General features: G+C 45.3%; 1 protein-coding gene and 1 pseudogene across 3 annotated transcripts; one reads left to right on the top strand and one right to left on the bottom strand.

The window, feature by feature from the left end:
- Positions 1–18643: 18643 nt before the first annotated feature.
- LOC135268143 (nuclear pore membrane glycoprotein 210-like) lies at positions 18644–21711 on the bottom strand. 3 transcript variants are annotated; one of them, XM_064384135.1, is made up of 4 exons: positions 21482–21711; positions 21310–21361; positions 19236–19353; positions 18644–18715 (listed from the first exon to the last, which is right to left on the bottom strand). In XM_064384135.1, the coding sequence occupies exons 1-3, from the start codon at positions 21676–21678 to the stop codon at positions 19339–19341; spliced, it is 264 nt and encodes an 87-aa protein (XP_064240205.1). In that variant the 5' UTR covers positions 21679–21711; the 3' UTR covers positions 18644–18715; positions 19236–19338. The 3 variants fall into 3 exon arrangements, 2 of the variants coding, with proteins under 2 accessions (XP_064240205.1, XP_064240206.1); XM_064384136.1 differs by having other exon boundaries at positions 21310–21411; positions 21556–21711; XR_010345510.1 differs by lacking the exons at positions 18644–18715; positions 19236–19353 and adding an exon at positions 20991–21113 and having other exon boundaries at positions 21310–21711.
- Positions 21712–33770: 12059 nt separating this feature from the next.
- Positions 33771–39895, top strand: LOC105710778 (mitochondrial mRNA pseudouridine synthase RPUSD3-like; annotated as a pseudogene).
- The last annotated feature ends 31678 nt before the right edge of the window (positions 39896–71573 follow it).

The raw sequence follows: 71573 nt of genomic DNA, 5'->3' as shown, positions 1-71573 counted from the left end.
TCAACACATGATGTCAGCAGGTCAGAGAATGTCAACATTTGCTGAAACTCTCAGGAAAAAGGAGTTAATGTTCTGTGTGATTGTGATCTCTATCTGTGAGAGTGAGGTAAGCCTGGAAATTCTGGTGATATGTTAACCATCAATTAGAAGTGGCTTCCTGAGAGTAAATCCAAAACTGAGGAAGATAGAGCTGAGAAAGAGATAAAACTAGGCAATTTCCTGATGGCATTATTTGCATGACTGGAGCTAGCCCTCCTCAAGCTAGAAACACTTTTAAAGTGCTAAGGGTTTTTTTGTTTTGAAGGGTCCAGGCTTTACACAGTGGTCTCAGCTACAATCTTTTGTCTCATGTGAGCCATTTTCTTCTGAGCCAGTGTTTGTGGCTAGCACCCAAGGTTATTAAGGCAAGAAGCCACCCGCTACATCTTCCACAGTTCAGTGATATTGATATTGATATTGTGTCAATGATATTGACACACTCTTTTATAGCTCTCTGGGCACCCAGTGTCTTCCCTTGCTTATTGATAATCTAAGTTATGCTTTCAAAAGATATAACTAGCACTACAAGGTGTTTTTGCTAGGAGAGGTTCAGGTTGTCTATTCTATGATGTTCCCAGATATAAAAGTGTAACTATTATTTTTAAAAGTATGTTTTTCATGGTAAAGTATAGGTTATCTTCTTTCTGACACATAGAGCCATTTAAAAGCTGTATTGCAACTGGATGACAACTGGCAAAGGCGAAATATAATTTTCCTATTGATCCTTTTTTGTTTCCCAATGTACTTCTGTTAAGTTAGAGGTCTAAGAGCAGAGAACATATTTTTATTTGAGCATTCTGAGTCATATTAATTAGTCCATGTTTTCAAAGTGCTTTTTGAGATCTTTATTCATCAGAAAACCCGGGAATTTTTTTTTGTTATCATAGTGATAGCTCCTTTTAAAGATGCTAATTGGCCCACCTGCCATGAAAGAACAACTTTGCCTTTGCATTTATGACTAGAAACAACATACCTAGGTATCCTATTTATTAATTCACAAGTTAAAACTTCACAGGGAAGAAATATACACTTTTACTGTTAAAATAGCAATGAAAATTCACTGCAATGAAGGAGAGCATTTTGGCAATGCTGTGTACCTCCTGAAAATAGAATGTTGCTTATGTGGGTGCTACAGAGGAAAATCCATTATTCTCATTGTTTCCATATCATTGTTTCTAAATATATGAGAAATATTTCCATATTTCTCAGCAGAGTAGACCTTATTGAAGTAGTCCATTCTCAACACCTGACCTATGAATATTGCTTTATGCCATTTCTATTCTATTTATATAGATGGGAAAGAGTTGTTGGTGTTTTTCACATTTAAATAAAACCTGGCTCGTATTAGGTTGGTGCAAAAGTAATTGTGGTCATTGCCATTAAAAGGAATGGTCAAAAGTGCAATAACTTTGCACCAATCTAATAAAAGCAATTATTGCACTAAAACAATATCAGAAGCAGACTTAATGAACATAAGCATTTAGCAATCTGAATTGTAATGAAAAGAAGATTTCTCTCAGGATCTTTTCTATAATACGCAAAGAGAAAATATTATGTTCTCTGTAATGTTATCCAAATATTCTTCGGCATTTTTCCTAAATTATATTTTACCCATGCTGTGTTTTCTGGATATCAGATGTTTGATAGGGCATTTGAAATGACTTCGATTTTTTTCCCAGGGAATAAAATTATTTTTTATAAATTTTTCTTACAGAGCAAAACTATTTAGAAATCAACCTTAATAGCCCTGTCAACTAAGAAAACAGAGAGATCTGTGAAAATCTATGAAAATAGAGCACCAAGTATACTACAGCTCTTATAAGTCTTAAATCTAAAAATAAAATGTTCATGGCGCTTGTTTGAAAAGTGAGTTATTCTAAAACAATATTATAGAAATTGATTTCATTCAAAATGCCTCTTGAAAAAAAAATTAGTCTTGAAGCCTTTGTTCTGTAAAAGATGGCCTGATATCTGAACAATTCACTAGTTGGAAATATTTGGTGATTCTGGGTTACTTCTTTTGAGGGCAAGGTACCCTTGAGTAAACTGAAATACTCATTCAGTAAAATGGCACCCCAGAGTCAGAAGAGCTAAGGGAGCACTGAAAAGCACCTAAATGATTATTCTCAACAGATTCTATCCCAGGCTACTTTATCTGGTTCATACATAGAATGAATCTAACTGAAATTTTTGAAAGTCTGATGATATACAATGTTGAGAATCTGGCTTCTAAAGCAGTCTTATTTTTTAATTTTGAAAATAAAACAGGTTGGTTTACGCATTTTTATATGCTCCTATTATCCATAATTTAGCCATTATGTCTAAATAAGGAATTTATAATAGCTGGACAAAGAAACTCTCTTCCATCAAGGAAGGTAGTTAGAAGTATTTTAGGGGGCTTCAGGTATGTCTACAATTTAAGACTTAGATGTTCATTACCCTTACAAATTGTATTCATGTTGAGTAAAGAAGAGGTGAATGTGACATGGCCTCTGCTTTCAATAGTCCCAGGTCTGAAGAAAGGCAGATGTGAATCTGCAGCTATAAAGCAGTGTAACAGGTGCAATGACAGAACACTCTTTCAACTGCCTTGATGGCAGAAAGAAAGGAGTCATCAGCTCCACTTGGGAAGCTCTGAGAAGACTTCCAGAAAAGATGTTTGCGCCAAGATTGAAACATGAGTAGTTCTCACCACAAGAAGAACGACAAGGGGAGTCCCAGCAGAGGCATGAAATATAATGGCAGTTTGAGGGAACTGTGTACCTTCAACAGGATTGGAGTGATAAGTGTACTGAGGGAGGTGGTGGGAATTAAGGTTCCAAAGACACATGTACATATTTACACTTTAGTATTTCGGTCATGTCAAAAAATGTACAAATAAAAATAATGCTTTTGATACATTGAGTTACATCATAAATATACAAATAAAAATATATTATTATGATTAATCTCACCTGTTTCATGTGACTCCCACTTGGGAGTTGCACTATATATTTGTATATTTTTGTTGAGCGGCACTCTAGACTATGGACTTCTCACTTCTCTACCTTCTGTGCCTAATATGGTTCTTGTCAAATAGCTTAATACCACACCCATCAAGAAACAACGGAATGAAGCAAAAGAGCCATGGAGGATTCTGTAGTACAGTGAAGGACAGTTGCTTTCAAATGATTTCTCTTTCAATGGTGGTGTTCTTGGACTGAGATGGTGTAATCTGCTACTGAAAGATAATAATAATTATCTTTTCTCAGTTTTGGTGCAGTGAGGGGCATCAAATAAAACGATTTTCTTTAACTCATATTTTTTGCTCTTGAATTTTTATTAAACCTTTTTAAATAAAGTAAATAAGAAGTGTAGTCAACAAGAAAAATGGAAAATAGACCCCTCTATCAAACACTGGGAGCTTCTTTAGAAGCAGTCCTTCTATTTCTAAACTTCTTCCATTTCAGTCTGGTTGGCTCTTGGCCTCTGACCTTTGATTTCTTGCCTTGTTTGGATCTTCTGCCCTTTGGACAGAAGTCAAATGCAGCTTTGCTAGCCTTGATGTTTGATGCTACTCTAGATCTTGATTTCTTCCCCTTCTGGCCTTGGGAGAATCATACTCCAATTTTGGCCTCTTGGCCTTCTTAGCCAATTTTAAATTGTACCCACAGAAACATAAGGTGTTAGGCCCAGAAAACTGTATTGCTTTGAGCCCTCGGCCTTTGAGAAGTGTGAATCCTTCGGAATGAAATGAGCATAGGTTCCCATAGTTCTGGGGATGCCACAACTAAAGCTGTCATATTCCCTAAAGAAGAGGGAAATTCATGGTGGTTAGGAGCTTTGGAGAGTTATTGAGACTCTAAAGAGTAACCTGATATCTGGTCAGAAGAGCGCGATGCTGAGAAAGAAGAGTCACATCATGTGGAATGCATAAACTAAAAACTGTAAGAAATATCACTTCCCTTTCTTTTTATTCAATTTAACTCTGATTTTCTACCCCATCCTACCAGGCTGGCAGAATATTCAATCTCAGGCATTATATGGGTCTCCTGTCTCCCAGGTTTGCACCAACATATAAAATATGTAAGTAATATCTTTAAAAATACACACACACACACACACATATATACACACATTTATATATGACCTTCTAATCGTTAATGTATGTGATGACCACTGATATCTCAGAATCCAAGCCACAGTAGTCCTCCAGCCTCTCATGGTTGTTAACTCTTGTGCCACTCAAGTGTCAGGAAACTCTTTTTTTTTTTTTTGAGATGGAGTCTCACTCTGCTCCCTGGCACAATCTCAGCTCACTGCAACTTCTGCCTTCCAGGTGCAAGGGATTACAGGCACCTGCCACTAGGCCCAGCTAATTTTTTTGGTATTTTTTTTAGTAAAGATGGGGTTTTACCATGATGGCCAGGCTGGGCTCGAACTCCTGACCTTGTGATTTGCCCGTCTCGGCCTCCCAAAGTGCTGGGATTACAGGCGTGAGCCACTACACCCAGCCAGGAAACACTTTCTAAGGCAGGGTACATTCTTGATACAGGACCCACCTCCCTAGGCACTCATCATAGACTTAACTTCCGAGTTCTGTATCCTCTTCAGGGGTACCACATAGAAGTATATAGTATGCATATCTATACTAGTCTGGGAACACATAAATCTTTCTCCTCTTTTCCTTCCAGAGGAATTTCCTTCAATTTCTTTGCCCTCAAAGACTTGACTCTTTCATCTGTCCCTCTGGGACATAATCTTTTTTAAATACTCATAGGATTTCACAAAAGGCAAAAAGAGTTATTGACTTGAGGTTGCTTTTTCTAAGCCTCTGGCTTCTACCAGATACAGGAAGCAAGATATGGTACAAGAGGTAAGAATAGAAAATACAAGGAGAAAAAGTATAAATGGGTATTTTAACAAATTAAGCTTAAAGAAGAACTATAAGAAACCACAGATTTACACAATGGCTTCTTCGTTTTTTACTCTATCTCCAATAGCTAATGTAATATTTGGTTCAACGAATACAGGTTGTATAAATGAATAAATGAATGAGCGAATGAATATTCAACAAGAATTATATTGACCCACCTTTCCTAAGGTACACCGAATTTAAGCTAGCTCCATTGTTTTCTCAGGATGCCCACCTAATTTGGTCTATCGATGTGGCAGCCCATGGGAGGCCAGTGACATTGGAGGATCTGCGCCCCAGGGGCACACCTCTGGGCTCTGGCTTGGCCCCACCCCGGAAAAACATTCACAGCCCCTCCGGAGGAGAGTCCTGCTGCAGGAAGATTCTAGGGCAGGGCCCAGCTGCAGAGTGACAGTACCCCAGGCCCAAAACTCTCCCTTCCCTGGTTACAACAGATTGCCACCCCACCCTGCCCTACTGCCCGCCCCGCGGGGAAGTGGTCCAGGAGTGGAGGCGTGGACAGGCATCCCGGTGTCTGGAGTCGGGGCCAGCCTGGACAGCACGGCCCGCGTGGGGCAGACAGGGCGCACGGGGCAGGCCCCAGGCTTCAGAGCAGCCATTGACGTGGTCCAGCGGCGTCGGGTCTCCAAGGAGATGGGGGCGGGGCCAGGAGACGGTGAACGGCAGGGAGCGGGGCTTCCAACTGCCAAACGGTCCGAGCACGGACCCCCGGGCAGAGCCTGATTTCTGCGGGGGGCCGAGGCCACCTCCTTCCAGGAGCTGCTGACCCCACAGACGCCAGCGCCCTCTGCCCGCGGTCCCGCGGCTCCCGGCCCCGCTCGGCGCCTCCAGATACCGCACCCGAGCCCTCTCCGCTGGGTCCCTAGGGGCATCAAAGCGCTGGCCCAGCCGCAGGGTCACTCCCGTGAGTCACTCGACCTTCCCATGGGTTCTTTGGACCCCGTGGGTTTTAGAGTTTTTCTTTCCTAAGTGCTGCCCACCCGGACGCCGCTGCCCCAGAATCGTAGCTCACCCAATGCGGCCACGTCCCCTGTGGGCCAGCCATCAAGGGCACAGGCTACAGGAGCCCCAAGGCGCAGTGGCCCGCCCTGCCCGGGGCTGACCCTCGGAGTGGGGAGAGGCCACTAACTCGGGTTCTCTCCCCTTCCTCAAGGCTCCTTCCTCACCTGGGGTGAAGGGCTCCCAATCCCAGTACCTCAGAGACCTTCCTGTTTCATTGATGCCAGCAAGTGAACATTGACTATCTCCCGTGTGCAGGGACAGAGAAGACAGACACGCTGGCCTCTGATGGGCGAGGGAGACTAGCCTACCAGTGCAAAAAACTCCTCATAGAGATAGGGGCTAGGAAGGAAACACCAGGAAAAATGAGGGTGGAAGATGGGGGTGACCCTACTGCAGAATGGGGTGCTCAGAGAGTGCTTCTCTGAGGAGGTGACATTCACTAGATTGACAAAAGGGATGAGCAAGGTCTGTGAAAGTCTTCTAAGAGAGAGAACAGCAGTGCCCAGAGGGTTGTCCCAGGGATGGAAATAGGACAGTGGGTGGGGGTCGGGGGTGTGAGCCACGCAGGCAGAGCCCAGACATCGTGCAATGGGTGCAGGGGTGGAACCCACGGAGGCTCTGAGAAAGGCCTGGGCCTCAGAAGATGGGGAAACAGGAGGACCCACTCAGAGGCCTTCACAACCGTCTAGGGCACAGGCTAGGATGTGGCTTAGGTTCCAGAAGGATGCCTGGTCCTCATGCTCTTCTCCAGGTGAAAGGGTTCCAGCTCCTTGGGCCCTTTGCACACGGACATGGTTCTGGGGCCCCGGCTACATGGACACCCTTTTGATGGTTGTCGTCTGTAGCCAGGCAGGCGGGGCTGGGCCGACTTTGCTCTTCCTTTGCCAAGTGGACAGAAGAAGGCAGCCTCTGGGGGCAGAATTGCTGGACCGAGAATTAGACTTGGAGTGTAATCCAAACATCCCACGGGCCCTGCCTCTTCTCTGGAGCTTGGCTTCAGGAAAACTCGACAAGGGATGGCAAGACCAGCTCTCAGGACCCTTGCCACTCCACCCCATGATGCTTTTACGTGGTTCTCAGCGGCTACCTTTTACAGGAAGAATTCTTGGGTTATAGGAAAGTAAAGGGAGGAAATGTGTTTTGAGTGGCACTTTGATCAGGCTCTAGACTAGGTGTTGGTTTGGCGGGGTTTGCTTTTCCTCCTGCTTCATACAGGAGTCCTGGCTAGGGCTGGGAGTGATATTCCTGTTTGTAGATTTTTAATTCTATGTTGCACAGGAGGAGGTCTGGGGGAAAAGGGGACAGATACTAGCAAGTATATAAATGATATATATGCACCAGGCTCTGGAGCAGCTGCTGACATTTCCTCCAGCAGCCTTGGGTCTCCATGGAGATGAGGGCGGGGCCAGGTGGCAGTAACGCAGAGGGAGCCTGGCTCCCAACAGCCATCTGCCTATGGCCCTGCCCAGCCTGGGTAAAGAGACAGAGCCTGGACTGGGAAGCAGAGCCGGGACCGTTAGGCAGAGCCAAACCCCTGAGAGCTTGCCCAGTGGGGAGCTCAGGATCCCCAAGATTGGACAGGCAAATAAGCTTAGTGACAGTCCCATCAGCCTTCCTGAGAGTCACAGTAGGCACCCACTGCCTCTGCGTGTTCCCAGGCCTGCTCTATCAGGTGACCTTGGGGACAGACCCAGGGCTGCACTTCCAGTGCTCTGCAGACACACCTTGGGCTGGAATCCCAGGGTCTCACTCATTCCACAAATATTGATTGAGGGCCTACTGGATGCGACACCTGTGTGGCCGTCAGGGAGGCAAGGTCCCTGTTCCAGTGGGGGTGACAGGTGTAAAGCAGGATGACTTCAGAACCTGAGAACGGGGACAAAGCAGAGTACTGGGAAGTGGTTAGGTGGGAGTGGGGCAGCCTGGGACGGGGTAAACAGCAAATCTTTGCCATCCTTTTCTGGCCATATTATTGGGGATGTTACCTGATCCCTCTTCGGGATCGGTTCTGGCACCTAGACAGTGGAGCTGGACCCACCCCCCGCTACCTGACCCTGCTTGCCATCCATTTCTGGCCATATTATTGGGGATGCTACCTGATCCCTCTTCGGGGTCGGTTCTGGCACCTAGACAGTGGAGCTGGACCCACCCCCCACTACCTGACCCTGCTCTCTGGGCTGCCTTTAGGGAACCCACCCTGCTCAGGCCTGTTCCCCACCCTCCATGGCCGTCAGCCCCCCAGGAGAAGAGTCTGCTCTATGGAGGCTGCTGGCAGCCAAGGGAGATGAGCAAGTTAAGGTTGCCTGGTCTGCACGCTGGCCCAGGTGGACACTTGAAGGGTGTTCCTCTCTTTGTGGGTCTTTACTTTGGTTCCTGGAGCCCCTTCCCTATAGTTCCTTGACCCAGCCCAGCTCTACGTGCCTGAAGCCCTGGCTTCTGGAGAAGAGATGTCAAGCTGTACCACAGGGCACAGCCAGAAACAATTCTGGCCTTGTCCAATGACAATAAAAGCCAGGCCCGGGGAAGGCACCCTCTCACAGGACCAGCACTTCCAGAGGGGGCACAGAGGCAAAGTGGAGAGACACACTCTGAAAGGCCCATGGGGAGCTCAAGCAAAACCTACAGGGGCTCTCTTCCTGGGGTTGCAAACTGGCATTGGGTGGAGGGAGAGTCAGTATTCACACCTGAGGGAGTCTCACCCCCAAAGTGGATTTCAAGGACAGCAGCACACTGGGGAGACAAGGGCCCCACATCACTCCCACCCTCTCCCCAGCCCGCTTCTTGCTTCCTGGTCCTGCTCTTTATTGGGGAAGGAGGATCTTATCTGACTGGTGGAACTCCAGGACCATCCCTGGCCAGCATCAGTAGTGGGCAGGGTCCCCGCATGTTCAAGGCTGTGCACACCGGGCCCCGGCCATGCACCAGGGCGGGGCCTTCTGGACTTTCCTCAGGCTCCTTAGGAACCCATGAGGAAGCTCCCTGATGGGTGCTGATAGGTGTCTGTACCAACAGAGTCACCGCCTGGCATGGAGATACTGGGTTCCTGGGAGGGTAGAACCTGCCTTATGAAAGCCCCCATTCCCATCACCCCCTCCATCCCTCAGGGCTGCTGTTGTGTCTTGCCATCAACCCTCCCCAGCCTCCCAGGACGCCTGCCTCACCCAGAAGCACCCGTTCACCCTGGGCCTGGCTGAAGGCTCACTCCTCCGTCAGGCCTCTGAGGGGGACCGCTTCGTGCCGCTGTTATCAAAAGGGGGAACTATCGCAGCAGAAAATCCAATGCCACACCAGACAGCCAGGAACTCAGCAGCACAAGCGGCCCCCTCGGGTGCTTTGGGGACCACACTCCTGCCACTCTGACCCCAGGACAGTCTGGTTCCCGGGACTTCAGGATCCTCCTGGGAACCCCTCAGCATGATTAACACAGGCAGACGGGAACTGAATGGGCCATTGGTCCTTCCGAAAATGCTAACCAGGCAGTGTGAGTGTAGGGAGGCCATGCGCAATGTGTGGGATTCTGCCCTGCACCCGCTCAGAGCCTCAGCCCTTCAGAGACACTGGGAATGATTTGCTGCGAGTGGGGTCACCCTGATACTTCTCTGAGGTCTTTTCCTTTCAGTTTTTCTGAGTAACAGCGAGGTCCACGTGACTGCATGCCGAATAAACTAGGGTGTGCACAGACCCCGTCCTGTGCAGGGAGGGCACAAAGCAGCAGAGTGTCTATGACCTGCCACCTTTCCAATGCTACTGCAACATTTGTAAGAAACGGTCACGTATCAGGAAACATTTTTATTAAAAAGGATAAAATAGAGCAGGGCAGGGGAGATGTGCTGCAGGCTCCAACGTTGCTGGGCACACAGCAGTGTGGGCATCTCGCCCGGCTCCTGACATTTCGTCCAGCAGCCTTGGGTCTCCATGGAGATGGTGGCGGGGCCAGATGGCAGTAACGCATGTGGTGATTGCTGTCTACTGTCAGGTTGCAAAGTTCCTGGACCTCAGGGCCTTATTCCTCTCCAATCTAAATGCTGAGGCATTTGACATGGACTATCTCAGGTGTTTTGCAAAATGCAGTATGTTCTCATTGACTCTGGTCACCCTGCTGTGCACTAGAGTCAAAACCTCTTCCTCCTGTCTGGACGTTGGTCCTTTGACCGACACCCCCCATTCCCTTCCTCTGCCACTCTCCGGCCTGGGGTCACCATCCATCTACTGGCTACTTCAATGGGGTCAACTTGTTTAGAAAATGCAAGAATTGAGGCTTGACTGCCCCACCTACATGAATTTTCTCTTCAGCTGTGCAATTATGTTGGGGCGATCTTCTTCCTCCTTTGCTTTGGTTGACACATGGAAAAGTATTTTAGTAAGATGGAAAGGTTCTGGTGTCTCCTGGTGGGACCATAGTGGCCACCACGGCTGCAGGCACAGACAGGGCAGAGATGAGAGCAGGGCCAGGTGGTGGAGGTGGGTCTGAAACAGGACACCCAAGGACAAAGGCCCTGCTCAGCTTTAGCACCCAAGGCCTTCTGCTGTAAGCCCGCTTCAGTGCAAGAGGGAAGGTGGAAACTTCAATGGATAAAGAAGGACAGGTGGGAACCCCAGGAGGAAGGGACCGGGGTCTGATAGTGGATAGCTTCTTCTGTTTTGTTTGACCTAAAATTAGGTAAATGGCCATGGGATCTCTGAATAATTTCTCTTTGATTGCCATGGAGATGTTCTTAGCCTGGAATCTGATGGTCATCAAGAGCTGGGTTGTTTCAGGGTTTGGATGGTCCATAATTTCTTCTTTATACAATGTCAGAGGCAACTCCTGGCTACTGCTCACCCATGGGTCCCTCCTAGGTTCTTCTAGTGTGGGCCACTCCCTGGGGTCTAGTGTTAACAGTTTTTAAGGAGGCTTTTAAGACTTTGGGGAAAGTCAACTGGGGAAAAGTATCTGTGACTTATTAATTCCTTCAGGACTCTAATGCTGTGTGAGTGGAAGGGCAAAACCCGGCCACCATCCAGAAAAGCATTACTCGAGGACCCAAACATCTATGATGGGGGGCATTGGGATCCCTGGCCCAGGAGGAGTTCTGGGGCCATGTAGAGGTCTGTGCCACAAAGGGCTGTCAGCTGCTGCCCCTCATGGAATGTAGTAGCGAAGCCAAAGTCTGCAATTTTCACATTACCGTCCTAATCCATGATGGTGTTTTCTGGCCTCAGGCCTCTATGTGTGATTTGTGTCTGGGGCAGTACTGCATGGCCAGCAGCATTTGCCTGAACACGGTCCGGGCCTCCTCCTCATGAGGCCATGGTGGTGTATCAATTGAGTAGGTCTCCTCTTCCAGCATAATCCGTTACCAAATAACTGGTGTCAGGATTGTACACCTGGTACAATTGTATAATATAGGGGTGCCGGAGAGACTTTAAAATACTTCTCTTTCTCTGGAGAGTGACGCTGGGGAAGCCAGCCTTGTGGATGATTTTGATGGCCACGTGGGTCCCAGTCAGCACGTGCTGAGCCCACCTGACCTCACTGAACGTGCCATTGCCAATGAGATCCAACATTTCATAATACTGTGGTTCCTGGTATGGTGGCATGGAGACGGATCCCCGCTCCATGGTGCCACCTCGCTCCACTAACTACAAAACTCCTCTAACTCTACTGACTATGCTAACAATGCTAACCCTGCCTGCTTGATTTTTGTCTTCAGCCATGCAACCATGTTGGGGTGATCTTATCCCTCCTATGCTTCGGTGGATAGGCAAAAACATTTTAATAAGATGGAAAGGCATCTCCTGGCAACCCCGCGGCAGCCTCAGCTTCTTGTTGGCAAGGCTGACGTCAGAGCCTTGGACTACCAGCCTTGGAGGACGCTGGCTTTCTGGGCGGGTTTTTGGTGTGTTAGGGGTGTTTGCGGATTTCTGTGACTCCAACAATGCTGCTGGTGTTGGATGGAAGGGGAGACCACAGGCTCAAGGTGGGGGCTTCATTAAAACTTCTGGGATACACGGTGTGGCTTCCTCTGCAGGCTGGCAGGTGAACTGGCAGGAATGGTGGTCTTCTGCCCTGACTCCAGGCCCTCCTCGGGAGACTGAGTGTTCCCTGAGTAGAAGGGCACAGCCTTGGCCCTTCTATATACTGTAATCCTGGAATACAGCATGGCACTGAGGCTTCATATGTCCATGTGGGTCACCTACACACCTGGCCCAGGGAGCGTTCAGGGTCCACGTAGGGGTACACGCCACAAAGGCTGTCAGTGTCTGCCCTGTCTGAACGTTCGACTAAAGCAAAAGTCCACAATTTATAAGATGCCTTCTTCATTAAGTAGGAATTTTATGGCTTTAGGTCTGGATGTGTGATGGGCTTTGTGTGGCAGTACTGCAGGGCTGATAGAACCTGCCTGAACATGGTCTGGGTCTCTTCCTCCTCCTCCTCCTCCTCCTCCTCTTCCTGGATGTGGCTGTGGTGACTTATCTGGTGGTGCAGCTCTCCTCCTCTGGTTACTCCATTACCACATAAATAGTGTCAATAATTTGGTATAGCTTAATTATATTTGGGTGATGGAGAGTCATCATGATACTAATCTCTCTCTCTCTGGAATGCAAGGCCAGCCTTCTTAGAGATGATTTGGATGGCAACCTAGGTCCCAGTTAGCCTGTGCTGGGCCAGCTCCCTGGTGGACAGTGTCTATGATCTGATAGTTTTGTATCTCTTTGACAAGTGAGGTGGAGGCTGATCCCTGCTCCATGGTGCTTCCCACCTATGCTGACTGCAAATCCCACATCTGCAAACTATGCTGTGATGCACAACGCCATCCGCCCTAACTAGGCTGAGGCCACTGACTTGGTGACAATACCCCAGGCTCCAAACTCTCTGGGCCTGGGGGCCTTTTCCTCCCTTGGTTACATAGACTCCCACCACTCCCTGCCCACCTGCTCAGCCTGCGGGAAAGGGGCCCAGGAGTGGACATGTTGACAGGCATTCTGGTGTCTCCTGGTGGGGCCAGACTGGCCACTATGGCTGCAGGCACAGAGAGGGCAGAGACCAGGGCAGGGCCAGGTAATGGACGTGGATCTCAAACAGGACACCCATGGGCAAAGGACCCACCCATCCTCAGCACCCAAGGTCTTCTGCTGAATGCTGTAAGTCTGCTTCAGTGGAAGAGGGAAGGTGGAAACCTCAATGGATAGAGAAGGACAGGTGGGAACCCCAGGAGGAAGGGACTGGGGCCTGATAGTGGATTACTTCTTGCCTTTTGTTTGTGAAAAATTAGCTGAGTGGCCATGGGATCACTGGATACTTTTTCTTTCATTGCCATGGAGATATATTCTCAGACTTGAACCCCAAGGCCACCATGGGTTGTTTTGGGGTTCAGGTTCTCCAGGACTTGTTCTTTGTTCATCTCCAGATGCAGCTCCTGGCCGCTGTTCACCCACAGGCCCTTCATACCTTCTTCTAGTGTGCATCATTCCCTGGGTCTGGTGTTAACAGTCTTTCAATGAGGCTTTGAAGACCTTGTGAAAAGTATGCTGGGAAAATGTAAATTCCAGTTACAATGATTTGCTTCAGGACCCTAAAGCTGTGTGAGCAGAAGGGTGAAACCCGGCCACCATCCTGAAAAGTGTACCTCAAAGGACCCAAGCATTTATGGTGGGGCATTGGTAGCCCTGGCCCAGGAAGAGTTCCGGGTCCATGTAGGGGTCAGCGCCACAAAGGGCTGTCAGCTGCTGCCCCTCATGGAATGTGGTAGTGAAGCTGACGTCTGCGATCTTAACATTCCCGTCTTCATCCAGGATGGTGTTTTCTGGCCTCAGGTCTCTGTGTGCAATTTGTTTCTGTGGCAGTACTGCATGGCCGGCAGCATCTGCCTGAACACGGTCCAGGCGTCCTCCTCCTCATGGGGCCATGGCGGTGTATCCTGTCGTGCTGGTCTCCTCCTCCTGTGTATTCCATTATCAAGTAGCAGCCGTCAGGACAATGATCGTCCACCTGGTACAATTGTATAATACCAGGGTGCCAGAGAGACTGTAAAATACTTCTCTCTCTCTGGAGTGTGATGCCAGGGAGCCAGGCTTGGGGATGATTTTGAGGGCCACGTAGGTCCCAGTCAGCAGATGCTGGGTCAGTTTGACCTCAATGAACGTGCCATGGCCAATGGTGTCCAGGATTTTATTATTCTGGGATTCCTGGTCAGGTGTGGTGGAGACGGATCCCTGCCCCATGGTGTCACCTCACTCCACTAACTATAAAACTCCTCTAACTGTACTGCCTATGTTAACAGTACTTTCCCCACCAACTTGAGTTTTGTCCTCAGCTGTGCAACTGTGTTGGGGCAGTCTTATCCTTCCTTTTCTTTGCTGGACACATGCAAAAACATTTTAATAGAGTGGAAAGTCCTCCCCTGGCAGCCACGCAGCAGCCCCAGCTTCTTATCAGTGAGGCTGACGTCACAGCCTGAAGCTGCCTGGTTTGGATGATGCTGGCCCCCTGGGAGTTTTTGATGTGTCTGGGGCATTTCTGGATTTCTGCAACTTTAACAATGCTGCTGGTGTTGGGTGGAAGGGGAGACCACAGGGTCAAGTTGGGGGCTTCATTAAAACTTCCTGGCTTCCCGGTGTGGCTTCCTCTGCAGGCTGGCAGCTGAACTGGAAGCAATGGTGGTCTTCTGCCCTGACTCCTGGCCCTCCTCAGGCAGCTGAACATTAAAAGTCTGACAAGTCGTCTTCCTGTGAGCCCACTTCAGTGGGAGAGGGAAGATGGAAACGTCAGTGGATGGGAAAGGACAGGTGGGAACCCCAGGAGGAAGGGGTCCTCTGATGGTGGAGCACTTCCTCTCTTGTTGTTTTGTGTGCTCTACAATGAGGTAGGTGGCCATGGGATCATTGAATTTTCTTTCTGCAATTGCTGCAAAGATGTTCTTGGCCTGGAATCCCATGGGCATCATGATCTAGATTGTTCGGGTTTCAGATCGTTCAGGAGTGACTCTTTGTTATGGTATCAGTGGCATCTTCTGGCTACTTTTCACCCATGGATTTTTCATGAGTTAAAATGAAGGACGCTCCCTGGTGTTCAGCATTAGTAACTTTTGAATGAGTCAAGTTGAAGGGAAATAAGCATTTGGGCATGGTATCTTCCTGGGAGAAATTTTTCATGAAGTCTGGAGGGTTCCCTGAGTAGAAGGCCACAGCTCCATGCTTTCCTGGATTGCATCCTCACCCTGGGTCTTTGTATGTCCATGGCGGGTCACCCACATGTGTGGCCCAGGGAGGATTCTCGGGACATGTAAGGGTACACACCACACAAGGCTGTCAGGGTCTGCCCTTCTCTGAACATTGGACTACAGCTGAAGTCCACAGTGTATTGTTGCTGTCCTAGTTGGGTAGGATGTTTTATGGCTTTAGGTCCGGATGTGTGATGTTAAGTGGCAGTACTGTAGAGCTGATAGAAGCTACCTGAAATGGTCCAGACCTCCTCTTCTTCTCTTCCTCCTCCTGTATGTGGCAGTGGTGGCATATCTGTTGGTGGAGTTCTCCTCTGGTTACTCCATCACCACATAGATGGTATCAATCTCCTGATAGAGCTGAATGATATTTGGGCAATGGAGAGTCTTCATCGTACCCATCTCTCTCTGGAGAGGTAGACCAGCCTTCTTAGAGATGATGTGGACGGCAACTTAGGTCCCAGTTAGTCTGTGCTGGGCCAGTTCCCTGGTGGATGTTAATATCATTGGAAGACTTTTCCCAAAGTATTGCTTGGGTAAGCTTTCAGAGGAGGAAATCAGGGCACACAGCTATTTTGTACAGTACTAACAGCATGCAAGAAAGAATGGCTCCCCCATTCCTATCTTTTTTGTCTATTCTGTTTGGGGTAACTTTCCTCCTGCCTCTCCTACAGCCTTGTCTAATCTTGCTCTGTGTTAGTCACATGGCCACCAGCTTCACTGGCCCATTTGCTGATCATCTTATCTCTCTTTTATTTTTGTTTTGTTTTTTGCTGGAATCTTGCTCTGTCACCCAAACTGTAATGCAATGGTGTGACCTCAGCTCACTGCAGCCCTTACCTTGCAGGTTCAAGCAATTCTCATGCCTCAGCCTCCTGAGAAGCTGGGACTACAGGCATGCACCACGATGCCCAGCTAATTTATCTATTTTAGGTAGAGTCATGTTTTCTCATGTTGGCCAGGCTGGTCTCAAACTCCTGACCTCAGGTGATCCACCCACCTCAGCCTTCTAAAGTGTTGGGATTACAGGCATGAGCCACTGTACCTGGCCAATAAATTCTTTTTTTTCACAGTCTTTGTAATTTTTAGAGGAGTTTCAGGTTCATAGCAAAACTGAGTAGAAAGTACAGAGCTTTCTGCTCAGGGGTGGGGAGCATGAGGCTTCACTTCACAGATGAAGAAACTGAGTCTGAAAGAGGAGACATGGCTTGCCCAAGATCACATGGCAGTGAGTAGAGGGCAGGGACACACTGCCTGAACTGCCAATGACTGGGAGCCCCCCAACCCTGGAGAATAAGCCGGGCTGGCAAAATGACACCTGGCAGGCATAGGAACATTAATGCCATGAGATGGGAAACAGTGGACCTTGCCTAAACCTCAGCCCTTCTGCAGAGGGAGTGGGTCTATCCCTTCCTCAGCAAGGGGCCAAGGTCAGCTAAAAAGGAAATATCCACAAGCCACACCCACCTGAAGAAAAGTGTGGCACTGCCTAGTTGTGGGTTGAACTGTGGAAGTCTTTTCCTACATAACGGTGGCTCACGCCTGTTACCGCAGCACTTTGGGGGCCAAGGCAGGAGGATCACTTGAGCCCACAAGTTGGAGACCAGTCTGGGCAACATGGTCAAATTGTTCCTACAGAAAATTAGCCGGGCGTGGTGACATACACCTGTAATTCCAGCTACTTGGGAGGCTGAGGCAGAACTGCTAGAACCTGGTGGGGTGGAGGTTGCAGTGAGCTGAGATCTCACCACTTCACTCCAGCCTGAGTGACAGAGTGAGACTAAAAAAAAAAAAAAAAATAATTAGCTGGGTGTGGTGGCACGTGCCTGTAATCCTAGCAGGAGAACTGCTTGAACCCAGGAGGCAGAGGTTGCAGTGACTGGAGATCATATCACTGCACTCCAGCCTTGGTAACAGAGACAAGAGAGACTCTCTCTCTCTCTCACACACACACACACTCACACACACACAGACACACACACGGATAAGGAGGCTGAGGTGGGAGAGTTGCTTGAGGTCAGGAGTTGGAGACTAGTCTGCCTGGGTAACATACTGAGACCCTGCTTTAAAAAATAAAAGAGTAAGAAGGCTGGGCACAGTGGCTCATGCCTGTAATCCCAGCATGTTGGGGGAGAGGCTAGGAGTTCACGACCAGCCTAGGCAACATAGCAAGACCCCATCTCAATTTTTTTTTTTTTTTTTGAGACGGGGTGTCACTCTGTCACCCAGGCTGGAGTGCAGTGGCAAGATCTTGGTTCATTACAACATCTGCCTCCTGAGCTGATGATCCTCCCACCTCAGTCTCCCAAGTAGCTGGGACTACAGGTGCGTGCCACCACACATGGCTCTTTTTTTTTTTTTTTTTTTTTTTTGCATATTTTGTAGAGACAGAGTTTTGCCATTTTACCCAGGCTGGTCTTAAAATTCTGGGTTCATGTGACCCACCCACCTCAGCCTCCCAAAGTGCTGGGATTACAGGCATGACCCACTAAGCCTAGCCCCTATCTCTACCCTTTTTTTTTTTGAGACAGAGTTTCACTCTTGTTGCCCAGGCTGGAGTGCAATGGCACAATCTCAGCTCTCCACAAACTCCGCCTCCTGGGTTCAATCAATCCTCCTGTCTCAGCCTCCTGAGTAGCTGGGATTACAGGTGTGTGCCACCATGTGCAGCTAATTTTTGTATTTTCAGTAAAGACAGGTTTCTCCAGGTTGGTCAGGCTGTTCTCAAACTCCTGACCTCAGGTCCACCTCCCAGGTTCAAGCGATTCTCCTGCTTCAGTCTCCTAAGGAGCTGGGATTACAGGGGCCTACCACCATGCCCAGCTAGTTTTTGTAGCTTTTAGTAGAGATGGGGTTTCAACATCTTGGCCAGGTTAGTCTTGGACTCCTGACATTGTAATCCACCCACTTAGGCTGAGGTGACAGACCTACCTGTCAGCGGCTGCAGCTGGACCAGGGCACAGCCAGAGCCTGTGGCCAACACATGAAAGTGGCTGAGTCTTCTTGATGTCTTCCATGATGTCCTTTCAGGATGGGGCCCTCACCAGAACTGACTGTGGTGCCACCCAAGAGGGAACAAGCATTACAGAGGCCTGGCAGCTATACCCAGACCCTCCCTGCTCCCAACAGACTCTGGGCAGGGCCACAGTATAGGCAGTGGTCACTTGCCTGTTTTAGGGGACAGGAGAGCCAGCCATCCCAAATCCATACCCCTGACTCCTCTCCGTAGGAGTACTATATCTAGAAGCATCCCTCCTCTTCCCTGCCCAGACCCGGACTCACAAGATTGACCCCATCAATGTGTTCCAGTTTCAGGGCGGTCTGGATCTTGCCCTCAGAAGTAGCTGGGATCCCATTAGTGACAGCACTGAGAAAGGGGCAGGAGGAGATCACATCATGGCTTGCTGGGACCTCCCCACTGCCCTAGGAACCTCCCAGCACCTCTCACCAGTAGGTGGCTGTGGGCCTCTGGGCTCTCGATGCATGAATGAAGAACTTCTGGAGGCGACTAGTCATCTGGGGACAGCTGGAGAGGAGTACAAGCCCAGAGGTCTCCCTGGAGTAAGGAGACAAATCGCACAAGTTAAAGTCCCCGCTCTTAGGAAGCGACACTGACCTGCTTCAGGCCAAACACTAACACCAGGACAATCACCTAGACCACCTCCTGAGAAACAAGTAAGGTTTCCCTTGTTTGATATGATAACAAGACTATGTAGCTTAATGTGGTTCTCATTTTGGCCCAGGCCCCAGGGAGCTCAGAGCCAATATCATAACAATTGTCCACCATGTGCCAGAACTCTTCTAGAAATTCTGCATATATTAGCTGTATGGACCTCACCTAACAGTAGAGAAAAGCAAAATCCAAGACACAGCTTTTAGGAAGGTCTAGAAAGTGCCTGATCTGGCCAGGCACAGTAGTGGCTCAGCCCTGTAATCCCAGCACATTGGGAGGTCGAAGCTGGTGGATTGCTTGAGCTCAGGAGGTTGAGACTATCCTGGCAACATGGTAAAACCCTGTCATGTTGCCACCATAGCCAGGTAAAATATAGAAATTAGCTGGCTGTGGTGGCACCCACCTATAATCCCAGCTACTCAGGAGGCCGAGGTGGGAGGATGGCTTCAGCCTGGGAGGCAGAGGTTGCAGTGAGCTGAGATGGCAGCCCTGCACTCCAGCCTGGGTTACAGAGTGACACCCTGGAAAGAAAAGAAAAGAAAGAAAAGGGAAGGGAATGGAAAGGAGGGGAGGCAAGCGGATGGGGAGGATGTGTTTGGTGATTGTTCCCAACTCTGTGAATGTTCTAAAATTTACTAAAAAACCCCTGAACTGTATGCTTTAGATGTGTTAATTGCATGGTATGTGAATGACCTTGACACAGATGTGATTAAAAACAACAGAAATCAGCTAGAGGTGCATGGTGGCTGCCCTTAGACTCGGCCAGTGTGCTCATTTGCCACAGTCTCCACCTCCCCCTGTTACTCCCCAACACTGCACCTTGGGGCCAGGTCCATTTAGCACAGCATTTCCAGCTCTGTTCCTCACACCCTGCTGCTTCCCCTCACCAACTTTACACCTATCCTGCCCTAGAGGAAGTTAATTTAGTGACAGTCTATGTGAAGACAGTCAGTAGGTGCAAAAAGTCAAAGAAAGGCGCCCTGGTTGTGCTTCTGAAAGGAGACTCTGGGACACGGTCACTGCAAAGGTGAACTCCGACTTTGGCCTTTCCTGAAGCCAGGAAGTTGTTTCCTGCTGCTGCGAGCCTGCGAGGGCCACCTCCACGAACCAGGCAAAGGCAAGAGCAAACCCGAGTATCAGGATGGCAGGAGACCGATGGTCAGGGCACCTCTAGCCCACCCACAGCGCTGCACCATCTGAGTCCCCACCACACACCAAGCACCAAATCAACCCAGGCCTCACTGGGTCTGGGAAAAGTCTCTGAAGCTGGCCTGACTGCAACACTCCTCAATCATGTGGAACCACCCTTTTTAACAGAGGAAAGCAGGTCTTGGGCTCACAGCAGCTCAAAGGCTACAGCACAGCAGTGGTTTAATGACATGCTGGAGTGGGTGCCACTGCCATTGTTGTATCAAACCAATGAGCTTTGGGCTGCCTTGGGTTGATGACTTAGAGAGGGTTTATTACACTTTCAGTAGTAAGAGCTCCCTTCTAAAGTCAGTTCTGTATTTGTGATTGCATCATAACCCATCGTGCAGATATGCAGATGTGTCTGATAGTGTTTGTTTTTTATTCTTTTCATTCTATTCTTCCTTATATTTTTGAAAGAACAAAAACATATTGACCATCCAAACGCTCTGATTAGAAAAGAATGGCAAAAGCTCAAATGACAACATAAAAATAATCAGCCAGCCTCCCTATCAACATGGGGAAATAGAAAAAGTGAGAATAGAGTAAGATAGTGGAAAACAGAACACTAAATTCTTCCATGCCAAGAGCACAGATAAGTCAACACTTGCAAGAATAGGGAGAGGGTCAAGAAATCAACCAGGGGAAACAGAGAAAGGTGCAACCTCTTTAGAAGCAATTTTCTTTATTGTTGTTAGAGTGCTGCTTATGTAATAACATTTTAATTTTAATGAAAAGATTGACAGAAAGGAAACCATTAGGGAACAGTGTGGGGAGTTTGTGGACATGGAATGAAAATCATAAAGGTAGCCTGGGTGTGGAGGGTCACACTGGTAATGCCAGCACTTTGAGAGGCCAGGGCCAGTGGATCTCTTGAGCCCAGGAGTTCGAGACCAGCTGGGCAACATGGCAAGATCCCGTCTCTACAAAAAATACAAAAATTAGTTAAGTGTGGTGGTGTGCACAGCTGGGTGGTGGTAGTCACAGCTACTCCAGAGGCTGAGTTGGGAGGATCACTTAAGTCCAGGAGGTCAAGTCTGCAGTAAGCTAAGATCCTGCCACTGCACTCCAGCCCAGGCAACAGAGTGAGACCCTGTCTCAAAAATAAAAAAAATCACAAAGGTAGCATGAAAATGACTAAAGTTGCAGAATAAATCAGAGACTCTAACAGCTTTGCTAGTTAGAGCTGATGAGATTAAGTGACAGCTTTTAAAATACCAATCTATGAACATCACGATGGCCCAGATGAAGAATGAAAATCACCCTGGGGACCAATGACCCAAACTTACCATGGTGATGGCCCTGGTTTCCTGGTAGGCCATCTTGATGTCGTCCGCAGCACTGGTATTGAGGAAGAAGTCACCCGAGTCTTTCCTGAGGCGGAGCTCCACCTGCAGGAGGCAGATTCAGGGAGAGCTGGGCTGTGTGTTGGAGGGGGAGGGGGTCCCCCGGTGGTCTTACCCAGGCAGCCGGCAGGGCAAGGGCTGTATATGGAAGCCAAGATGGTTGTAGATGGTCACCTCTTCCAGGCTCACCCTCACGTCCTCTACCAGCACGAGCTCTGTGGCAGCCGATGAAGGCACTAGAGGGTCATGCTGAAGGGCAAGAACATCAGATGCGGGAGGCCATGGGACACCTGCGGGCCGATACCAGGTCATCCTGCAGGTCACCCTTCAAGAAGAGCAGGCCCAGAAGCCCCAGGGCCTGGCCTTGCTCCAAGCCACAAGCCCTGATAAGCCCCTGGTGCTCCTGAGTCCAGTGGGATGGCCAAGGCCTCTTTGAGGCCTCCCATCAGCCCCCCAAGGTGGAGTGAGTTGCCGGCTCCTCCACTCCAGACCCAGGAGTGGGTTGGCAGCAGTCCTGCTTAGATGCCTCCCCACCCTACCAGGCCCCAGTGGTGGGTGACTCACACACATCCTGCCCTTCAAGACCTCACAGCAAAGGGCCAGCTTCAGAGCATGTGGCAGACACGACTCTGGGCAGGGACAGGAAGGCCACTGTTGACCAGGCTAGGCAGTGGGGATGGGTCCCCTGGAAGAGTGGCCAAGCCTGGTTCACAAGAGAACAAGGACAGCCTTCATCCCCTAGGGCGGCACATGACCCACAGAGCTCTGCTTCCTGCCTCATGTCACACAAGGGAGCCACCCAGATCTGAGGCCCCCGGGGAGTCCCGTGTTTGAGCACCTCCTCGGGGCCATAGTTGTGCCAGGCACTCAGGGTGCAGCAGCTGCCCACAGGGAGAGGTGACTCCAATGCATGGATGGAAGAGCAGGAGCAGGCCAAGAGCGGTGGCTCCCACCTGGAATCCCAGCACTTTGGGAAGCCAAGGTGGGACGATCACTTGAGCCCAGGGGTTCAAGACCAGCCTGCCCAACATGGCAAAACCCCATCTCCACTAAAAATACAATAAATGAGCTGGGCGTGGTGGTGCACACCTGTAATTCCACATACTCAGGAAGCTGAGTCAGGAGAATCGCCTGAACCAAGGCAGTGGAGGTTGCAGTGAGCTGAGATCATGCCATTGTACTCCAGCCTGGGTGACAGAGTGAGACTCTGTCTCCAAAAAAGAAAAAAGGAGAAAAAAGTGTGTGTGAGGTGTGAGAATGTGCGTGCGTGTGTGTGTGTGTGTGTGTGTGTGTGTGGTAGAGGTTTCTGCACCATGGCAGAAGGAAAGCAGAAGCAGTCCTGAGATCCAGGGCAGAAGAAGCTTCTCTGTGTCCAGGGCTCAGGGACGCTCCCCAGAGTGCCAGATATCTCAGCTGGGACTGAAAGGACAGGAGGGCACCCAGTGCAGGACAGTAAGCAGGGGACTCCAGGCAGTGGGGACTGTGTGTAGGAAACATGATGGCCTGACCCACATGGGCACGGGCACACAGGGTGGTCTGTAAGGCAGGGCCGTGGGGAGAACAGGTTGCCCAGGCAAGCCCTGGTGGACAAGGAGGAGGGCTTCTCCTTGAAGGTCTCAGGGCCAGCCGGTGGGTGGTATAGGCCAGAGGTAGCTTTTCCTTGGATCCCTCTGGGAGCCTGAAAGGAGGGGTGTGGGTGGGGGAGGCTGGAGGCAGTGAGGCTGGCGAGGAGGCGAAGTTCAGTTGAGCCCACTCCCAGGTCAGGAGCAGAGTCAGGGTCTCAGGGCTGTGGCCCAGTGAGGGGCTCAGAACTATTCCACAGCCCCGGCCCTGGAATACAGGCTCAGCCTCTGTCCTGGGACTCGAGCACTCCCAACCTGGCCCCAGTCACTCATTCAGACTAGTGCATCCCTCCAGAGAGCCACCCTCAGTCATCCTGGGCCTTTGTAGAGGCTACCCTCCTGCCCTTGTCCCTACTCACTTAGGTGACCCCTCCTCACACCGCAGGGCTCAGCACACTGACCTCCAGAAAGCCCCGCTTCCTCCCTCACCAGTGCTGACCTGCGGCCCAGGCCACTATTCTCTGGCCCCTGCTTCACCTGGTGCTCCTCATGCAGAAGGAGCTTTATGGCTGGGGGCCTTCCTGATGAGGCTATGGGCTCGTGGAGGGTAGGGTATGTCTGTTTCCTCTGTGTCCATTACATAATGTCAACCACGTGAGGAAGGAAAAACCCTACAAGGAAAGGAAAATATTCTCTCCCTTCTCAATGGTTGAGACCAACTGTTCATAGATGAAAGAAAAGGAATTGAATATTTTGCATGTAGACATTAGGAGATCTTCAAAATCCAAAAGCTGTTTCAGATTTTGAAATTACAAATGACTGAAAACCACCATGGCACCTGTAAACCTATCTAACAAACCTGCACAATCTACACATGTACCCCAGAACTTAAGAGTATAATAAAAAAATTATAGAAAAAGAAACTACAAATGAAAGTGCTGTTGAAGTGTTGTACCAGTTTAAATAGCTAGGAAACTAAATATGAATCTCTATAACTCATCTAGACAAAAGCACTTTTCTTTTTAAAAGAGGAAGATGTTTTGGGGACCAAAAGTGAGAAAACCTCTGTGAATGATCCCCAGCCATGACTGGCTCATGCTCAGAACTCTGAGTGATCCCCAGCCGTGATTGGCCCCTGCTTTGCTCTGATGTCATGAAAAGCCTTTGTGACGGAACCACAGGGAGGGCCTATATAAGGCCCTGGCTGGGTCATGGTTTTTGGTCTAAGATATCCCTGGAAGCTTTTTTGGTGACCTGTGGATTCAGACCAGCGATTGTGATTTGCGAGTTGTGTGGTGTGTGTGTGCGTGTGTGTGCGTGTGTGTGTGTGTGTGTTGTATCTGTGTGTTTCTGTGTGTGGGGGGGTTGGGTGTGGGGGGTGTTTGGGGTGGGGGAGGGTTTCTGTGGGAGGGGGGTTGGTGTTTTTCTAGTTAGCATTGTTAGTGTAGTTAGTATAGTTAGTATCGTTGCTTAGTATTTTAGCGTACTTTGGTATAGTCAGTATTGTTGCTTAGTATTTAGTCGTGTAGTTAGTGTAGTAGTGTAGTTAGCGTAGTGTAGTTATCTGCCCCCATCAGGCACCATGGGGCAGATATTGGCCCACACCCGACCTGAGCAGGGGCTACGGTATTACAAAATACTACATCTTATTGGTAGTGGTGCCTTCGGCGAGGTGAAGCTGGCCCACCACTTGCTGACTGGCACCCAGGTGGCCGTGAAAACCACTCGCAAAACTGGCACCAGCGTCGCCAATAGCGAGACAGAGCTGACTATTTTAAAATCTATGCACCACACCAACATCATCGAACTATATCAAATAATTAACACCAGAGAGGTATGCCACTTAGTGATGGAATTCGCATCAGGAGGAGACCTGCACCAGTGGCTGTACAGCAACTACGTGACAGAGGAGGAGGCCCGGGTTATGTTCCAACAGATGCTGTCAGCAATGGAGTACTGCCATGCTCGGAGAATAGCCCACCGAGACCTGAAGCCGGAGAACATCCTGTTGGACGGTGAAGGAAAGATCAAGATCGCCGACTTTGGGTTAGCGACAACTTACGATGAGGGGCAGTGGCTGACAAGATGTTGTGGCACCCCCTTGTACATGGCCCCAGAAGTCATCCTGGACCAGGCATACCAATGCCCCGCCATGGATGTTTGGAGCCTAGGCGTCACTTTGTACGAGATGATGTCCAGGGATCTGCCCTTTTTCTCAAAGTGTCGTACGGTCCTCAAAGAAAAAATTAAATCTGGAAGGTATGTTTGCCCGGACATCTTTTCAGAAGGCCTTAAAAGTCTAATGAAGAAACTGCTAATCAGAGATCCCAGGGAGCGGCCCACAGTACAGGAAGTGCTGGGGGACCCGTGGGTCAGCAATGGCCAGCAGTTGCCCGTAACAACTCATGAAGAGCAAACCCTGCACCCAAATCCTGAAACAATGCAGCTCTTGGTGGCTGTGGGATTCAGGGCTAAGGAAGTCAACAAGGCAATTAAAAACAACTTATATAATTATCCCATGGCCACCTACCTTATTTTTGATAGAATAAGAAAGCGAGCCACCAACAGACTACAGGCCCTTGCTCCTGGGGATCCCACCTGTTCTCCATCCACTCAAGGTTCCAGTTCACCTGCCAGCCCACAAGTTTCAAGTTCACCTGCTGGCCTGAAGAGGAAGGCAGAGAGTTTTAATCCAGACCCCCAGCATGCCCCCATGGCCTCCCCGACCATCAAGAGCTCCATCAGCAATTGTGGAGATTTAGAAACCTCGGCTCAACAAGCCCTCCAGCATGACTCCGTGGCCTGCTCCATTGGGAGCTCCAACAGCAGTGGTGGGGATTCAGAAACCTCATCTGAACAAGCCCTCCAGCATGACCGTGTGGCCTCCTCCATTGGGAGCTCCAACAGCAGTGGTGGGGATACAGAAACCTCATCTGAACAAGCCCTCCAGCATGACCGTGTGGCCTCCTCCATTGGGAGCTCCAACAGCAGTGGTGGGGATACAGAAACCTCATCTGAACAAGCCCTCCAGCATGACCGTGTGGCCTCCTCCATTGGGAGCTCCAACGGCAGTGGTGGGGATTTAGAACCCTCGGCTCAGCAAGCCCTCCAGCCTGACTGCGTGGCCTCCTCCATCTGGTACTCCATCGGCAGTGGTGGGGATTTAGAAACCTTGGCTCAAGAAGCCCTCCAGCATGACCGTGTGGCCTCCTCCATTGGGAGATCCAACGGCAGTGGTGGGGATTCAGAAACCTTCTCTCACCGAGCCCTCCAGCCTGACCGCGTGGTCTCCTCCATTGGGAGCTCCATCGGCAGTGGTGGGGATTTAGAAACCTCAGCTCAGCAAGCCCTCCAGCCTGACCACGTGGCCTCCTCCATTGGGAGCTCCATCGGCAGTGGTGGGGATTTAGAAAACTTGCCTGAGCAAGCCCTCCAGCATGACCACGTGGCCTCCTCCATTGGGAGCTCCATCGGCAGTGGTGGGGATTTAGAAACCGTGCCTGAGCAAGCCCTCCAGCCTGACCACGTGGCCTCCTCCATTGGGAGCTCCATCGGCAGTGGTGGGGATTTAGAAAACTTGCCTGAGCAAGCCCTCCAGCATGACCACGTGGCCTCCTCCATTGGGAGCTCCATCGGCAGTGGTGGGGATTTAGAAACCGTGCCTGAGCAAGCCCTCCAGCCTGACCACGTGGCCTCCTCCATTGGGAGCTCCATCGGCAGTGGTGGGGATTTAGAAAACTTGCCTGAGCAAGCCCTCCAGCATGACCACGTGGCCTCCTCCATTGGGAGCTCCATCGGCAGTGGTGGGGATTTAGAAACCGTGCCTGAGCAAGCCCTCCAGCATGACCACGTGGCCTCCTCCATTGGGAGCTCCATCGGCAGTGGTGGAGATTTACAAACCTCGGCTCAGCAAGCCCTCCAGGGTGACCTCGTGGCTGCAGCCTCCATCAAGTGCTCCAAGGGCAGTGAAGATTTAGAAACTTTGGCTCAACAAGCCCTCCAGCACGACCTCATGGCCGCCTCCTCCACCCAGAGCACCACCCAGAGAACCCTGGCTCAAGAATCATCACAGAAAGCCAGCAGCCTCCAAGCTAGGCAGCCCGAGGCTGTGTTGGCCCAGCCAACAAGAAGCCGGGGCTGCCGCAGAGCTGCCAGGCGATGCATTTCAATACTAATGAGATGCTTCTGCCTGTGCCCACGCAAGAGAAGAAGCCGCTCAACATAGTTGGGCGGCTGATAAAATCAGGTAGGTGGGGCGGTGAAGCCACACTTCTTGCATTTTACTATATTTATTTTTAGAAGAGACAAAGTTTTACCGTGTTGACCAGGCTGGTCTGGAACTGCTGGCCTCAAGTGATCTGCCAGCCTTGATCTCTTCTGACTCCCTGGTTCAAGCAATTCTCCTGCCTCAGCCTCCCGAGTAGCTAGGATTACAGGCTTGAGCCACCACGCCCAGCTAATTTTTGTATTTTTAGTGGAGACGGGGTTTCACCATGTTGCCCAGGATGGTGTCAATCTCCTGACCTCATGATCCACCCACCTCAGTCTTTCAAAGTGCTGGGATTACAGGCGTGAGCCACCGCACCTGGAATATGCTCATATTTCTTTAATTCACTGTGAGGTGTGAACTTTCTCAATGCACTGCCATGTATCAACAACTTTCAGAGTTTCATGGGTAGCTGTATGGACCTCACCTAGCAGTAGAGGAAAGCAAAATCCAAGACACAGCTTTTAGGAAGGTCTAGAAAGTGCCTGGTCTGGCCGGGCACAGTAGTGGCTCACGCCTGTAATCCCTGCACTTTGGGAGGTCGAGGCTGGTGGATAGCTTGAGTTCAGAAGACTGAGACCAGCCTGAGCAACATGGTGAAACCCTGTCTCTACAAAAAAAATGAAAATTAACTGGCTGTGGTGGCGCACACCTGTAAACCCAGCTACTCAGGAGGCTGAGGTGGGAGGATGACTTCAGCCTGGGAGGCAGAGGTTGCAGTGAGTTGAGATGGCACCACTGGACTCCAGCCTGAGTTACAGAGTGACATCCTGGAAAGAAAGGGAAGGGAAGAAGGATATGGGAGGGGAAAGGAGGGAAGGGAGAAAGGAGAAAGGGAAGGGGAAAGGGAAAGGGAAGGGAAAGAAAGGGAAAGAAAAGGAGAAAGGAAAAAGGAAAGGAATGGAGAGGAAAAAAAGAAAAGGAAAGGAAGGGAAAGGAAGAAGAGGGAGAGAAAAAGAAAAGAAAGGAAATAAAGGAAAAGGAAAGTAAAGAAAAGGAAAGAGAAAAAGTAAAGGGAAGGGAAGGGAAGAGAAGGGAAGGGGAAAAGAAGCTGATCTAAGTTTCTTTTTTTTTCAGTCTTCCTTTCTGTCTTTTTTCCCTCTTTCTTTCATCCTTTCTTTCTTAGAAAAAGAATCCAAGGAGCCCCACAAAGAGAGATTTCACAGAGAAAGTGGATTTTGTGTTCCATATGTTATAATTAAGCTAAGAGGCTACAATTAGGACTCTTAGTAATGAGGGGAAATCCATATGCCTGTTATATCAAAAATGTAAGTAAGCCAATTCCATATTCTAGCACAATAGATCTGTGCTAGAAAGTCAGACCAAATATGAGACCAAGTAACATGAGGCATGACTTTAAACATAGAATGGATGATAAATCTAAACACCTGTTTTCACAGGAAGCAGTTTGACGCAGGGCTGGTATGGATTCATTGTGTCCAATCTTAGGTCTTGGATCCATAGGGGGGACGTTGCATAATGATATTAGCCTAAATGCTAGTTATTTGTTTTTCTTATTTATTTTACTTTTCTGAATCAGCACACAAAGCATGAAAAACTTAATTGTATTTATAGAAGATATAAAAATAAAACAATTTAAACAAGCGAGAGCTGACAGAATTTGGAGGATAGGTGGGCCAAGGCCATGGAAAGCTGTCAGTGGGGTCTCGGCCATACCACCCTGAACGCGCCCAATCTCATCGGATAAGCCAAGTGTGGGGTGATTTTGAGGTCAGCAAGGAGTGAGGTTGGTCCAGGAGGAGCTAGTGGGAGAATGATAAGAAACAATGTTAGGAGGGCAGCTGGGGTCCAGACTTTGGGTTTTATTCCACATGTGATGGAAAACAGTGGAAGCTAAGGGGGCTGGGGAGTCACATGAAGTGGCTCCTGATGGCAGAACAATGAGAAGACCGCTGGGTGCAATGGCTCACACCTGTAATTCCAGTGCTCTCAGAGGCTGAGGCAGGCAGACTGCTTGAGCCCAGAAGTCCAAGATCAGCCTGGGCAACATGGCAAAACCCAGTGTCTACTAAAAATACAAAAAATTAGCTGGGTGTGGTGGTGCGTGCCTGTAGTCCCAGCTACTTGGGAGGCTGAAGCAAGAGAATTGCTTGAACCTGGGAGGTGGAGGTTGCAGTGAGCCAAGATTGCACCATTACATTCCAGCCTGAGTGACAACAGGGAAATGTTGTCTATATGTATATTTATTTATTATATAGAAATAGGTACTCAATACTCATTCAGATTTAAGTAATCCTGCCTTGTATTTAGATAATTCCTTCCAGTGTTTTTGTGTGGTGGGTGGAGGGTTATAAGACTTCAGGAGGTTAAGAACAACTGTGAGGGGGCAGGGTTTCTAAGGAAGAATAAGGAACAGTTTGCTTGGTGAACTGCTTTGCGGGAGGGGAGCCTAAAAGGGAATGAAACATTTGGTAAACATTGTTTCTAATTCTTTGGGAAGAGTTAGCAGAAACCTTTAAAGTTTCCATTTGTCCCTTCCCTTGTCTTCCCACCCAGCAGCCATAGCCCTTTTCATCTTTAGTCTTTTCTTCTGTTTTTGAGACAAGGCCTCACTCTGTTGTCCAGGCCACAGTACAGTGGCACGGTCATGTCTCACTGCAGCCGCAACCTCTCAAGCTCAAGAAATCCTCCCACCTCAGCGTCCCGAGTAGTTGGGACTACAGGCAGGCACCACCACGTCCGGCTAATTTTTGTATTTTCTTATAGAGATGGGTTTTTGCCATGTTTCCCAGTCCGGTCTCAAACACCTGGGCTCAAGCGATCTTCCCGCCTCAACCTCCCAACGTGCTGGGATTACAGGCATGAGCCACCATGCCTGGCCAGGTAAAATTAATTTTTAGTAAAACCTGTTTTTGAAAGCAGCTTTAGGTTCACAGAAAAACTGAATACAATGTATAGAGTTCACATATACACCCTGCCTCCGCTCATGCACAGCCTCCCCCTCTATCCACATCCCCACCAGACTGGTGTGTTGGTTACAATGGAGGAGCCCATGGCTACCTCACAATCACTCAAAGCCCACAGCTGGGACTACAGGCATGTGCCGCCACACCCAGCTAATTTTTGTATTTTCTGTAAAGATGGGTTTTTGCCATATTGCCCAGGCTGGTCTTGAACACCTGGGCTCAAGACATCCTCCCCTTTTGGCCTCCCAAAGTGCAGGGATTATAGGCATGAGCCATCCATCTCCAGATTTGTTTTTTTTTGAGACAGGATCTCTCAAAAAAGGATGGGAGTGAGACTCCATCCTCCCAGTGCTCCCCACAAGCAGACCAAGTCTTGTCCTCCCTCCTCAGAGCCCCGCTCCCCTGGAGCCTGCTCTTTCTGGGTCTGGACCCTCATCAGAAGCAGGGGCAGCCCCTCCCAACACCTCCTGGAGGCTGCAGGCAGCTCAGGCTGGTTTTCCTGTGTTCAGTGCAAGTGTTCCTTCCAGTTATCTGACTTCCTTCCCGGGGACTCTGAGCCCACCATAGCCTTCAGCATGCCTTTAAGGGACACAAAAGAACCACAACAGCCACCAGTTCCATGTCCTCATCTGTAAGGCAGGGCCCCCCCAACCCTGCCTGCCTCACAGGGTGTGTAATGCTAGATGAGAAAGCCTATTACAAAGTGTCTAACAAAGTCAGGGCGCAGTGGCTCAGGCCTGTAATCCCAACATTTTGGGCAGCCAAGGCGGGTAGATCAAATGAGGTTGGGAGTTCGTGACCACCCTGGTCAACATGGTGAAACCCTGTCTCTACTAAAAATACAAAAAAAATTCGGCGGGTATGATGATGCATGCCTGTAGTCTCAGCTACTCAGGAGACTGAGGCAGGAGAATCACTTGAGCCAAGGAGGCAGAGGTTGTAGTGAGCCGAGATTGTGCCACTGCACTCCAGCCTGGGCGACAGAGCGAGACTCTGTCTCAAAAAAAAAAAAAAAAAAAGAAGAAGAAAGTGTCTGTCAAGACCACTTGCAGTGGCTCATGCCTGTAATCCCAGCACTTTCAGAGGCCAAGGTAGGTGGGAGAATCCCTTAAACTCAGGAGTTTAATTTTTTAAAAATTATTATTTCATTATTTTTATTTTGTTGAGTCCAGGAGTTTGAGACCAGCCTGGGCAACATCGTGAGACCACATATCTTAAAAAATTTTTTTTTTAATTTTTTTAAGCGAGCTGTGGTGGTACACACCTGTAGTCCCAGCTTCTCAGGAGACTGAAGTGGGAGGATTGCTTGAGCCTGGGAGGTTAAGGCGGCAGTGAACTGTGATTGTGCCACTGCACTCCAGCCTGGATGACAGAGTGAGCAACAAAGCACATTAGGAAAAGGTTCACGCCAAACTCAAAGTGGAGACTGAGGTGACAGTGAAAACTGGAAGCAGGCAGGAAAGGGGAATTTACTTTTATCTCATTTCCTAAACAAGAAAAACAGTCAGGAAATCTATACATATATATTGTTGCACAATGACTAATTCTGATGGTAGGAATGTGGGCAGTCATTATATTTTTCTTGTTTGTTTTTTCCTGTGTTCTTCTACCTTCTGAATAAAAATACTTTCCCTTTAATATTAGTTGTAACTTTAATGTTAGTTCCCTTCAATGTTAGACAACTACTGTTATGCCCTGATCTTAAAGATCGGTAAACTGAGGCTTAAGAAAAGGGCACTGGTTTAAGGCTTGGAGGCCAGGTGAGGACACAGGGTTTCCAAGCCCAAAAGCAGGAAGCTTTCTGTTATCATGGCCACGCAGAAGTGCCCTCCCTCCTAAGGGCTGTCCCTACACCTCACAGCTTTCCAGGAGGGGTCTTAGAAAGATCCCATAGGTGTCTCTGGAGATTCAGGCTGGCTCTTTCCCAGTCTGGGAATGAAAGAGCTGGCCAGTCATGTGCAATTCGGGAATGTTTCTGTTTCTAGGATCTGGGGAGATGAGAATTACATCTACATGGAAGGAATTTTTCACAGACACATTGGTTCAACAAACCAATCCAGGCAGAGAGACAGGGAGTGCAGGAGGAGAGAGAAGAGGTGAGAGCAGGTAGGAACAGTTCATTTCTGGAGAGCACTGAGATATCCGAGAACTGTTTTTTTGTTAAAAATAAAAGTGTGCTGGTGGAGTGTGATGATTAACTATGTATCAACTTCACTGAGCCACAGAGTGACCAGATATTTGCTCAAACATTAATCTGGCCATTTCTCTGAGGGTGTTTTTGGGTAAGATTAGCATTTGAATCTGTGGCCTGGGTAAAGCAGATGCTCCCTAATGTGGGTGGGCCTCATCCAATTGGGTGATGACCTGAACAGAAGCAAAGCCTGAACAAGACAGAATTCCCACTCTGGGCCTCCCAGTCATCGAGTGGGGATGTCAGTGTCCCCTGCCTTCAGACTCGAGCTGAAACATCAGCACTTCTGGGTTGCGAGCCTGCTGGCCTTCAGATTAACACTAAACCATCAGCTCTGGGATTCCAGCCAAATGCAGCTCTTAGGACTTTCACCTGAGGTGAAAGTGAATCCAGGAAAGCAGCTCCATAGCCTAATTTATAATCACCCGATGGGTTCTTCCTGCCCACTGCACAAAACCAATCCACTAAGACCATGGCATTGCAGTAAATAAACAATTTAATTGACATGAGGCTAGCCTTACCACTGTGCCACCGGGAGATGGAGTTATTACTCAAATCAGTTTCCTCAAAAATTCCCAGGCTAGGATTTCTCAAGGGTAGTGTGGCGGGCAGGGGCTAGGGGAATGGGTGCTGCTGACCAGTCGGGATGCAGCGACAGGGGTGTGGGAAATGGTCCTCGAGCACTGAGTCTGCTTCTGGGTGGGGGCCACAGGACTAGTAGAGTAAAGAGTTGAGGGTCTGGGTGGGGTGATCTGGCCATCAGAAATGCAAAAGCCTGAAAAGACATCTCCAGAGGCCAATCTTAGCTTGGACAATCGTGAACTGGGGAAGCTGCAAACACTGTGGCCTCAGGAATAACGGCTGGTAATCAGTTACATGTACCCCTTAGCAGAATTCAGGCCCCTCTCCTCCTCCTAACCTGGTGGCCTTTCATTAACTCTATAAAGCCGATTTAGTTTTGGGGGAAGGGCTATTATCATTTAGACTACGAACTACCATTTCTCCCAACGTTAGCTTGACCCAAGCCCAGGAGTGACCAAGGACGGTTTGGAGATTAAAGACAAGCTGCGGGTTGGTTAGATCAGATTTCTTTCGCTGTCATAATTTTCCATTATAACTTTTGCAAAGGCGGTTTCAGGTTTTGTACTAAGACAGGTCTTCTAAACAGATCAAATACGTGTGCCCCCCGCGCGTTCCCCAAAAGCACAGGGACTAATTTCTGCATTTCCTCCCTGGGCGGAGGCAAGGCCCCGCCTCCTCTGGCTCACCATTCCCATTGACATTCAAGCTGACCAGTCAACTGGTAATCATTCCGATTGATACTCACGCTGAGCAATCAGCACGCTATCGGGAGCGTAGGGCTGCCTCTCTGGACACACATACGCGTTGTCCTTGCTCTGGAGATGGGCGGCCGCCGTGTTAGGGGCAGTGTTTTGGGCTGGGTCTGGCGGCGGCGCATGGCTGTCCGCACAGCGCTGGAGGACGCAGGCTTTGGCACTGAAGCCCGGTGATTAAGGACCCCTTCACCCTTGCGGGACGAAGGCTGCGGCAGGGGGAGGGCACGTGCTGGATCTGGATCAGTTAGATATTACCTGAAAACAGCCCCCTTGGCCTCTCTGAGCCTCAGTGCCCTTGGCTATAGAGTGGGACCGGTCGTGCCTGAATTTGCGAGGTCAGCCCAGACATCTGAGGCATTTGTCAGAGGCCGCAGGATTTGGGAAGAGGCGTGCGGACATAGGAATGGGCGGCACCTCGGGACCGAAAGATTCCCGTTGCTTCTCCCGCCTTTTCCAGAAATCAGAACCAACCCAAGGCATGAACCACTGTGTCTGGCCTCAGGGAAGGTTTTGTTCTCGCTATTGTTTTTCTCGGGGACCAGCCCTTCTCGGGGCTGCTGTCAAAGAACCTCAGTCGGGAGGCGTTGGTTGATGGGCTGTGGGCAGCCGTGGTGGACCGGAAAGGTGAGGGGTGAGAGGGACTCCCGCGGGTGCGATCGAGCTCTCCAAGGAAGCCACGGGATCAGCCCTGCTTCTGCCTCCCGCTAGCAGCATGAGCTGGGACGAGCCACCTAATTTGCACCCTCTCACCGCTTCTAACCCAATTGCCCTGACGAAGTGGGGTTAAGAGCAGGGAGAGGATGCTGATTACTAAGGAGCCTTGCACCTAGCAGGCGCTCAGTAATGGGAGTTGTTATACTAGATTATTGTTTATCGGCCGCTGTGGCTCACGCCTGTAATCCCAGCACTTTGGGAGGCCGATGTGGGCGGATCACTTGAGGTCAGGAGTTCGAGACCAGCCTGGCCAACATGGTGAAACCCCATCTCTACTAAAAATATAAAAAATTAGCCGGGTGTGGCGGCGTCCGCTTATACTCCCAGCTACTTGGAGGCTGAGTCAGGACAATCACTTCAACCTGGATGGAGGAGGTTGCAGTGAGCCGAGATCATGCCACTGCACTCCAGCTTGGGTAACAAGAGCAAAACTCCATCTAAAAAAAATATTGTTTATTGATAAACAAAACACAGACTTTGGAGTCAGACATATCTAGGCTCTGTGATCAGCTTGCTGTGTGGCTTTAGGAAAATAACTGAATTTCTCCGAACCTCAGTCTCCGTTCAGTGATTTATTTCTTTTCTCCCCTATTTCTTGAACATCTGCTGTGTTCCAGGCACTGTTCTAGGCAGGCTATACAGTGCTGAAAAAGATAGATGTGGTTCCTGCTCTCAGGGGAGAAATGTATGTCAGAAAATAAATGAACAAGTTACTAGTGATCAGTGCTATGCATAAACTAAAACACGGTTTTATGATTATGAGGAACAGTAGGAGGAGGGCAGACATTAGATTGGAGATTCGGATTTCTCCATGATGTGACTTTTGAGCCAGGATGATAGGGAGCCAGACCTGGGAAATTTGGGGACAGAGGAAACAGCAAGTGCCAAGGCTCTGAGGTGGCAGAGGAATAGAACACAGTTCAGTTTGGGTGGGGTTAACTCACATCTGAGAGTCATCATAGGGCCGAGTGCGAAGATGCGTGAAAAAGTGCTCTGGAAACTCTGAGTGCTGCATAAAGCGTTACCATTGCTTTTGCTGATGTTCATGTGATGTATGTTTCAGAACCTCTAGTGACACTGAACAAAGCACAGGGTCTTCCAGTGACAGGTATGGGCAGGGGATGTGGGAAGGGAATGCAGCAGAAGGGGGTTTCTCATCTCTGGGGGGTGGGAAAAGTGAAGGGGTAAAGCTTTGGCCTCCTGTATTTTTTCTTTCCTATTTCCCAGGAAAACCAGGAGAGCTGACATTGCTGTCAGTGCTACCAGAGCTGAGCCAGTCCCTGAGACTTGGGGAGCGGGAGCTCCAGGTTGTCCAAGCATCTGGGAAGTGGTGGAGGTGACAAGAAGCTGGGAGTACAGGTATCCGTCTGTGTTGGGGAAACAGCTGCTTGGGGATAAGCTGAGACATTTTCCTTGGGAAGGTTTGAGATCATAGAGGTGGATACAAGTACAGTGAAGAGGAGGAAGCTGATGGCTCTGGGTTCAAATCCTCAAGTGCAAATGGTGTGATACCAGGCCAAGCACGACACCTCCCTGAAGCTGGGCACAGTGACTTATGCCTGTAATCCCAGCACTTTAGGAGGCCAAGGCATGAGGATCACTTGAGCCCAGGAGTTCAAGACCAGCCTGGGCAAAATAGACCCCATCTCTGGAAAAACAATAGCGAGAACAAAACCTTCCCTGAGGCCAGACACAGTGGTTCATGCCTGTAATCACTGGGAATCTGGGAGGCCGAGGTGAGAGGATCGTTTGAGTCCAGGAGTTCAAGACCAGCCTGGGCAATGTGTGAAAACCCTGTCTCTGCTAAAAAAAAAAAAAAAACAACACACAAAAAACTAGCTGGGCATAGTGGCACATACCTGTGGTCCCAGCTACTCGTACGGCTGAGGTGGGAGAATCACCTGAGCTTAGAAGATGATGGCTGCAGTGAGCTGAGATCCTGCCACTGTACTCCAGCCTGAGCAACCGGAGTGAGACCCTGTCTCAAAAAACAAAAAACACCCTCCCTGAGCCTCAGTTTTCCTAATCGTAAAAATCAAGAAAATAATACCCACGCTCAATGTGCAGTCACTTCTGCATGACTGTACTTATGGCAGGCATTGCTAGTGGATCCATGATATCCTTTCCTCTAACTGCCATCAATTAAAGATGGTGCTTGAGATAAAACATTTCTGTAGTTCCAAAACTCCTGAGCTTTTTTGTGGGGAACTTAAGAGCTAATATATGCAGAATTTCTAGAAGTTCTGGCACATGGTGGACAATCGTTATGATATTTGGCTCTGAGCTCCCTGGGGCCTGGGCCAAAATGAGAACCACATTAAGCTACATAGTCTTGTTATCATATCAAACAAGGGGAAACCTTACTTGTTTCTCAGGAGGTGGTCTAGGTGATAGTCCTGGTGTTAGTGTTTGGCCTGAAGCAGGTCAGTGTTGCTTCCTAAGAGCCTCCTTTTTAGTGGGTGAGTCTAAGGGACTTTAACTTGTGCGATTTGTCTCCTTACTCCAGGGAGACCTCTGGGCTTGTACTCCTCTCCAGCTGTCCCCAGACGACTAGTCGCCTCCGGAAGTTCTTCATTCATGCACGGAGAGCCCAGAGGCCCACAGCCACCTACTGGTGAGAGGTGCTGGGAGGTTCCTAGGGTGGTGGGGAGGTCCCAGCAAGCCATGATGTGATCTCCTCCTGCCCCTTTCTCAGTGCTGTCACTAATGGGATCCCAGCTACTTCTGAGGGCAAGATCCAGACCGCCCTGAAACTGGAACACATTGATGGGGTCAATCTTGTGAGTCCGGGTCTGGGCAGGGAAGAGGAGGGATGCTTCTAGATATAGTACTCCTACGGAGAGGAGTCAGGGGTATGGATTTGGGATGGCTGGCTCTCCTGTCCCCTAAAACAGGCAAGTGACCACTGCCTATACTGTGGCCCTGCCCAGAGTCTGTTGGGAGCAGGGAGGGTCTGGGTATAGCTGCCAGGCCTCTGTAATGCTTGTTCCCTCTTGGCTGGCACCACAGTCAGTTCCGGTGACGGCCCCATCCCGAAAGGACATCGTGGAAGGTGTCAAGAAGACTCTCAGCCACTTTCGTGTGTTGGCCACAGGCTCTGGCTGTGCCCTGGTCCAGCTGCAGCCGCTGACAGGTAGGTCTGTCACCTCAGCCTAAGCGGGTGGATTACAATGTCAGACATTCAAGACCGGCCTGGCTAAGATGGTGAAACCCTGTCTCTACTAAAAGCTACAAAAACTAGCTGAGTGTGGTGGTAGTCCCCTGTAATCCCAGCTCCTTAGGAGGCTGAGGCAGGAGAATCACTTGAACCCAGGCAGCAGAGATTGCAGTGAGCCGAGATCGCACCATTGCACTGGAGCCAGATGCAGTGGCTCACACCTGTAATGCCAGAACTTTGGTAGGCTGAGGCAGACAGATCACTTGAGGTCAGGAGTTCGAGACCAGCCTAGCTAACATAATGAAACCTCGTCTCTGCTAAAAATACAAAAATTAGCTGGGGGTGGTGGCATGCACCTGTAATCCTAGCTACTTGGGAGTATGAGGCAGGAGAATTGCTTGAACCTGGGAGATGGAGGTTGCAGTGAGCCAAGATTGCTCCATTGCACTCTAGCCTGGGAGACAGAATGAAACTCCATCTCAAAAAAAAAACAACAAAAAAAAAACTGCATTTGGCTCAGGGAGGCAAGGGGCTGGGGAGATAGTGGTGATGTCAACAGCAGCCTGGGGAGCAATTTGATGGCCCTCAGAGGTGTATGTGACCAGGCCCAGCTGGAGGAGGCAGCTCCAGGCTAGCACCCCAGCAGCAAAGAGCAGGCCTTAAGCCCAGTGCCTTCAACAATTAGAGTTGCATCTCATCATGAGTGGATCCCACAGCCAGGCAGATTGACAGCTGTGATCGTCCTGACCTGTTTGTCCCTTTCTAGATGCAGGAGCCATAGTACCAACCTCACTGAAACCATATGGTCTGAGAAAGGGGGTGGTGTTTCCAAAGGACAGGGGGAGGGGTGATACTGGTCGGACAGAAGGAGCAGTTGCCCACTGTCTCTCCTGGCTCTCCTCTTGCTCAGTGTTCTCCAGTCAGCTGCAGGTGCACATGGTACTACAGCTCTGCCCTGTGCTTGGGGACCACACATACTCTGCCCGTAGGGGCACTGTCCTGGGCCAGTGATTTCTGCTGCCATCTGAGAGGACCAAGTGTGAAACACAGGTATTCCAGCCCACCTGCCTGCTGCTTTCTGGGAGGTGGAGGGAGAGGTGAGCATGGGCAGCATCTCCAGACCTTAGCTGTGTAGCTTGCGACTATTGGGAGGCAGCCCATTTGGCTCCCGAGGCTCTCTCTGTACCCACATCTTGCTGTGTGGCCTTGGGCAAGGAACACCTGCTCTCTTGGGCTTCATTCTGTCCATCTGTTCAATAAGGGAGTTGAAGTGGCTGATTTTTTTTTTACTTTAAATTCTGGGGTACATGGGCAGATCTTACAGGATTGTTACATAGGTATACACATGCCCTGGTGGTTTGCTGCCTCCATCCCCCCATCACCTACATTAGATATGTCTCCTAATGTTATAGCTCCCCAATTTCCCCACCCCCTGCTGTCCCTCCCCTAGCCCCCCACCCCCCAACAGACCCCAGTGTGTGATGTTCCTGTGTCCATGTGTTCTCGTTGTTCAACACCCACTTATGAGTGAGAACATGCGGCGTTTGGTTTTCTGTTCTTGTGTCAGTTTGCTGAGAATGATGGTTTCCAGATTCATGGCATACATACTGCCATGTACGTTCCATTGTCTAGAGCTCACTCATGTCTCACCAAGCTGTGAGAGGGCTGGGAAACGCAGTTGAGCTGTGCCTAGGAAGAAACTGATCGGGTGACCCCTTAGCCAGTCTCTGCTGCAGTGTGAGTGCCTGTGTGAATGTGCATGCCTGTGTGCAAAGAGGAAATGATTAACAGCTGCAGAGCAGGGAGGAATGGAGGAAGCGCTCGCCTTACTCCCATTTCCCTTAGAGCTGGGTACTCAGCTGCTTGGAACATGTGGGGCTGAACACAATGTGCCTCTCCCATTCCAGGTCCTGGATGAAGCCCTCCTCAGACGCCTCCAGCTGACCCCCTCCAGATTGCCCAGCTGCTCTTGCACCTCCACCTACATCGGCTCCTCCTCCCAGGCACCAGGGCCAGGGACACCCCCATCGAGCTTCTGGCACCCCTGCCCCCTTATTTCTCCAGGACCCTACAGTGCTTGGGGCTCCACTTACAATAGTCCTCCTCTGTCCCTGACCCCTCACACACGTACAAAGTAAGGGTGGGTCCTCCGGCCAGGCCCAAGGAGAATGAGGTCAGTGCCCAACATGCAGTATCCTGGGGTCTGCAGTCAGACCAACCCAAGATCACATCCTGGACAGGCCACTTGCTTGCTGTGTGGCATTGGGCAAGTAACTTGACCTCTTTGGACTTGTGATAATAAAAGTTCCTACCTCATGTTATGATGCTGAGGATTTGCTAAGAAAGTAAATGTTTATTACGGACCTTGCTTTCTGCTGAGTTGACTACATAGTCTTTTTATTTGGTGGTTTCCATCCTGATTGTGGCTGGGAGATGTTAGATTTGTGTGTGTGTGTGTGTGTGTGTGTGTGTTAAAATACATCTAAAACTTACCATCTTGGCCAGGGGCAGTGGCTCACACCTGTAATCCCAGCACTTTGGAAGGCCAAGGAGGGCAGATCACTTGAGCCCAGGAGTTTGAGACCAGCTTGGGCAATGTGGAGAAACCCTCTCTCTACTAAAAATAGAAAAATGAGCTGGGCATGGTGGTGCATGCCTGTAGTTCCAGCTACTTGGGAGGATCACCTGAGCCAGGGATGCGGAAGTTGCAGTGAGCTGCGATCGCACCATGCCATCTCACTCCAACCTGGGCCACAGAGTAAGACCCTGTCTCAAAATAAAATTTACCATTTTAGCCATTTTAAGTATACAGTTCTGTGGCATTAGTGTACTCACATTGTTGTGCAACCAGTACCACCATCCATCTCCAGAACTTTTTTCTTTTTTGAGATGGAGTCTTGCTCTGTTGCCCAGCCTGCAGTGCAGTGGCACAATCTCAGCTCACTGCAACCTCCACCTCCTGGGTTCTTGCAATTCTCCAGCCTCAGCCTCTCAAATAGCTGAGACTACAGGTGCACACTGTCACACCCAGCTAATTTTTTGTATTTTAGTAGAGACGGAGTTTCACCATATTGCTCAGGCTGGTCTCGAACTCCTACACTCTGGCAACACCTGCCTTGGCCTCCTAAATACTGGGATTACAGGCGTGAGCCACCATGCCTGGCCCAGAACTTTTTAATCTTATAAAACTGAAACTTTGGCCGGGTGCTGTGGCTCATGTCTGTAATCCCAGCACTTTGGGAGGCTGAGGTGGGTGGATCGCCTGAGCACAGGAGTTCAAGACCAGCCTGGGCAACATGGTGAAACCCCATCTCTAGTAAAATACAAAAAATTAGCTGGGTATGGCAATGTGCACCTGTAGTCCCAGGTACTTGGGAGGCTGAGGCAGGGGAATTGCAAGAATCCGGGAGGCAGAGGTTACAGTGAACCCAGATAGTGCTGCTGCACTCCAGCCTGGGCAACAGAATGAGACTCCGCCTCAAAAAATAAAACTTTGTCCCCATTAAACACTAATTCCCCCTGCCCCCAGCCCCTGTTAACCACCATTCTTCTTCTGTCTCTATGAAACTGACTATTCTAGGAACCTCATAAGTGGAGATGTCAGATCTTTTTCTTTAAAAAATTGTGAAATAGGGCCAGGTACGGTGGCTCACACCTGTAATCCCAGCACTTTGTGAGGCTGAGGTGGGTGGATCATAAGGTCAGGAGATTGAGACCATCCTGGCTAACACCGTGAAAACCCGTCTCTACTAAAATTACAAAAAATTAGCTGGGTGTGGTGGCACGCACCTGTAGTCCCAGCTACTAGGGAGGCTGAGGCAGGAGAATTGCTTAAATCTGGAAGATGGAGGTTGTAGTGAGCCAAGATTGCACTACTGCACTCCAGCCTGAGTGACAGAGTGAGACTCTGTCTCAAAAAAAAGAAAAAAAAAAAAAAAAACTACCTGAAGGGGTTCTTCTGTTCAGTTGAGGTTGGAAATGACTGCCCTGGTTTGGGAGAATTACTTGCTTTTCAAGTTTACCGTGTATACATGCATCCCTAACCAATGTATTTCATTTTGCCTGGTTTTGAAGTTTCTGGAACCACATTGTATATATTTTTTCATGATTTGCTCTTGCTCCTAATTGTAAAGTGCATCTGTGTTGCATGGCATGTGGTTTGAATTCCAAAGTTGGCATAGACCAGTTAGGTCATTTGGCTGTTACCACAATGCTGCTCCTGGTGCAGTTACACAAGGATTTCCGGATTAGAGTGTCTGGCCTGGTGTGTTCATTTGCTAGAGCTGCCATTAACACAGCCTGAGCGGCTTAAAACAACAAACGTGTTAATAGTCTCTTGGTTCCAAAGGCCAGAAGTCCCAGCACAACGTCACTCTGAAGGCTTGAAGGTGAGAATCCTTTCCAGATTCTCGGATGGCTCCAGGTGTCCCTTGGCTTATGGCTGCATCACACCAATCTCTGCTTCCATTTTTTCTTTTTTAAGTTTTTTTTTTGAGACAAAAATCTCTCTCTTGTTGCTCAGGTTGGAGTACAGTGGCACAATCTCAGCTCACTGCAAACTCCGCCTCCCAGGTTCAAGTGATTCTCCTGCCTCAGCCTCCCAAGTAGCTGGGATTACAGGTGTGCACCACCAGCTCTGGCTAATTTTTGTATTTTTAGTAGAGATGGGGTTTCATCTTGTTGGCCAGGCTGGTCTCAAACTCCTGACCCCAAGAGGTCCACCTACCTCATTGATTTGCCTCAGAAATTGTTTTCTCATTAGCATCATTTCTATCCAGATAGGCTAGAAAATCTTATAAATTATCCCAGGTAAGGACTCTCCTGCCTTGGTGGAACTGATGATGAGTGAGTTTTGCATGATTAGCTTATTAACTCAGCAAATGTGTTGAGTAAGCACTCTGTATTGGGACTTGTGCCAGATACTGGAAAAAATACAGCAAGGCATTAGGCACAGCCCTCAAGGAGTTTGCTGTCTTTAGAAAGAGACAGACAGGTAAGTAGATATTTATAGTTCCTTAAGTAAATTGAGTGATGGGCCATGCATGGGCAGTAGAGAGCAGGGGCTATGTGCTTGTGTTTAAGATCTGCTTTCATCACCTATTATCTCTGTGGCCTTAAACAAGTTACTAAACCTCATATGTGTAATGACAACTCTGACAGACTACAGTTTCCAAAAATGGCCATAACAACAACTTGCATCCCATTGCAATGTGACCTTGCTGCCCACTCTTTTCTGCTTCCTGTCAAAGGGTGGAGTTAGGTTTAGTACCCCATTGAATCTGAGCGTGTCCTGAGACTGCTTTGATTAAAAGACTATGGTGGCAGCAGCACTGTCAGTGCTAGATTCAGCTCAGGTTTATCTGGTCTGATACATTCCATATCTTGGCTCTTGGAATGCTAGCTCTTGGGATGTTTCTTCTGGAGACCTAAGGACCAGGCTGTGAGAAGCCCGTTAAAGTGAACTAAACATGGCCTGAGAAGGACTCCTCACTTCAGTATTTGAGTCCTTGTGGATGAACTGTAACATAATGTAATACAAGATTGAAAATCTAATTTAGGAGTATGTGCCTGTAACAAGAGCTGAGTCTTGGCCCAATCCCAGCAGCCATACTTCAACCACTCATACACTGCTGAGTGTTCAAACTGTGTTCAAACAAAGCAAACACCAACCTGTAACCCATCCAGCTGTTTCTGTACCTCACTTCTGATTTCTGTATGTCACTTTTTTTTTGATCTATGAATTTATCCTGACTGTGAGGCATCCCTGGAGTCTCTGAATCTGCTGTGATTCTGGGGGCTGCACAAGTCACAAATCATTGCTCAATTAAACGCCTCTGAATTTAATTTGGCAGGAGTTTTTCTTTTAACAAGGCCAAATCACGGGAGAGGCTGTACACAGGTACTTTGTGTTAGCCCTAGCTGAGCTCTTAGCCCACAGCTGTGTGAGTGATGCATCTTGAACATTGTCCCACTCACAGCTTGATGACTCCGGCCACAGCTGCCATCTGACCACAACCACATGAATGAACCCTCGGGAGAACTGGCAACAGAACCCAAGCAACCTGCAGAAATGCGAGAGGTAATTATCTACTGATTTAAGGCCCTATGTTTTTGTGATTGTTACACAGCTATAGATACTCAGAAGAGGGATGATATTAAAAGCATATCCTTCATAAAACTGATGTGGGGATTAAACAAGGTAACTTTCAGGGTGCTTATTATAACACCTGGCATAGAGCAAATGTGGGAGAAATGTGACCTATTTTCAGTCTTGTATTATTGAGTTATGATTCTGTGGGATTGAGGAGGAGCTCCTGCTATAGCTTATGTTGTCTACAGGTGTTAGAGGGGTGGATGTGAGCTGAGGCTAGAGCAAAGTCAGGGGAAGTTTGTTAGAGCAAAGGATGCCAGCGTCTCCTCCAAGAGGTGATCCTTCTTCTCTGGCTAGGTAGGAAGCGTCTCCTCCAGGTTCTCTGTGGCACCTTCATAGTAATCACCATACTGCTTTATGACTCCCTGGAAAAGTGTTCCACCAGCTATGGTGGGAGCCTGCACCTTGGGAGGCTGAGGCAGGTGGGTCAGCTGAAGTCAGGAGTTTGAGATCAGCCTGGCCAACATGGTGAAACCCCGTCTCTACTACAAATACAAAAATTAGCCAGTTGTGGTGGTACATGCCTGTAATCCCAGCTACTTTGGAGGCTGAGGCAGGAGAATTGCTAGAACTCGGGAGGCAGAGGTTACAGTGAGCCGAGATCATGCCACTGTACTTCAGCCTGGGCAATAGAGTGAGACTCGGTCTCAAAAAAAAGAGGACTTTGTCTTATTCCCAGCACCTGGCTCATAGTAAACCTCCATAAATGAATTAACTCATTCAGTTCCTCTTGCTCTGCTGAAATTTACATACTTGCCTGTTTTATGCATAATGAAAAAAATGTTCCTCATGTTAGCAGAAATTAAAAAGCAATACTCTAACCCCCAAATAAAAGCCATACTCTCAAAAGCAATGGAGTCCCCTTACTTGGACTGATATGCTTCAAATGTACAAATTCAAAATGAATGTTGTTTTGCAAATCCTAGAAAAGGTAAAATTAATTAGCAAAATTTTCTTTTAGTTTTTTCCTCTCATAAATTTTTCCAAAGTGATAGTTTCACATATCTGTATAGAAATCTAGAAGTCAAATTCCTATTTTGCCCAAAAGGATGTAGGTTATTATTTTAATTATGATATACCATTACTTCTTGTGACTCTAAAAAAAAGAAACCACTATGACTTTGGAATTAGCTACCACCTTCTGTGAGACATGTCCCTAAAGCAGGTATTAAGTTTCTTTTCTCTTTGTAAACTCAGAGCTATTTTGCAGGACATGACATATAGAAGGCAGTTTCAACACGCTGGGAAAATGGGCTCATTTTCAAGGTGTATTAATCTGTTCTTACGCTGCTATGAAGAAATATCCAAGAGTGGGTAATTTATAAAGAAAAGAGGTAGTTGAGCATGGTTGATCATGCTTGTAATCTGAGTACTTTGGAAGGCCAAGGTGGGCAGATCACGAGGTCAGGAGTTCAAGACCAGCCTGGCCAACACAGGGAGGCCCTGTCTCTAATAAAAATACAAATATTAGCTGGGCGTGGTGGTGGTCGCCTGTAATCCCAGCTACTCGGGATGCTGAGGCAGAAGAATTGCTTGAACCCAGGAGGCAGAGGTTGCAGTGGGCTATCATGCCACTGCACTCCAACCTGAGTGACGGAGCAAGACGTGGTCTCAAAAAAAAAAAATAGGTGGGCGTAGTGGTGAGCACCTGTAATCCCAGCTATTCAGGAGGCTGAGGCAAGGGAATTGCTTGAACCTGGGAGGTAGAGGTTGCAGTGAGTGAAGATTGCACCACTGCACTCCAGCCTAGGTGACAGGGTGAGACTTTGTCTCAAAAAAAAAGGAAAGAAATTTAATTGACTCACAGTTCTGCATAAATGGGGAGGCCTCAGGAAACTTAACAATTGTTGTAGAAGGCATCTCTTCACAGGGTAGCAGAAGAAAGAATGAGAGCTGAGCAAAGTGGGGAAGCCTCTTATAGAACCATCAGCTTTTGTGAGAACTCATTCACTGTGATGGTTAATACTGTCAACTTAATTGCATTGAAGGATACAAAGTATTGATCTTGGGTGTTTCTGTGATGGTGTTGCCAAAGGAAATTAACATTTGAGTCCATGGACTGGGAAAGGCAGACCCACCCTTAATCTGGGTGGGTACAATCTAAGCAGCTGCCAGCATGGCTGGAATATAAGAAGGCAGAAAAATATGAAAAGAGAGACCGGCCTAGCCTCCCAGGATACATATTTTTCCTGTGCTGGATGCTTCCTGCCCTCAAACATTGGACTCCAAGTTCTTCAGTTTTGGAACTTGGACTGGCTTTTCTTGCTCTTCAGCCTGCAGATAGCCTATTGTGGGGTCTTGTGATTGTGTGAGTTAATACTTTAATAAACTCCCCTTTATATATATATATATATGGTATACGTAATACTTAATAAACTCCCCTTTATATATATATACCATATATAAACACACCATATATATATAAAAGGGAGTTTATTAAGTATTAAGTATATTTATTGTTTATTAAGTATATATATGGTATATATATATATACACCATATATATATAAAGGGGAGTTTATTAAGTATTAACTCACACAATCTATATACATATATATGTGTATATATGTGTATGTATATATGTATCTATACACATGTATGTACATATATGCACATACACACATGTATGTACATATATACATATATGTACACATATACATGTATGTACATATACACATACAAATGGATGTAAGCCCGCTAATAAACATTAGCAGTTAGGATTGTTGTTAAGGTTCACTAAGAGAGGACAGAACAAGACCCCAGCCCATATCTCCTCTTTCCAGGGAATGATGTTTCTCTCCACAACACAGCAATTGCCTCTCAAGAACCCTCTGTAGCATTTCTACAGCCTTTTCCAATTTTCAGGTGATTGCACATATGAAATGCTTGATTTTAGTCCAGTTTGGATTTTGCTCCTTATTTCATAACCACAAAGGATGGAATGGGCAGACACAATTGTTCCCAGTTTTCAAATAATAAACTAAGGTTCAGATAAGGTAAAATATTTGTTCAAAATGATTTCAATGCAGCACTTTTACCTCCACATGACATGTTTTTATCCCTTTATGTTCACAAATTTTTTGTTTTTGGGTTGTATTCAAATATTTTTTGAATGGAGAGTGGCCAATATTTTTTCCTGGAATACCTTTGTGTGACTTTTCCTGCATCTCTGATGATGGTGGGGCACTGGCAGGTTAATTTGTCTGAAGGAAGGATCCTGTGTGGGAATTTAGGAAAGAATCCCTTGAAAAACAAAGAAGCAGCCATGTTATCTAGTTAGATTTTGGATTTAAAAATACAGATGTATTTTTAATGATATATTTGGAATATTTTTTCTCATTGTATTGACAATGGTTCTGACCTAAATGAGCTGGAAACCTGAAAAAAAGATGGTGGAACATGAATTTGGGCTGTGGCCATCATCTTCAGAGCTCAAGTGTGGAAAATTTCACCATGTGTGACTGCAGTCCAACCTCTACATCACCTCATTTCATAGAGTTCATGTTAACTATTTGCTAACCTCAGTGGCGTCTAGATCTATAAGAAACCTAAGTTGGCCGGGAGCTGTGGTTCAAGTCTCACTTTGGGAGACTGAGGCAGGCGGATCACTTGAGGCCAGGGGTTCAAGACCAACCTGGCCAACATGGTGAAACCCCATCTCTACTAAAAATACAAAAAACATCCGAGTGTGGTAGCACATGCCTGTAATCGCAGCTACTCTGGAGGCCAAGGCATGAGAATTGCTTGAACCTGGGAGGCTGAGGTTGCAGTGAGCCAAGATTGTGACACTGCATTCCAGCCTGGGTGATAGAGCAAAAGTCTGTCTCAAAAAAAAAAAAAAAAAAAAAAAAAAAAAAAAAAAAAGAAGAAACCTAAGTTGAACAAGGCTGATGATAACAGAAGGCAGAAATGTGGAAGTGTAAGAGGTCAACGATGTCGGGTTTTTATGGTTAGAGATCATTGCTTCTGCCATGTCACTTCCCAGAGTGGCAAGCAAGGGTGCTAGCTTCTAAATACTTAGCAGCAGATATAATGTATATCTTTACATTTCTACTTAGACCTTGAGATAGGCAGGTAAGCAAGGAAGTTCTCAGGTGGCTGCAATTTCAATGAATTTTTTGCTCTTGTTGCTAATTGACATTCTCACTACTTCTAATGTGTAATTTTGGACAACTCACATAATCTCTCTTGGCTCTAAGGTCCTCAATGGTAAAATTAGGTTAATGTCACACATACCTCATAGGATTATTGTGATGATAAATAAAATGTCTTATTAGGAGCTTAGCACAGTGCTTAGCTTATAGAAATTATTTAAGTTCGCCATGTGACAGTAAAAACAAAATTACTGGCAGGGCACTGTGGTTCACAACTGTAATCTTAGCACTTTGGAGGCTGAGGGTGGTGGATCACTTGTGCTCAGGAGTTTGAGACCAGCCTGGGGAACATGGCGAAACTCCATCTTTACTAAAAATACAACAACAACAAAATTAGCCAGGCATGACCTTGTGTGCCTGTAGTCTCTGCTACTCAGGAGGCTGAGATGGGAGGATCATTTGAGCCTGGGAGGTGGAGGTTGTAGTGAGCTAAGATTGTGCTACTGCACTTCAAACTGGGTGACAGAGTGAGACCCTGCCACAGGAAAAAAAAAAGAAAATTAGAGAACGGCTTTAAGTCAGTGCTCATGTCCAGGGGGAGTCAGGCTAGTTTTGTAAACGTGTAGTTAAAGGGTTTCAGCCTGAGGGCATTCATTCAAGAGAGTTCCAGCTGTTGCTGGGAGTATGTTGCTACCACCTCCTTAGTGCAGGAAGTTTCAGTTATTTCTGAGATGTGGATTAGGATAAAATTGGCTCCTATGGGATTGTTTCAGTGTTTGTCATGGATCTGCCAGTGACTGGGTTATTAAGTCCTAAAATCTAGAGAGAAAATAGACTCTGAAACTCTCTAGAAGGTCAACTCAGTTATCCCTACTACTTAAATAATTTTAGACTACCTAACCCTTCTGAGCCTTGTTTTACTTAGAGAATGGGGATACAATACCTTCTTTATGGGTTTAGGAAGGTTGCAGGAGATCATATATGCAAAGCATCTTGTGTTGTGCCTGGCAGAAGGTGGTGAATACACATTAGTTTTCATTCTCCTGTTTACCCATCCCCAGCTGCTGTGGATATTCAACAACTCACAGCTGTCTGTTCCCTGCTCAGGCAGGGAAAGCTACTTAGCCCAGGAGGGTATACACCATTGGAACCAATGACGGATTAGCTCGGGGCTCGGAGGTACAAAAGACTGACCCTGGCTTTAATGCGGGATCACTCTCAAGTGTAGTTTACATTCCAGAGAGCTCTGGCAGGTCAGACCAAGACTAGACCCTACCTGGACATTCTTGTCTCTCTCCTGCTTTCCTTGCTTTTTTACTGTTTCTGAAGATGTTTCTGAAGATCTCTTCATCAATAAATCACATTTATTGGCTACCCCAGTTATGACTTCTAGGGAAGCAGACCTAAGATAGGCATCAAAGGGCTTAAGCTAAAATAATTCTCAAAGTCTTTTGACAACAATTCCTAGAGAAACAGATTAAATGCCTTTTCTATCTTAGGTCATGTTAAACTTCCTCCATTCCAACATGGACCCAGGGAACTTGCTGGATTACCAGAGGCCTTTCACTCGAAGAAAGCCAGTGTCATATTTATTTAAGGGACTGATCTGTGGTTTGTCTATTAAGGCTTTCTTGCCTCTACCTTTTGATGGTTTGTTAAGAAAATGGAGGTTATTTAGAGCCTAGAAAGGATGTGTGAGATTTTCTAATGTGGAATAGCTTGGTTTTGAGATTGGTATTCTCAGACTGAAATTGGTGGATGTAATTGCACAGATTTTTCTTTCTCTTTTCTCTGGTTTCTCATAAAGGAAGCTCTGGAGGCTGGTAACTTGAACGGAAATAAAGACTTCTGTGAGAAAACATTGGGTTTAAAAACTGTTCCATGTGGTTCAAAATATGTTTTAGGCATTTTGTAGGAAAAAGTGTGGACTTAATCATAATCGTGTGATGTGGAAAAGGTTTCTGTCAGCAGAAAACTCCAGGGAGTAGCTGCAGGTTGAGCCATAACCTTAAATGATTATGTGCAAAGACTGTTCTCACCAGGTAGCTTCAAAGGAGAAAACAGGCTGACTAAAAATGGCGGGGGTGGTGGTGGGAATTGGGTGTGAGGAGTGTATAAAAGATTTGGAACAGTTGCTGTAGACATTAAGTGGGGAATCAACTTTAAATGGACACAAGGATTGTCAACACACAGGCAGTGTCTAGTAGAGTTCTGGTGGTAAGAATTTCAGTAGAGCCAAATTTATTCATCCTGTCTCACATACATTCAACGGCATTAATTGTCTGGTGTGTAGTGGGGACACAGAGATGAGTAAGACCCCACAGGGAGGTTTCTGTACTCAAAGACCCCGGCAGCTATAGAAATGGAACCCAACTATTTCACTTAGCATAATATCATTCTCTGAGTCTATTTGTGCTGCTATAACAAAATACCTTAGATTGGGTAATTTATAAGGAACTGAATTTTATTTTCTTATAGTTCTGGAGGCTAAGAAGTCTGAGACCAAGGCTCTGGCAAATTCTATGTCTGATGAGGGCTGCTGTCTCCTTCCAAGAGGACACACACTTCTTGCTATGTCCCTGCATGGTGGAAGGGACAGAAAGGCTAAAAGGGGATAAATGCTGTGTCCTTACTTAGTGGAAGAGCAGAAGAGAATGAAGCCACTCACTCAAGCCCTTTTATAAGGGCCATAATTCCATCCATGAGGTGTCTGTTCTCATGACTTATCAACTTCTAATGACCCTACCTTTTAATACTACCACATTGGCCATTAAGTTTCAACATGCACATTTTGGGAGACATATTCAGACCATAGCTGTCCTCAAAGTTCATTCATGTTGCTGCATATGGTAGGACTTTCTTCTTCTTTATGGCTGAATACCATTCCATTTTATGGCTAAATGCTATTCCATTATGGCTGAATAAACGTGTATACCACGTTTTCTTTATCTATTCATCTATCAATAGATGTTAGGTTGTTTCCACTTATATGAAGTATGTAAAACCGTCAAACTCATAGAAGCAGGAAGTAGAATGGTGGTTGCCAAGGGCTGAGGGAAGAAGTGAGGAGTTGCTGTTCAATTGTTTTAAAGTTTTAGATATGTGAGATGAATAAGTTCTAGAAAGCTGCTACAACATTGTACATTGTTACTGATCCTCAAATGTACACCTAAACTTTATTAAGAGAGCAGGTCTCATATTATATATTCTTATCACAGTTTAAGAAAGAATGGATGAATGAAACCTGGGAGTAGAAACAAGAAACAGAAGTAACAAGTTGAGTGGATAGGGATTCTACGATTCTAGAGAGAGGCTGGATGAGGAAATCAGTGAAGACAGGAGAAGATGAAAAGATGGAAAAAAATAGAAAGAAGCTGAAAGCTGGGGGCCTGTGACCACACTGAGCAGAGAGCAAAAAGAAGGACAGAAAAGTAGGGACAGAGAGGTTTATTTCACAGTTTGCTACCCTGAATATAGCTAAATAAAGTTTAGAAAGCCCCCATTTTAACATATATAAGTTTTCTCAAACTTTCTTTGCCTGCATACAAACAGAATTTTGCATGTGCCCATACATTTCATTCCCTTCCCTGCCCAATCCAGTCTATCTGGTTCCCAGGGATTTAAAAATATTTTTAAAGCATAGTTAGAAAAATCAGAGAGGAAAACGACGGGACTGCAGGGGTGGGAGGAAATGGAAAAGACGCAGTCTTCAGCCTCTCCTTTGTTGTGAAGTATGATCCATAGATAAGGCAGACAGTGAAGCCAAAAAGAGAGTATCAGTGAAGCTAGACCAACCTACATATTAAAGAGCTGGAAAAGACACAGAAGAAAGAGAAATCTGGCAAAATGGCAGAGAGAGAGCAAGAGAGAGCAAAAGAGAGCGAGAGAGTGTGCTTATACCCTAGAACGGCTGTGGGATAGGAGAATGGGAGTGAAGAATAAAGGGGATTTTTAAAAAGTTTGCCTTGCATTATTGACTAATTTTTCTCTAAGAGATGAAAGTAATATATTGAATTATTTGAGTAATAATTTTTGTAACAACCATTTTATTGATTACCATATTTATTTGAGTCTGAGCTGTTTTAAACCTTGAGATTTATTCAGGATATGGAAGTTCTATCATTGAATATAACTTCAAATTGATCCACTCATGATCAAATATTGACTATAAGCATTCCCCAGTTTATATATGCAAATTGAGGATGATAGCTGACAACCAATTTGCTGTATGTCACAGTATTAATAGGCAATAGATTTCAGGGTTGAACTCAAATTTGTTAGACTTCATAGGTTCTGAGTTTTCTGCTGTCTAAAATGGACCAGTTCCAAATGAGAACTTAGATCAAGGAATACCCTCTTACGTGCTTGACTGTAAAAGAGTAGCGTACAGATCATAGAAGTTAGAAAAAAATGGGCAGATGTCAAGCTTACAGATGCATAGGTGGTGAAATCTTGACAGGTGACGGGGGAATGAAGAGAATTATGAGCCAGATTCACCGGGCATTTATCCATCTCTCATCACAGTATCATTACTTACTCAATGAATATTTATTCCTTAATGAAAATGAGATAAAATTCCAGCATCCACGAATGCCCCAAAGAGAATGGTTCAGGAAGATGGCATGAATTTACCAATGGTGGGATTGTTAGACAGTAGTGGGCAAATAGCAGGATAACTGTTTCCACTCTATGAAATAAAATGGGGTGGGTGAAGAGGTAAGAAGGAGAAAGAACCATTTAATGTTTTTTTTTACAGTGCAAGACTCGAGGTCATTTCTTCAAATCTTGTAAACTTCCCATAATGTTGCTGCATTATTTTCTGAGATTTAAATAATGTCAGAAAACAGAATATTATTTTCTGACATTACAATAAAAACTATCACATGGGTTCCAGAGGCTGTGTCTGGATTCTGTTGTTTACCAAGTGTATGACCCTTAGCAAGTCACTGCTGGCTGTCTGGAATTACTGATCTGTAAAATAAAACTTATGAGACTATCACCGAGTTGAGGTCATTATAAGGAGTTACCTTATTTAGAAAATATATGTGTAAAGGACTTTGCTAACTGAAAAGGAGTCTACAAATGCTAGTTTTGTTAATAATGAAAGATATTTTGTTTTGGTATAGCATTGTAAATATTTTTCATATTTATTATAATGGCCAATATTCTCCCAATCTGATGCATCCTAATTTACTTATAATGTAAAATTAAGTGACTTGACTGAGGTTACCCAGAAGGTGTTATAAGCATAGCTCTCTCTGACCCGCAGAAGCCATGTCCTCACCTGGGATGTTTGGTCAGTGAGGAGGAACCCCTTTGAAATAACATTTGTTTCCTTCAACTGTTATTCTGTTATTCTTAGGAGTTGTTTTGTTTTTTCTTTTCTCCCAGAAAACCACATCCTTGAGTTTTACTCTTCAATAATTCCGACCAACTTGGCAATGGAATAAGGCTGACCAGTGTTACAGATTCAGTATGAAACTGTTATAAAAAGTCTTCAGCTCTTTCTTTGAGGAAACTGATCTTTAAACTTGATCTTTTCTCCAAACAGAAAGAAAAATGCCATCTTCTCTGAATGGGAAAAAATATTTTCTTTCTTAAGATTGTGTTTAGAAACTTTGGGCCAGCCTTTCATTCATCAAATATGCAATGTTACCAGAGTAGGATGCCCAGAGCCACACTAGCAGGATTGCAAGAGCTTGCCACCTCTCTTCCCTAAAATGTCTCCAGCAACACCCTCTTTACCCCTTGGCCAGTGTGGACACAGGCCCAGGCCCAGGCCCAGGCCCAGGCCCAGTCATTTTGTTCACATTCATAGACTGGTGATTGGAGTGATTGATGGCATCTGTTTAGTGCCTACCTGTTGCATGCGGAGTACTCTGTTGGACTCATCATGATGAATGGGAGAAAACAGAGTTGACCATGTCCACACAGTGCTGGTTAGTTAGTTAGAGGGAGGTGTAGTGAGGTATGAGTTCTTGACTAAGGAAACTGCTTGTCCTAAGGCAGGAACTCATATAAATCATGGATTGCTGTGACGACTGGAAATGTTAGAGGGACTGAATCATTGCATGCAAGATAGGGAGTCTTAAAGGAGGAAGACTGAGAATTAGGTTGATACCAGATCATAAAGGGCCTTGAACATTCTGCTAAGGGTTTCGGAATTTATTCTGGAGGCAATAGGAAGTTTTGAGTAAGATTCAGCAGAGGAATAGAATAATTTTTTTGAAGTTTAGAAAGCCCATGCTGGATCAGGCGTGGTGGCTTGCGCCTGTAATCGCAACATTTCAGGAGACTGAGGCAGGTGAACAGCTTGAACCCAGAGGTTCGAAACCAGTCTAGGCAGCATGGTGAGACCCTGTCTCTATAAAAAAGTACAAAAATTATCTGAATGCAGTGGTGTGTGCCTGTGGTCCCAGCTACTCAGGAGGCTCAGATGGGAGGATCACTTGAACTCAAGAGGTCAAGGCTGCAGTGAGCTGCCACTTCCCTACAGTGTGGGTGACAGAGCAAAAAAAGAAAACAAAAGAGGCCAGGCATGGTGGCTCACACCTGTTATCCCAGCACTTTGGAAGGCCAAGGCAGGTGGATCACCTGAGGTCAGGAGTTTGAGACCAGCCTGGCCAACCTGGCAAAACCCCATCTCTACTAAGAAATACAAAAAAATTAGCCGGGCATGATAGCAAGAGCCTGTAATTCCAGCAACTTGGGAGGCTGAGGCAGAAGACTAGGTAGAACCCAGGAGGTGGAGGTGAAAGTGAGCCACGATTGCTCCATTGCACTCCATCCTGGGCAACAAGAGAGAAACTCCATCTCAAAACAAAACAAAGACAAAAAAGAAAGAAAATCCATGTTGATGGGAAAAGACATGTTTGGTGTTTGACTGGAGGCTATTTAAGTGACTAGAATCAGAGAAGTTGAGTGTTTGAAAATGCCAATGGCAGCAGAAATGCATAAGAGAGAGTCAAATGATGCTTAGGAGGCAAGCTCTGTGGGACTTGGTGTGAAAAGTGAGGGAGAATGTGAGTCCAGAAAAGACTTCTAGGTTTCTGGCTTGGTGGACTATGTTGATAGTGCTCCAAAAGATGGAAAATTACATAGGAGGCATGGATTTTGTGTCTGTAGTGAAAGAGTTCAATTTCTGATATGCTGGATTTGAGATGAACAATCCAATACTCTGAGATGCAACAGAGCTGCACATTGACAGTTTCATCCAGAGAACTGGGTTTCGGGAGTGAGCTCCAGAAAGGAGATATAGATCTGGGTTCGCTGTGTTAAAGGCAGGAGAGTGAGTGCATGTGATCACCCAGGGGCCAGAGGATTGAACTTTTTGCCCCTTATTACATGTCTGGTGACATCTGTAGACAGTATCTTTCTTTGCTCCTTGTTACATGTCTGGTGACATCTGTAGACAATATCTTTCTTTGCTCCTTGTTACATGTCTGGTGACATCTGTAGACAGTATCTTTTCTTTGCTCCTTATTACATGTCTGGTGACATCTGTAGACAATATCTTTCTTTGCTCCTTGTTACATGTCTGGTGACATCTGTAGACAATATCTTTTCTTTGCTCCTTATTACATGTCTGGTGACATCTGTAGACAATATCTTTCTTTGCTCCTTGTTACATGTCTGGTGACATCTGTAGACAATATCTTTTCTTTGCTCCTTATTACATGTCTGGTGACATCTGTAGACAATATCTTTCTTTGCTCCTTATTACATGTCTGGTGACATCTGTAGACAATATCTTTCTTTGCTCCTTATTACATGTCTGGTGACATCTGTAGACAATATCTTTCGTTGTGGTGGTACCTTGGACTGGCTACATGGGCTAAAAGCAGGCAGACACTACTCTTATTTCCATATGCAGGACTGCCCTTTATGAACCAAGAACAAACAGATGGGAGGTAGAAGTGGAGGCAACTGAAAAGGAGCAGCCATAGAGGTAGAAGAAAAACCAGAAGGGAGTGATGCTCTAGAACCTGACTATGGCAAGAGTCTAAAGAAGGAGGAAATGGTATGCAGAGCCAAATAATGTTGAAAAGACTAGTATGTGGAGATTGATAAATATTTGTCTGTTGGATTTAGCAACAGGACGATCATAGTTGGTTTTGGCAATGGCAACTTCAGACATGGTGAGAGAAGAAGCTGGCTCAAAACTGAGCAAAGTGAATGGAGGTGAGAGAGTGAAAACAGTATCAAATGCTCTTTTTAAAAGTAGCTTGGCTGTGAAGGGAGTCAGAGATAAAGGGTGATAAGGAAATAACTGCATGTGTTAAAGGGAGGGATTTTTAGAGCTGGAGGAGGCTTGGACATGCTTGTGTGCTGTTAAGAAAGAACCATTAGGAATGGAGTGGCTAAGCTGCTCCTGAGAGAAGAATGACTGGTAGAGTGGGCAACCAGATGGTCACATGTTTCATCTGAGATCTATTGTTTCCATCATCTCACTTTATGCCTCTCTCTCTCCCCTGCTTCTTGCCTTCTTTGCTCCTAATTACATGTCTGGTGACATCTGTAGACAATATCTTTGGTTGTGGTGGTATCTAGAAGTGGCCACATGGGCTAGAGGCAGGCAGACACTACTCTTATTTTCATATGCAGGACTGCCCCTTATGAACCAAGAACAAACAATCTATGTAAAGTTGATTTCCATATTCCATAACAAAAGATTACTAAGAATTCTGTATCTTTTCTACAGACATCATATCAATAAATGCACTTGAAAGATTTGTCCCAGGCCACTGATAATGTGGCAAAAGTAACAATAAATGTGCCCCTTGGCTGCTGTTATTACTTTAATGGGATTGCAAATTGAAATGTAAATTTCGTGTTCTATTTTCCTGAGTGGCCACATTCTCTAATGGAAGAAGAAAGCAAAGATCTTCATAAATTGGTCAGAGAATGAGAGCTGATTCATCAAACTTCATCACAATATTTTACAGTTAATATTTACGTAGCTCAGAAGCTCTTTTTGGGTTGATTTTATGCTAAAAAGTTTAACTCAGGCTGGACACTGAAATCTTAATGAAGCTTTTGTCAAAGCGTGGTCCCTAAAGCTTAGGCAAGGTAAAGAGGGTATCCATACAAGGGTGGCAGAGTGTTGGGCCTGACTGGTTGAAGAAGATGTCTATGCATGGGGCAGAATGGCGAGAACATCCCCAGGTGAGTGATCTAGGGTAGAGTCAGGGGAAGGAGGGCATCTGCTGGATGAGGGCACCTGGTGTGCAAAGTCAGAAACCAAGTGGGATGAGGAAGATGTTTGCATGGGGACATGACCCGGGATTGAGGATTGATGCCTGAGTGGGTGGGAGGCATTCTATATGAGGAAGGGGTGGTGTAGAAGAGGAGAGATTTCGCACATAAAGTAGGATTGTTCATGTAAGTAAATATATTAAAGATAAGAGAGCCAGATTTCCCTGTTGGAGAAAGGAATTACAAAAATGGAAAGAAAGAATACTCAGATTAATTTGATGGTATTGAATTGGAATTGGAAGTATATTATGACCTCATGGTTTTCGTTACTTTCTTTTTCTTTTTCTTTTTCTTTTTTTTTTTTGAGATAAAGTCTCACTCTTGTTGCCCAGCCTAGAGTGCAATGGCATGATCTTAGCTCACTGCAACCTCTGCCTCCTGGGTTCAAGTGATTCTCCTGCCTCAGCCTCCTGAATAGCTGGGATTACAGGCATGCACCACCACACCTGACTATTTTTTTTTGTATTTTTAATGGAAACAGGGTTTCTCCTTGGTCAAGCTGGTCTCGAACTCCCTACCTCAGGTGATTCACCCTCCTTGGCCTCCCAAAGTGCTGGGTTTACAGGTGTGAGCCACCACGCCCAGCATGCTTTTTAATATATAGAGATATATAAACAAATATAGGAATATGTGTGTATAGGTATGAGTGTGTGTGTATGTACACACACACACACACACACACACACACACACTCCCCATCTCTGTCCACTGGCACATCCCAATAGCAGGAAACATGCCTAGCACCCACATCTTGACTTCTAAATATTGTTTTCCACTAAACAAGCTAGGAACCCTTGAGGAAATGGCTGATTTCGGGTCTAGAGCAGGGAAAATGTAATATAAACTTAGAACATCCTCAAGGAAGCAAAAGAATGCTCAAACAATAATGAAGACTCATCAGAGAAATACCATAGCCAGTTTGAAGGCTTTCTCGTGGGAAGTGCAGATGACAGTAATAGGTGGTAATATATACATTGGTATAAATAGGTGATAATGTACACATGAGTAAAGTAAAAAACTAGATTTGACATAGACATAAGTACATGAATAAGTTGAAAATTTGGGGTGGAATGGGATATTTACATAGTCTTAAACATTTTTTCTTCAAAATACTTATTAATTTGAAAGAAAAAAGAATAATAATAGTGGAGAAGCCTAGGAGATACCATCTCAATTAAGTGATAAAGTTAACATCATCAGTAATGGGACAAATTGTAATCATGTGCCCCCTAAGAAGAGGTATTGAAAAGTTTGGCATTGCTTTCAATGATACTTCTGCCAGGTGTGGATAGGTTGAATCTAATCATGAAGAAACGTGACTATACAAACCTAAATTGAAGAATATTCCACAAAATGACTTGCCTGTAACTTTCAAAAGAATGAAGGTCATGAAAGTCAAGAAAAAGCAAACTTTCACATGAAAAAGTCTCAAGAAACTTGATAACTAAATGCAATATGTGATTTTTTTTTTGATATGAATGAGACAGTTGGTGAAAGCTGGAAAAGACCTGAAGATTAATGGTAGGACTGTGTCCATCTTAACTTCCTGATTTATTTTTATTTTTTATTTTTTTGAGACAGGTTCTGGCTCTGTTGCCCGGGCTGGATTGCAATGGTGCAATCATGGCTCACTGCAGCCTTGACTTCCTGGGCTCAAGTGATGATCCTCCCACCTCAGTCTTCTGAGTAGCTGGGACTATAGGCACATGCCATCACACCTGCCTAATTTTTGTATTTTCTTTTGGTAGAGTAGGGGTTTCACCATGTTACCCAGGCGGGTGTTGAACTCCTGAGCTCAAGCAATCCACCTATCTGGGCCTCCCAAAGTGCTAGAATTACAGACATGAGCCACCGTGCCTGGCTTGACTTCCTGATTCTGATGGTTGCTTTGTGATTACAGGAGAATGTCCTTGCTCGTAGGATATGCACATTTGGGAATTTAGAGCATCATGCTTTCTCCTGAATCTTAAAGAGTTTATAAAAAAGTCTTTGAACTGTATTTGCTGCTTTTCTGCATGTTTGTGATTATTCTAAAATAAAAACAGTATCTTTTTAAAGGCACATTTCTCTGTTATCACCCCTAGAGATTCTTCAGAGAGTCTTTTAAAATTAATTTCTAGGAGGTGTGATGCAGGGTGGTGTACAGGGGCTAACCTTTGAGAAACACTGGGATAAATAGTACAAACAAAAAGGGAAGTTGTCAATCAGAGAAACGTGAAGACCAAGCCCATTGAAGTCCAATCACTGGATTGGGAGACATGAAAAACCCATCCTTTTCCTTAAATTCTTCATACCCAACAGAACTCAAGGGAGGTCCACTCAAAGTAAGATTTTCCTTATGTCATGAATGTGCTTATTTTTTTCAGGTGAGGAAATCGAAGCCCAGAGAATGTAAATAGGTTTTCCAAGGTTCATTTTCCAGATTTCTGACCACTCTGGTACCTAAATTCAGGCTCTTTTCTCCAAGTCAGATTAATCTCTTCTCTACCTCCCTACGCTTTCATTGCTAATGATCCAAGGAAGAGGTTTCAAAGTCAATGTTTTCTACATCTTCTCTCCATGTTTTTTTTCTCTCATCTAGGTTTTCCCTGTTAATGGCTTACTGGACTTGGCAGCCCCCCTGCAGATCTTTGTTTGGGGTTGGAGGTGTGGGTGATGGCAACACCAGGGTGTGCTTGGATTAACTCTTTGGATGCAGTGCCCAGTCTGATTTCAGGTCAGCTTAACAGGCTGTTTGGACAACACAGCAGTTTTTGGCCTCAAGTGCTTCCAAGCAGAGTAAGGAAATGGCCTGAACTTCAAAGTGAGCCTTGCATGGTGCCATAAGTTCTGATCATTTATTAGTGTGCTTTAATAGTTGTAAATTAATCTCAAATATACATGGAGGCCAGAACTAGCTGGAGGTGTGGGAACAGCCTGCTCTCACCCTTGTTTCCTGGAAATTTAGAACATTTCCCAGTTTCAGTGCTCAGAAGGTTAGGGTCAATTTGGGGGTTATGGTTATTTTCAAAGCTTTAAACAAACCCAAGCCTGTTCTTGGGTCTTTCCCTTGACCAAGTTAGTGCTATTTAATTTATGCTCCATATATTTTATAAGTACTTCTTTTTTATTCATTTTCCTACTCCATGATTTTTTTTTAAAAAAGCAACTTTATAGAGGTATAATTCACATAGAATAAATAAATCTTTTAAATTGTATAGTTCCACGAGATTTTACAAATGTAAACATTCACATACCCACTACCCCAATTAAGAGATGGAGTATTTCCATGAACACAGACTTTTGCAGTCAATCGTTTCTTATCCAGAGACAATGATAAGATTTCTATCACCATTGATTTTGTCTGTTCCATAAATGCATATAAGTAGAATTATACAACATACACTCATTTTGTCTCTGGAAATGTTTTTGAGATCCATCCATGTTTTTGCATATATCAGTAGCTTATTATCTTCTACTTTTAATATAATTGATTTAATGGTAAGTTTACATAATTTCTAACTTTTTATTTTGAAATGTTTAGACCTACAGAAAAGTGACATACTATTATGGAGTTCTTATGTAACCTACATCTAGCTTTCCCTTGTGTTAACATCTTGTAACTGATAACTATGACCAAAACTAAGAGTTAAATTAATTTTTTAAAAATACCACTAGCAAAACCATATACTTTATTCACGTTTCTACATTTTTCCATCAATGAGCTTTTTAAAGCCTGTTTCAGGGTTTAAGCCAGGATACTATATTGTATTTAGTTATGTTTCCTTCATTTCCTTCAATCTATGACAGTTTCTCAGTCTTTCCTTAGTTTTCATGATCTTGATACTTTTGAAGAGCAGCCATTGGGTATTTTATAAAATGCTCCTCCATTAGCCTTCTTATGATGATTTCTCATGACTAGGCTGAAGTTACACATTTTAGGGAAGAATACCAGAGAGGTGATGTGACATGACATTGAGGGTACATAATGTCAATATGTTTTATTACTGTAGTAGTTTAAATTATTTGTTACCACTTATTTAGGTGACGTCTGTCAGGTTTCTTCACTGTACAGTTATGATTTTGTTTTTCATTTTTGGAGATGGAATCTTGCTCTGTCACCCATGCTGAAGTGCAGTGGCATGATCTCTACTCACCGCGACCTCTACCTCCTGGGTTCGAGCAGTTCTCCTATCTCAGCCTCCCAGGTAGCTGGGATTATAGGTGTGTGCCACCACACCCAGCTAATTTTTGTATTTTTAGTAGAGACGAGGTATTACCATGTTGGCCAGACTGGTCTCGAACTCCTGACCTCAGGTGATCCTCCCGCCTTGGCCTCCCAAAGTGCTGGGATTACAGGTGTGAGCCACCGTGCCCAGCCAGTTATTTTCTCTGTTTTCATATTCTATTTTAGAAGCACATCATTAAGTCTAGTCCATACTCAAGGTGAGGGGAATTAAGCTTCCCCTCTGCACCTCTGAAGAGAGAAGTATTATATTTTTTGATGTACATGTAAACTACTACAGTAATTAATAAGTATTTCTGGGGAGATAATTTGAGGCTATGCAGATAAGCTGTTTCTCTTGAAGCTTGGTCCACAAATTTTAGCATTCATCAGTGAATTTTGCCTCTAGCAATGATTATTACAGTGTTCTAATGTTTGTTTCCTATTTTTCTCATTTCTCCCTCATTTATTGATTAGAATTCTTCTATAATAAAGGGTTGTCCTTCATCTTCATCTATTTCTTCAAATATTTATATCAGTATTAACTCTCATGACTATTTATAGTTCATTCTTTGGGTTATAATAGAAACTTTTATTCATTTGGTTGCTCAAATTGTTTCTGCTTTGACCATTAGGATTTCTTTCGGGTGGTCTTTATCTTTTCATTTTTAAAACCACTCCTTTTCTCACTGGTATCACAATATGCTCTAGGCTCATATAGTGCAAGTTGTATTTTTCCTGTTCGAGTCCTAGAATCGACCATTTGTCCAAGGAATCCTGGTTTCTTATATGGGAGAATGGTATTTTGAAACCAAAATCTGGGCACCCAATGTGTGTATTGCTGCTGGAGTGTCACTACCTCCAGGCTCTGTCAGACAACAGCACTAGGAAATATATGTATATCTACTAACACATGCATACACATAAATCTGTTTTTATTCTGTATATGTCTATTTGTATATACAAAGATATACCTACAGATAGATATACAGATTCTAGTACATACACACACACTTTAGGATAAACATGAGATCACACTGATATCCCTGACTCTAATCCAGCAGCACCACACTGTTCATTCTAACAACTCCCCTTTGCTGGTTTATAACTTCTTTTTCTGTCACTGAGAAACTGGGCTCTCATTTTCTGCAATTTATTTATTAAATTTTTCAATCTAGAAAACATTCTGAAAGTTATTTTAGAATGGTATCTCAAACTTATGTGAAAAACAAATTTTCCAACTAGAATACAGTGTTTGTGTATACTTTCATTCTCTAACCTTATAATACGTAGTCAGAACACTTCTAAAGAAAGATAGGTCAGCTCATTTCTCTCTACCCCATTTGGTGGGGTTATGCCATTCATTTGTAATGAAGTTAGTTTCATTTGTGACACTCTGCGTTCTATCTTGGTTTCTTCCCACCATCATGACTGAGTTTTTAAAATTTGCATATGGTAAAATTAATTCTTTGTGGAGTACAGTTCTATGAGTTTTGAAAAATGCATAGAATCACATAGCTACCACCACCACAGTAATGTAGAGAACAGTTCTGTCATCCTAGAAGTTCATGATTTATAGTAGTATTCCACTGAATAAATATATCATAATGTATTCATTTATTTGTTGCTGGACATTAGAATTATTTCCAGGCTTGGCTGTTTTAGATAAGGCTACTGTGCACATTCTTGTTCAAATCTTTTTGTGAACACGTGCATTCATTTATTTTGGGGAAACACCTAGAAGTGGAATTGCCAGGTCATAAGGAAGGTATATGTTTATCTTTTTAAAAAAGATCTACCAAAATCCTTTCCAAAGTGATTGTACGCTTTTACACCACCAGTAATGATGAATGACGATTCTAGTTCCTCTACATTTCTTACCAGTATTTTGTACTTCAAGGTTTAAATTTTAGTCATTCTAATGAGTACAAGGTACTATCTCATAAATAATGACGTTGAACGTGCTTTCGTGGCTTATTAGCCTGTAGCCTTAGTCACACCTGCAGTTACTTTTGCCATGTAAGGTAACATTTTCACAGGTTGTGCAGACAGGGCATGGACATCTTTGTGGGGCCATCATTCTGTATACTAAATATGGTATGGCTATAGCATTGCTTGCTAACTATTCAGTTATTTGAAAAATCTGGTTTTTTCCAGTTCCTGGCCATTATGAATAAAGCTTCTGTGAATACAAGTGTACAGGTATCTATGTGAACATAAGTTTTCATTTCTCTGAAATAAATGAACAAGATTTCAATTACTGAGTGGTGTGGTGGTTGTATGTTAATTTTTAAAGAAATGTCCATCCAAATTACTTCCCAGAATGGCTATACAATGTTACATTTCCACCGGCAATGTATGAGCGATCCAGTTTCTCCATATATTCAGCATTTGAGGTGATCATTACTTTTTATGAATCATTCTAATAGGTGTGTAGTTTCCATTGTGATTTTAATTTCTCTAACAGCTAATTTTTTAGAACATCTTTTCATGTACATATTTGCCATCTATATATTCTCTTCAGTGAAATATTTATTTCTGTCTTTTACCTATTTCCAACTGGAGTATTTTTTATGTTGAGTTTCGAAAGTTCTTTATATATTCTAGAGAATAATAGTTCTTTGCCAGATATGTGGTTTGCAAATATCTTACTCTATTCTATAGCTTGCCTTTTTATCCTTTTATAAGGATGTTTTGCAGAGCAAATTAAATTTTGATCAGGGCCAATTTTTTATTTATAAAACAGGTTATGCTTTTGGTATCCAGAGTAAAATCCTGAAGATTTTCTACATTTTTTTCTAAAAATTTTGTAGCTTTACATTTATATATGTTTGTGATCCATTTTTTTTTTTTTTTGTATTAGGTGTGGGCTTAGGTCAAGGTAAATCTTTTGGCCTATGGATGTCTACTTGGTTCAGCACCATTTAAATTGCTTTCTTCCAATGAATTGCTTTTGTATCTTTGTAAAAAATCAGTTGGTATATTTGTGTGGATATATTTCTGTGTTTTTTATTTTGCTCCATTGATATGCATGTCTATAAATCACTTAAGAAAAGGAGAAGAACTGTACAATTATACTCTCTTTGATTAAGTACATAATCACCTTTACCAGTGCTCTGTTTTCCTACATGGATTCAAATTACACAGGAGTCATTTGCTTTTAGGCTGAAAAACTTCCATTACTATTTACTAAAAACTTCCATTGCCATTTACTATTTATATTACTTCTATTAATATTTCTTGTGTGACAGGTTTACTAGCAACAAAATCTTTGTTTTTGTTCCCCTGGAAATCTTTGTTTTGCCTTCATTTAGAAAAATATTTTCAAAGAAATAAGATTTTTGATAAGTCTGTTTTAAAAATAGTCTCTTTTAGTGGAGGCTAAATGCTGGATGTAATATCAACAAACGCAGACCACTTAGCAGGGAGTCTAAGAAAATAGATAATCAAAAAGAACTTTGCTTAAACCACTGTTGTCCAAGTGGGCAATTTGCTTCTTTTAGTTTTTTAGGTGAAAGCTTAGATCAATAATTTTATACACTTCTTATTCCAGTTACTAATGCTGCATAACAAATCATCTTCAAAACAATGGAGTAAAAGAACCATTTATTATGTTCATGGGTTCTGTGAATAGGAATTTAGAAGGGATTAGCTAGGACATTCTAAATTTCTGTTGGAGTTTCTTCTGGAGTTGCAGTGAGACATCTGATGGGCTGCAGTTGTCTGAAGGCTTGAGTGGGGCAGGAAGGTCCACTTCCAGTGTGCTACATTCACATGGCTGGCAAATTTCTCTGCATGCATTTTTCGATGGACTATTTAAGTGATTTTATAACCATGTGTCTGGTTTCCCAAGAATGAATAATTCAAGAGGCCAAAGTAGAAGCTGCATACTTTTTTATGACCTAGCTTTGGAAGTCACTCATTTTCACTTCTGCTATTATCTGTTGGTCACACAGTCAGCTCTAATTCAGTGTTGGAGGGGATTATATAAGGGCATGACTACCGGGAAGCATATATCTTTGAAGTGTGAATGCCATACAACTTTTCTAATAGAAGCATTTCATACTGTGCATTTACCTTTAAAAAAATCTTTAGCTGTATCTCACAGATTTTCATCATATATATATGTATATGTATTTTTAAGTTTTATTTTAAGTTCAGGGATACATGTTCAAGATTGTTATATAGGTAAGCTTCTGTCATGGGGGTTTGCTGTACAGATTATTTTATCAACTAGATATTAAGCCTAGTACCCATTAGTTATTTTTCCTGATCCTCTCCCTTCACCTGTCCTCCACACACTGATAGGTCCCAGTGTCTGTTACTACACTCTATGTGTTCGTGTGTTCTCGTCATTTAGCTCACTTATAAGTGAGAACATGTGGTATTTGTATTTTTGTTCTTCTATTACTTTGCTAAGGATAGTGGCCTCCAGCTCCATCCATGGTCCTGCAAAGGACGTGATCTCATTATTTACATTGCTGTAAACTGGTCCATGGTGTTTATGTGCCACATTTTCTTTATCTATTCTATCATTGATTGGAATTTTTGGTAAGTCTGTTTTAAAAATAGTCTCTTTTAGTGGAGGCTAAATGCTGGATGTAATACCAACAAATTGATTCCATGTCTTTGCAGTTGTGAATAGTGCTGCAATAAACATACACATGCACATGTCTTTATAATATAAAACAATATTTATCCCTTTGGGTAGATACCCAGTAATAAGGTTGTTGAGTAGAATGATATTTCCTTTTTAAATCTTTAAGGAATCTCCACACTGTTTTCCATAGTGGTTGAACTAATTTACACTCCCACCAACAGTATATAAGCATTCCTTTTTCTTCACAATCTCATCAGCATCTGTAATTTTTTTGACTTTTATTAATAGCCATTCTGGCTGAAGTGAGATGGTATCTTATTGTGGTTTTGATTTACATTTTCTAGTGATTGTAATGTTGAGCTTTTTTTCCATATGATTGTTGGCCACGTGTATGTCTTCTTTTGAGAAGTGTCTGTTCATGTCCTATGCCTACTTTTTGGTAGGGTTGTTTGTTTTTTGCTTGCAAATTTGTTTAAGTTCCTTATGCAAATATACAGATGCTGGGTATTAGGCCTTTCTCAGAGGCATAGTTTGCAAAAGTTTTCTCCCATTCTGAGGTTGTCTATCTGTTGATAGTTTCTTTTGCTATGCAGAAACTCTTTAGTTTAATTGGATCTCATTTGTCAATTTTTTTTTTGTTGCAATTGCTTTTGTCATCTTTGTCATGAAATCTTTGCCCATTCCTGTGTCCAGAATGGTACTGCCTATGTTGCCTTCCAGAGTTTTTATAGTTTTGGGTTTTACATTTAAGTCTTTGATCCATCTTGAGTTTAATTTTTTATATGGTGTAAGGAAAAGTCCAGTTTCAATCGTCTGCATATAGCTAGCCAGTTATTACCACACCACTTATTGAATAGGAAGTTTTTCCCCCCTTTCCTTGTTTTTGTCAATTGTCAAAGATCAGATAATTGTAGGTGTGTGGCCTTATTTCTGAACTCTCTATTCTGTTCCCATTGGTCTATGTACCTGTTTTTTGTACCAGTACCATGGTGTTTTGGTTACTGTAGCCGTGTAACGTAGTTTAAAGTCAGGTAACATAATGCCTCCAGCTTTTTTCTTTTGCTTAGGATTACCGTGGCAATTTAGGCTCTTATTTGGTTCTATATGAATTTAGAAATAAGTTTTTTCTAATTCTGTGAAGAATGTCATTGGTAGTTTAATAAGAGTAGCATTGAATCTACAGATTGCTTTGGGCAGTATAGCCATTTTAACAATATTGATATTTTTTGTGCCCACGAACATAGAATGTTTTTCCATTTGTTTGTGCATCAATGATTTCTTTGAACGGCGTTTTTTAGTTCTCCTTGTAGAGATCTGCCACCTTCCTGGTTAGCTGCATTCCTAGGTATTTTATTCTTTTTGCGGTGATTGTTAATGGGATTGCATTCCTAATTTGGCTCTTGGCTTGACTGTTGTTTGTGTATACGAATGCTAGTGATTTTTGTACATTGATTCTTGTATCCTGAGACTTTGCCAAAGTTGTTTATCAGCTTTAGGAGCTTCTGGGCTGAGACTATAGGGTTTTCTAGATATAAGATCGTGTCATTTTCAAACAGGGATAGTTTGACTTGCTCTCTTCCTATTGGGATGCCTTTATTTTTTTCTCTTGCCTCATTTCTCTGGCCAGAACTTCCTATACTACGTTAAATAGGAGTGATGAGACAGGGCATCCTTGTTTTGTTCTCGTTTTCAAGGGGAATGCTTCCAGCTTTTGCCCATTCAGTATGATGTTAGCTGTGGGTCTGTCATAGATGGCTCTTATTATTTTGAAATCTGTTCCTTCAATACCTAGTTTATTGAGAGTTTTTAACATAAATGGTGTTGATTTTATTGAAAGTATTTTTCCATCTTTTGAGATAATCATGTGACTTTTGTCTTTGTTCTGTTTATGTGATGAGTCTCATTTTTATTGATTTGTGTATGTTGAACCAGTTTTGCATCCTAGGGATAACACCTACTTGATTGTGGTGGATAAGCTTTTTGATGTGCTGCTGGATTTGGTTTGCCAGTATTTGTTGAGGATTTTTGCATTGATGTTCATCAAGGATATTGGCTTGAAGTTAACTCTTTTTTGTGTATGTCTCTGACAGGTTTTGGTATCAGGATGATGCTGGCCTCATACAATGAGTTAGGGAGGAGTCCCTCCTCCTCATTTTTTTGAATACTTTCAATAGAAATGGTACCAGTACTTCTTTGTACATCTGATAGGATTTGGCTGTGAAATTTGTCTGGTCCTGAGCTTTTTTTGGTTGGTAGGCTATTTATTAGTGATCCAATTTCAGAGCTTATTATTGGTCTGATCAGGAATTCAGTATCTTCTTGGCTTAGTCTTTGGAGGGTGTCTGTCCAGGAATTTATCAATTTCTTCTAGATTTTCTAGTTTATGTTCATAGAAGTGTTCATAATATTCTCTTATGATTGTATGTATTTCTGTGGGTCAGAGATTACCCCCTTTGGTATTTCTAATTTTATTTATTTTGATCTTCTCTTTTTTCTTCTTTATTAATCTAGCTAGCAGTTTATCTATTTTATTATTTTTTTTCCAAAAAATTAACTCATGAATTTGCTGATCTTTTGAATATTTTTTCATGTCTCAATTTGCTTCAGTTCAGATCTGATTTTGGTTATTTCTTGTCGTCTGATAGCTTTGGGGTTGGTTTTCTCTTAGTTTTTTAGTTCCTTTCATTGTGATGTTATGCTGTTAAACTAAGACCTTTCTAACTTTTTGGTGTTGGCATTTAGTGCTATGAATTTTCCTCTTAACAGTGCCTTAGCTGTGTCCCAGAAATTCTGATATGTTGTGTCTTTGTTCTCACTAGTTTCAAAGAATTTCTTGATTTCTGCCTTAATTTCATTATTTACCCAAAAGTCATTCAGGAGCAGTTTATTCATTTTCTGTGTAATTGTATAGTTTTGAGTGAATTTTTTAGACTTGATTTCTAATTTGATTGTGCTTTGCTCAGAGAGAGTGGTTGTTATGATTTCAGTTCTTTTGCATTTGCTGAAGAGTGTCATATGTCCAATTATATGATCAATTTTAGGGTATGTGCCCTGTGGCAATGAGAAGAATGTATATTCAGTTGCTTTTAGGGTATGTGCCATGTAGCAATGGGAAGAATGTATATTCAGTTGTTTTCAAGTGGAGAGTTCTATAGATGTCTATCAGATCCATTTGATCCAGTGCTGAGTTCAGATACTAAATATCTTTGTTAATTTTCTGCCTCAATGACCTGTCTAATACTGCTGGTGGGGTGTTAAAGTCTCCCACTATTATTGAGTGGAAGTCTAAGTTTCTTTGAAGGTCTATAAGAACTTGCTTTATGAATCTGAGTGCTCTTGTGTTAGGTACATATGTATTTAGAATAGTTAGGTCTTCTTGTGTGTTAGGTACATAGGTATTTAGAATAATTAGGTCTTCTTGTGGAATTGAACCTTTTATCATTATGTAATGCCCTTCTTTGTCTTTTTTTGCTCTTTGTTTGTTTAAAGTCTGTTTTGTCTTAAATTAGGATTGCAACCCTTGCTTTTCATTGTTTTCCATTTGCTTTGTAGGTTTTTCTACACCCTTTTTCTTGAAACTATGGATATCATTGCATGTGAGGCGAATGTTTTGAAGACAACATACCAATGGGTCTTGGTTCTTTATCCACCTTGCCACCCTGTGCTATTCATCAGGGACTCTAACTCTGGACAACTTGTATCAGGCCCCGACTTTGTACTCTGTCTCCTTAAGTACTGGGGTGGGGGTGGAGGTGGGGGCACAAGGTGCTCCTGGACTGCTGGTTACTACACTGGAATGGGTGGTGTCATAGAGGGCATTTAGCCCATTTACATTCAAGGTTAGTGTTGATATGTGTGGATTTGATCCTGCCACCATGATGTTAGCTGGTTATTATGCAGACTTGTTTGTGTCATTGTTTTATAGTGTCACTGGTCTGTGTATTTAAGTGTGTTTTGTAGTGGCTTGTAATGGTCTTTCCATATTTAGTGCTTTCTTCAGGAGTTCTTGTAAATCAGGTCTGGTGACATTAAGAATCTACTGCGCTGGGGTGGGGGTGGAGGTGCACAAGATGCTCCTGGACTGCTGGTTACTACATTCAAATGGGTGGTGTCAGCCACAGTGTTTTGTAGTGTAGTGGCAGTGGGATCCATCCTTGTTTGCACTTGCCAACAGCAGTGGCAGAAGCAGCGGCAGTGCAGTGGGGTACATGCTTGTTGGCTGAAGGCAGGGTGCTAGTGGGTACCAGAGTGCCTACCTCCGTGTGGGTTTCACTACAGTGGTGGAGGCAGTGTAGCTCAGGGGGGCTGAGGGATGGTCCTTGTTGGCAACTGTGCATGGGGTCAGGCTGGTAGTGGTGTTGGTATGGGGGTAGGATGCTGGCAGATGCAGTTCTTTGTACGTCCTCTATGTGCCACAGGCAGGGGTGGTTGCTTTGGGTCGGGGAGGTCCACTGTTTCCTGTGCCTAGTTTCACTCCTGCAGCAGTATTGGCACAAAGGCAGGGTGCTGGTGGGGTGGGACTGGCTGGCTCTGTACCTGCCAAGGCTCTGACTGCAGTGGTGGTCAGTGGTGGGGATGGGGGAGATGGGAAGTGTTGGGGGTGGTCTGCACTTTCACTGCAGCAGCGGCAGGACAGGATGCACACACACACACACACACACACACACACACGCTGATGGGGCAAGGAAGGCAAAACCTTTCCACACACACATGCAGGCAAAGCAATGTAGGGAGTTGCTGTGGGCCTAGGGGAAGCTGTAGTGTGGGGAGAGACTGGGTGAGCTGGTACATGACTGTGTGGGCCACCCCACTGGAGCTCTCTGCAGGTAAGACATGACCCACCAGTGCTGGAGCTATGATGCTGGCCCCCAGGTGTCCAGCAAGTAGGTGTGATCATGGTGGGGCCCTGGGAGAGGCCGGCAGACAAAGGGGTACTTAGGTCCAGTAATTCATCTGATGGGCAAGACAGCCCTGCGAGTTCAGGTCTGACAGTTCCTTTAGGGCTAAAGTCTCTATGGGAGCAAGCCAATCCTGGGAGACAGGCTTCTCTGGCAGTGCTCTACCATGGAGGCTCCCACACCAAACCCTCTGGGCTCCACATCAGCTGGTGTGCTGCCCCTACCACTTCTCCAAGCAGCTGTTCCTGCCAACTCAAGTGCTTGTGGTGGTCAAGGGGTCTTCTCCTGCTGTGATTGCAGAGGCCTATGTCGAGAATGGGTTGCTTCTTGACAGTTCAACTTGCTGGTTCTCCCAAAAGTGTTGGGGGCCAGGGGTGAGTGCTGGTGCACTGTAGCCCCATGCAGCTTTCCTAGCTTCCTTCTACTGAAGCCCATCTTCTGGGTGTTCCTTCTGTCTGCTCTCAGTGCCTTCCCTCTGAAGATCTATTGGGAGTGCACCAGTCTCTCTATTTTATATTTTTATTATCATCTAGTATGAAATAGTTTCTAATTTTCTTCGTGATTTGTTATTTGATTAGGAGTTATTAAGAGTTGTTTAACTATTTTTTCCCAACACATTGGGGATTTCATAGATATTTGTATTCCTATTTATTTATTTACTTATTTATTTTTGAGATGGAGTTTCCCTTCGGTTACCCAGGCTGGAGTGCAGTGGCGCAATCTCGGCTCACTGCAACCTCTGCCTCCTAGGTTCAAGCAATTCTCCTGCCTCAGCCTCCCAAGTACCTGGGATTACAGAGGCCTGCCATCATGCCTGGCTAATATTTTAATTTTTTTTATTTTTATTTTTA

Source organism: Aotus nancymaae, unplaced genomic scaffold, assembly GCF_030222135.1.
Source record: "Aotus nancymaae isolate 86718 unplaced genomic scaffold, 86718_ANA_hifiasm-v0.15.2.pri h1tg000036l, whole genome shotgun sequence".
NCBI classification, from domain to species: domain Eukaryota; kingdom Metazoa; phylum Chordata; class Mammalia; order Primates; family Aotidae; genus Aotus; species Aotus nancymaae.
Note: the sequence above shows the minus strand (reverse complement) of the source record. Positions and strands in the feature narration are given on the sequence as shown.

Excerpts from the sequence above, each read along its gene's own strand:
- LOC135268143 (XM_064384135.1), bottom strand. The coding sequence starts at position 21,678 with ATGACCTGGTATCGGCCCGCAGGTGTCCCATGGCCTCCCGCATCTGAT. Across the intron at positions 21,362-21,481 it reads TTGCCCTGCCGGCTGCCTGG|TGCTGCGGACGACATCAAGA; the intron begins GTAAGACCACCG and ends CCTCAATACCAG.